The 72,089-nt window shown below is 36.1% G+C and overlaps 2 protein-coding genes and 2 non-coding genes across 4 annotated transcripts in view; 3 read left to right on the top strand and 1 right to left on the bottom strand.

The window, feature by feature from the left end:
* LOC128295448 (mitogen-activated protein kinase kinae kinase MCK1-like) overlaps window positions 1-705 on the top strand; it is a 1,756-nt gene extending 1,051 nt beyond the window's left edge. The window contains exon 2 of the mRNA XM_053031029.1: window positions 375-705. Coding sequence (XP_052886989.1) covers window positions 375-705 — 331 coding nt within the window. The remainder of the gene's footprint in view (window positions 1-374) is intronic.
* A 33,945-nt stretch (window positions 706-34,650) lies between these two features.
* On the bottom strand, window positions 34,651-36,746 carry LOC108476123 (E3 ubiquitin-protein ligase COP1-like). Its single transcript, XM_017778228.1, has 5 exons — window positions 36,702-36,746; window positions 36,373-36,528; window positions 35,821-36,069; window positions 34,925-35,082; window positions 34,651-34,744 (listed from the first exon to the last, which is right to left on the bottom strand). The coding sequence occupies exons 1-5, from the start codon at window positions 36,744-36,746 to the stop codon at window positions 34,651-34,653; spliced, it is 702 nt and encodes a 233-aa protein (XP_017633717.1).
* A 12,225-nt stretch (window positions 36,747-48,971) lies between these two features.
* On the top strand, window positions 48,972-49,078 carry LOC128295656 (small nucleolar RNA R71). The gene has a single exon (XR_008286216.1). It is a non-coding gene; the product is annotated as a small nucleolar RNA R71 (small nucleolar RNA).
* Window positions 49,079-54,515: 5,437 nt separating this feature from the next.
* On the top strand, window positions 54,516-54,620 carry LOC128295981 (small nucleolar RNA R71). The gene has a single exon (XR_008286528.1). It is a non-coding gene; the product is annotated as a small nucleolar RNA R71 (small nucleolar RNA).
* Window positions 54,621-72,089: the final 17,469 nt, after the last annotated feature.

Below are 72,089 nucleotides of genomic sequence, written 5' to 3'. Positions count from 1 at the left end.
CAGAAAAGGTTCTCTATTGATTCAAATCTTGTACCTTTGGAATAGGGATAGAGAAAGAGGAAAACCAGAAGATTTCACATAGTGCTTTTGATCAAAAAATCAATCTGATTTATTCCTTACCCTTCGCTCAATGAGAAAACAGGTCAGATTATTCAATTTGATAATTGAGGTTCTTTTGATCCTATTGGTATCTAAGTTTTACATTTATCTTAATTATATACCTATATTTTTTTCTACAGCACACGTGTCAACAGAAAGACTTGATTGATTGAAACCTTGTGAGTCTCCTCCACTTAAGGCATCTTTTCTCTAAGCTTCACGACCACTCATCTGTGTCTTTCCATTTGACTTATTGTTTTGAAGATTCCTTGCAGACATACCTACTCTGACAGTAAGAGAACTATAGGCAATTCCAATACTGTTCCTTTTTTTGGAGGAATCCCGTGGCTTTCTTGTGCATTGGATATATGGTTGTTGGATTGCATCGTGATTGAAATCATTACAGGAAGATTTCCATGGGAAACTTATGATCGAAATGATTTAAGAGACAAATTTTTGAGGGGAGAATCACCCAACATCCCGAAAGACGTGTTGAAACTAGGAAGAGTTTCTCGAGGGAATGTTTTACTATTAATCCAAACAAAAGGTAGAATTCTAGCAAGCTACTATGTCATTCGTATCTTCTTCTGCATCATGAAATTCTAGGAAGCTATTATGTCATCCGTATCTTCTTATGAATAATCATTATAAGTGTTGTAGTGGTCGAAGTTCATTCGACCCAAACAGAAAAAAAAATAAAAATAAAAAGTCCAAGTCCATTTACAAGAACAGACAAGCCCAAACATCCAAGCCCAAAACCTAAAAAAAAAAGAAAAAGAAAATCAGAAGCCCTAAGACCCTAAGCTATCAGCGCTGCCGCCCCTTTGCCATGTTAGCGAACACCATTTCTCGCCACCACAACCTGCAAAAAGAGAAAGAAGACAAAGAACAGAGGATAGAGATGCAGAAGCAGAGAATGACAGAAACAAACAAAACATAAAAAATATGTTGTAATATTCGGCTATAAAGCCAAAGCCACCTTGTAACAAAAATAGGAGATCATTAATATAATACAAAAAAAGAACAGAGTTCCAAAAAGGTAGCTCTTTTATTTTTTTTATTTCGAAGCAACTATAAAAAAAGAATAAAACGCTAATTCATTTTTTTTACCCGTTATAGCGCCGTCATAAAGCCCTTTTTTCCAACTCAAGAAGCCTCAGAACCTCTAGGGTTCCGTTGAAGGCCTCGTTGGAAAAAGGAGAAACCGAAAGATTTCTTTTCCTTTGGTCAAACATCGACCAAATTTCTGGGGATTTAAACCCTAGATCTGTATTCTACTCGAAAATGGGGTCAAAATGGCCTATTTTGGGGAACTCCTGCCACCGAAGGCGATGGTATCCGTTGTTGATGACCGATGACCACGACAAAGACCCATCATCCCATGGCCGAACAAGGTGGAGAGTTTGAGAGAAAAAAAATGAGTGAAAGGAAATTTTAAAAAAAATTGCTCACAAATGATTTTTTTTTGGTTTATATAGCCCTCTGAAACGACGTTGTTTTGGACTTAACTTTCAAACCCCAAAACGACGTCGTTTTGGGTCTAACCCAATGACCCAATCCGGATCCATGCAAGATCTACGTGTTTTCAAGGGAAGGGTCTAATTTCTATTTTAGTCCTTCCAACTTTTGGCTATCTTGCAATTTCAGCGTATATTGTTTTTATTTTATTTTATTTTTACCGCTCTTATTTTGTTTAGGTGCAATTTAGTCCATTGACTTACTGTTGACCCACTAAGGGAATGACATGTGTAATATGGTGGGGATAATTTCCCTTTTGGTCTCTGTTCATTTTCGTATTTTCTAATTTAATCATTTTATTTTGCTTTATTTGTTCTTTGCAATTCCTACTTTAATTTTTATTTAAGTTTCATTTGAGTCTTTTATTTATTTAATTTCACCCCTTTACTTTCTGTTCTTTGATTTCAGCACTTTTAGTTTCCTTATTTATATTTTTACCCTTGAATTTGCTAACTTGCATTTTTTTTCCTTAAGTTTCTTGATCATTTCATTTTAGTTTTTCTTTTTTCTTTATTTTTAGATGTTGATGTTGTTGTTAAATGATTGTTGTTGCTAATCAATGTTTTATGTTTAACATTTGTCATTCCTAATATTGCACAATCATGATCATAGCATTATTATATTTTCTCCTATTATTTTACTATTATTACCATTATTAAGTAGTATTATTAATCGACTAAAATTTTTCCCCACTACTTTTTATTATTTTATTATCATTGTTTTTACCCACATAAGTTACTTTATTTTTGCCACTATCATATTATACAACATGTTTAAATATTCATTCATTTTTATACCGACAATCGAATAAATTAATTGCATGTCGCATTAAATGTTAGGTTCGTTTTTATACGACGTGTATTTGGTAATTAAAATCGAGGCAATGTTCATTATTTTTGGAATTCGAGGAGTCGTGTTCCTAACTTACAGAGTATGGGCTCATCCTAGAACAGAAGTAATTGAAAATCCTATTTAAAATGAAAACATAAGATTTAGGTAAGAATCAAATGGTGATTATTCTTGTTTTCGAGGATTCGAGGCATCATGTCCTAACTTACAAGGCATGATCTTTCTTCTCAATTAACTTGAAATAATGCATTTTCCATAAAGTTTAATTTAGTTAGCGATATTTTAATCAAATAACATCATGCAAAAAGGGATCGTATTTTAAATTCTCTTTGAATTTTCAATTTTCAACATAAAAAATCAAGTAATCAACTAGGTACCAATTTTGGGTGTTATGAGGGTGTTAATCCTTTTTCATACGTAACCGACTCTCAAACCCATTTTCTAGATTTTGTAGACCAAAAATTATCGTTTTAATAAAATTAACACTTCATTAAAATGATTAAATTTTGATGTTTCCTTTTAGTTTATATATTTCTTTTGACATAAATTTTTTTTTTCAATAATGAGAAACACAATTCAAGAAGAAGAGAAGAAGGATTAATTCCATATTGTTTAGCTGAACAACCAGCTATTGTATTTATACAGACTTGAACAATAAAGAGTAACGACAGTAACTGCTAACAGCTAACCATTGCTTAACTATTAACTACCAGTAACTATAACACTTTCTTTTATTCCTTAATATGCCTCTAGCTACTTGACCTCTGTAGTTGGTTCCTGTTTGGAAAGAACTTTGAGACATGATCGAAATTTCGTAAGCATAGGAGCAGACAAGGGCTTAGTGAAAATATCTGCTACTTGATCCTAAGCTGGGACATGCCCTACAAGCAACTGTCCAGCAGCAACCTTTTCCCTAACAAAAAATAAATCCAACTCCACGTGCTTGAATTTTGAATGCAACACTGGATTGGCTGACACAACAACTACCCCAGAATTATCTCACCACACGGTAGCTTTCTTGGAAGGAACAATATGCAACTCAGACAAGAGAGACTCGAGCCACACTATTTCAGTAACAACATGAGCAAGTCCTCGATACTCAGCCTCGGAATGGATCTGGAGACAACGAGTTACTTCTTGGATCCCCAGGCCACAGGGTTACCACCAAAAAATACACAGAAACCTGTAGTGGACCGCCTATCGTCGATATCAGTACCCCAGTTCGCATCAGAAAAACCAACTAGATCCAAGTGGGTAGCAGCAGTAAAATAAAGACCATACTCCACAGTATTTTGAAGATATCGAAGAATTTGTTTTACAGCCTTAAAATGCTGGTCAAGAGGCTGATGCATGAATTGACAGACTTTATTAACAGCAAATGTAATATCAGGCCGAGTGATAAGAACATACTGAAGGGCACCCACAATGCTTCTATAGTCAGACTCATTTTCAATAGCACTACCATCATGTTGAGATAAACGTGTCGAAGTAGCCATGGGAGTAGGAGAACCCTTTGCACACTCCATTTGAGCTCTCTTTAAAAGGTCAATGATATATTTGCGTTGACTCAAGAACAACCCATTAGTAGTAGGCAAGACTTCAATACCTAGGAAATAACTAAGAGGCCCAAAATCCTTCAAAGAAAATTGTGTATCCAAGGTTGTGACAAATTCATCAATACTGCCTTGATGATTACCGGTGAAAATGATATCATCGACATAGACAAGCATATAAAGCAACATACCTCCAGTGTTTCGAACAAACAAAGAGCCATCTGACTTTGCTAGCACAAACTGAGAAGTAAGTAAGAAGTCTCTAAGTTTGGAAAACCAAGCGCGTGGTGCCTGTTTAAGGCCATACAGCGCCTTCTTTAATCGACATACCAAATTCTGACTACCATGATGCTGCTCAAAGCCAGGAGGTTGAACCATGTAGATCTCTTCAGTTAAGTCACCGTTAAGAAAGGCATTACTGATGTCAATTTGTCGTAATTGCCAGCCAAACTTCATTGCTAAAGCTAGAACAACACGAATTGTGATTGGTTTTACAACTGGGCTGAAAGTTTCATGGAAGTCGATTCCAGCTTCTTGGAGATAACCTTTGACCACTAAACGACCCTTATACTGAGCAATAGACCCATCTGAACGACGCTTAAGCTTGAATATCCACTTGCACCCCACTGCTCTCCTATTGGCAGGTAGAGGAACCAAATCCCAGGTATTGTTCTTCATCAAAGCATCATATTCCTGTTGGGCAGCGAGAGTCCACTCTTTGGAAGAAAATGCCTCAGCAATTATGGCAGGTTCAGTATCATGCAGCTCAGCTGAAAAAAGACGGGGTTTGAAAATGCCACTTTTGGCCCTGGTTTGCATGAGATGCACGTTGAAAAGAGGAGCAACCACCTCCTCAACAATCTGAGTACTGCTAAGAGCTGAATGGGAATTAGAACATGCGTCAGCTTGAGGAGGAAATGGTGTAGAAGAAGAGGCAGAATAACTACAGCTAGCTGCATCAATTGAAACAGAAACACCAGTGGATCCAGGCTGCAAAGCTGGAGAATTACAAGAAACAAACAGAGTAGAGGTAACCAGACTTATAGGTTGATCAGAAGACACCAGTACTGGGACGTGAGTTTGTTGATGCAAAAACTGAGGGCGAATCCCATGGAGAGCAGAACCACTGTCTGAGCGAGTAGAAAAAGGAAAACATGTTTCATCAAATGTCACATGTCGGGAAATAAACATCTTACGATTATCATCAAGGCACTTATACCCCTTGTGAACAAGACTATAACCAAGAAAGACACATGGCCTGGAATGATATTGCAACTTATTAGAGTTGAAAGGCCTGAGATAAGGGTAACATCAACAACCAAAAACTTTGAGATGCATGTAAGCAAGTACAGACTTGTACAATAGCTCATATGGAGACTTTCTATTAAGAACAGGTGTTGGGAGCCTATTAATGAGGTGAACGGCAGTGATAAAAGCATGCACCCATAGAGGCTTAGGAACATTCGCTTGAGCCAATAACGTCAGGCCAACGTCAACTATATGCCTGTGTTTCCTTTCGACTAAGCCATTCTGCTCCTAGGTGTGCGGGCAAGAAAGGCGATGATGTACTCCCAATTAAGAAAGTGCTTGAGGAAAAGACCGAAACTCTCCCCCCAGTCAGTTTGAAGCACCTTTACCTTACAGCCAAATTGAACTTCAATAAATTTTTGAAGATGTAGAAACTTTGCAAGAGCCTCAGACTTATGTTTAATAAGATAAAGCCAAGTAAATCTGGAATAAGCATCAACAAATGAAATATAGTAAGAATGTCCTTCAGAAGATACAGAGGCTGGCCCCCAAATATCAGCAACAACAAGTTCAAAAGGAGCCGAATACACAGTAGAAGAAGGGGAAAAATGGAGCTTATGAAATTTTCCAAGTTGACAAGCTGAACAAACTGAGCTCAGCTGAACTTGTTTACAATTACATTTCATTTTCGAAGCACTATAGCAATAGTCTTATCACATGGGTGGCCAAGTCTTCTGTGCCACAAATAAAAAACAAGACTACTAGAAGCAGGAAGTGCCAGGTTAGTAACATGAGTAGTGGCTGGAGACGAAACAACAGCTTTGGATTCTTGGAAGGCTGACATGTCAAATCTGTACAGACCATTATGAATGTGACCACCAATAAGCCGCTCCCTATCTTGACATCCTTCACAAAGCAATGAACAGGATGAAACTCAAAATAAACCTGATTATTTTTTGCAAATTGAGCTACAGACAGTAGATTTTTACAAATACGAGGAACATGCAAGATATTGTGCAAATGAAAAAATCTATTAGCAGTTTGAAGAAGACCTGAGCCAACATGAGCTACAGGTACAGAGACCCCATTCCCCATGTAAAGCTTGTGGTTACCTGTATAGGGAGCTGCACCCTGTAAGTTATCCAAATCATTAGTAACATGATTGGATGCGCCTGAATCGGGGTACCATACTGCCAGGTTCACAGGATTTGAAGAACATGATCTGTGATTGGAACTCGCAGCAGAATCAGTTGGAGCAGTCCTATGAGAGCAGCAGTGATGCCCAGCACAAGAAGTTGAAGTCCCCTGAAATTGATGACAATGAGCCTGCATAGGCTGGTCAAAAACCCCCTTAAAATTCTCATCAAAGCGATAATAGCATTTCTGGACAGTATGACCAACTCGTCCACACAACTGACATTGAGGTTTAGTATTACTGAACTTTCTTCCTCAACCTCTATCTCGAGAAAATCTTCCATTACCTCTGTAAGGTGGTCGAGATCCCCTATCACTTTTACTAATGGTGTCATCAGCGCCACCACGTTGCTGAACAATATTAGCCTGAAAAGACACGTTGGAAACTAACTCTTGTTGGCAAGCTTCACAGTCAGCGAGCATTTCTGTAAGAAGATCAAGAGGAACCCACATTACAGAAGCCACAATCCGAATCGACTCAAACTCTACAAGCAGACCAGCAAGAAAAATACAAATATGTTATTGTTCAGAAACAGTATTTCCTGCAGCGGTCAGAGTATCACACAAACTCTTGATCTTTGCCAAGTATTCTTTTACAGTTAATTGGCCCTTTTTCTGAGAATACAAAGAGTGTCGTAAGGTGGACACTGTCAAAACAGATTTTGAGGCAAAACGACGGACAACAGTATTCCAAACATCAAAAGTAGAACGAGCAGCAGTGAGATGAACCAAGATCTCATCACCAATGGTAGTCAGCAGCCAAGAAGCTAACAACTTATCCTGTTGTTTATGAAACAAGAATTCAGGATTGGGAACAAGATTACCGTCTTTATCAACAACTAATTGTGGAGGAACACTAACAGTTCCAAGAACAAACTCATGCAAGCCATATCCTTCAAGAATTGACAGGACTTGTTGCTTCCACAAAAGAAAGTTATGTTCACCAAGTTTCACAGTATCATGCTTAGGAAACTGCTGAATCTTCCTCATAGAAGCATTGCCAGGATTGTGTGAAGAACCATCTGCATGAGCAGCAGTATTAAACGACTGCCGATTCTCATCTACATTACCCGAAACAGCTTCAGTCGCCATGAGAAAAAAAAATTATGGCTCAGATACCATAATGAGAAACACAATTCAAGAAGAAGAGAAGAAGATTAATTCCATATTGTTTAGCTGAACAACCAGCTACTGTATTTATACAGACTTGAACAATAAAGAGTAACGACAAAAACTACTAACAACTAATTAACTGCTAACAGCTAACCATTACTTAACTATTAACTACCAGTAACTATAACACTTTCTTTTATTCCTTAATACTCAAGATTTGGCTTACATCAACTCGTCGTCAATTCGCTCGTAGTCGTCAGCCAAAACAATAGACCTTCCATCCCAATACAGCAACGAATCACTGCATGCATGCACCCACCATTTTATTCCAATAAAATAATAATATATTTTCTAAATAATTTCTCGGTTCAATATTTTAAACTTACGTATGGAAAAAAAAACGATTTTTCAAACTTGTAAAATCCATGCCAAGGTGTGTTCGCAACTTGATGATCACCCAAAATCTGAAAAGCACAAAGTGCGCCACATAACGTACCATGTGTATGTGTAATGTATGTGTACGTGTATTTGTAAAGAGCTTACAAATTTATCGCCAAGGGAGTGGTTACAGTTACTGCAATGGACATTCACTACGGGCAAACCATCGACAAATCTACTAGTCATGATGTGATCCTCCCACACATTGACACTATATTATCAATGGACACAGTTAAAATGTAAATAATTTGGGTGATTGAATTATTACACAATTAAAGATATATCTTACGGTCTCTTTGCATATAAGTCCATCAACTTCCACCCCTCGTACCTGAAATATTTTTGTTCAAAACAAGCATGCTTTTCAAATGTTCTTGCAAGACACACCAGTCTATGATGTTCTTGCATATAAGTCTATTTTATTAATAGACAGAGAGCACCGTCAACATCAATTCTTGAACCAAGATTAAACTCTAAAACCCTAAAAAGGAAGAAAAATATTAACAGTATCACCACCAGGCCAATATGTACCAACAGAAATGCCATGGAACTAAACCCAACACAGTCCATAGGCATAACAAACAAATACAAAGGAGCAGATCAAAAGAAAGAGAGAGAGTGACAGTATCACCACCATGCCTATATATATAGAGAGAGAGATATAAAGACATACAGGGAGAGGGGGGTTGTTATGGGAGGCATTGAGAACGTGGGTCTGGCAATTGCAGCACAAGTAGACACGATGTCTATAATCCAATAGAAAGCTAACGGTGTTTGGAGGCCTCACCGCCATTGGAAATGCAAAGCTGCTGACTGCTTCAAGAAAACACCACAAGGTATATGAGTAATTTAAAGAAAAAAAAAACGGCAAACAAAGAGGGTTTCTTGATTGCAGGAGCCTGACCACTTACTGATTTTCTTTTCTGCAAATGGATTGAAGCTTCAGTTCTTGGAAGGAGAAGTGGGAAGGATGCATGGCTTTCGGTTTTATTTTATATATTATAATTAATGAACAAAATGATGAAACCAAGATGGCTTCTTTTCTGATTCGTTAACCCTTGTAACTGTTTTTTCTTTTGACGGGTAAATTTCGGTTAGGGGAATTGTGTGCTTATTTAGTTTTAGGTTAAAATACCCTATAAATCCCTTTACTCTTTACAAACTTAAAGTTTAGCCCCTATACTTTTGAATTTTTGTCAATTACATGGGAATTGCCGCACGACTTGTCGCATCTGTGTTGATACAATTTTAAAAGTCAATCAACTTTTCTTTCTAAAAAAGCAATTTAAAGAAATTTTGAAGGTTGAGAGTCAAAATGATAAAATGAGTAAACGTTAGAACTAAATATATCATTAACTAATTGAGTTTAATCTTCCTAGATTAAATAAGATGGAAAGAGTTAAATTTAGAGTATTTTATATATATTTCCTTGAAATAAAATTTATTACAAACAACTGTAATAACCAATCTAAAAAAATCCTAATCAAACTATAAAACAAAATATTAATCATTCTAAAAATGTTAAAATTACAAATTTTATTAAAGGTACATACTTATATACTTCAACATAATTTCCTTTGTTATAGGGCATTGCACGTTCGAGTTTTATATGTTTAGATTTCATTCAAGCATGTAACTTGTAAAAGAATTGCTATGATATATTCCAATTACATTTAAAGGGTATCTTAATAAAATGATCAATTAAAGTACAATTTCATGATAAAAATTGAACAATTCAAGCTCATTTAATTATCTAGCAAATTCAAGTTCCCACACTAACTTCAAACTTAAAAACAATTCGAGTTTGCCTTCAATATTATACAAAAATTTAAAAGTATTAAACTTGGATTTAGTTAAGTGTAGTATTAAAATATTCAAATTCAACCACCATGATATCTTGAGTTACTTGAGATTAACCTAATTAACTAAACAAATTGTGGCCTGATCCATGGACACATCTATATGGTATTACATATGCGATAATATGACTGCCACATTGATTTATGAAAATAATAGAAGATAATAAATTCAATAGCTACCATCTAGTCAGAGCTAAAGTTTCAAAATTCAAAAAGCATAAATGACCGAGTTAAAGTATATGGACTAAATCCGCTACCCACGCATAGTATTGATACTAATAACGGAATTTAACCTTTTTTTAAATTACTTTGATCCTAAACCTTTAAAATTTGACTAATCTGTTGATATTTTCATGGCATTGACACGACAACTCGCATGATAATTTACGCTGCTAGATATACCCAAGATGGGGTTGTTCAAGTTTGACTGTTTCTCAAGAAGTCAAATATATTTTTTAAAGTTATAAAAGTTTCAATAGAATAAATCATTATAAGCACTAAACTAAATAACAACCTCAACAATTAACTCAATTCAAACTAACTAGCAAGAATAAATTACATAAGGTGAGACTCGAACCTGAGACCTCAAAGTTCCCAAGGACTTAAACTTGCCCTAAAGCCAAGGCCTTATCGGCAAGAGGTCATATATTGAATGCAACAATTTAGGGACCAGAAATTAGGGGCTTAAAGCAATAAGAGTCAAAAAATAAGGCATCATTGTAAAATGCTGAAGCATGTAAACATGTGTATATAACTTACTCGCAAATTCTTCTTTACATCCCATAACCTTAGTGTGATTTCTGTAGATGCAGAAACGAGTTCATTTTCAGACAAGAATTTCACGTACGAGACGCCTTTTTTGTCCACTGAACACAAGAATTGGAGTACTGATGTTTCTTAAAGCATAGTAATGGATGCGATGATCTGCTGAACCAACCTGCATACCCAAAAAAACTTCATAGTTTTAAGTTCTTTTCCCACATTAAAAAAAAAAAAACAAACAAACAGTTTTTCATATGTCCATGCTAGCAGGGTTAATTGAACATAGTTGGAACGAAGAAAATTTACATATGAAGTGCTTTCACATTCCAACATGCTTCTTCGAAACTAGCCTTGTAAATGTAAAGTAGCTTTCTTATAATACTAAAGAATAGAATATATATATGTGTGTGTGTTACAAAAATTAAAGCTGCAAGGAGTAACAGCACATGGTTTGTAACAGCCCGTTTTTAGGGTTAATCGAAACAATGGTTCTGGGGCCATAATACGAAGTTAAAATATTTATTTTATTATTTTATTAAGGTTTAAATTATGATAGAATGTTCGTGTGAAATTTCGTAAAGAAATTTTACTGTTTGAATGCTTAATTCGGTAAAAAGGACTAAATCGTGTAAAGCGTAAAACTTGTATTCTATTAACTAAAAGTTTCAAATAGCTATAGAACATTAAAATAAAGGTCCTTATGTGGTTATTAAACCATTCTTAAAATAGTGGAAGTTAGTGGCATGACATTAGGAGTAGTTTTAATTGTTTTTAAAGGTTAAATAGGTAATTTTGGTTAATAAATGATTTAATAAATAAAATAAAACCATTTTATTTTATTCTCATCTTCTTCAACCGATTGGATAAGTGAAAGAAAGCCATTTCTAAGCCTTCAAAATTTTGGCAACTTCATTTGGCCAATTTGGTACGTATTTTTGCTCCATTTTTAATGATTTTTACGTTTTTGAGATCATTGCTTCGTAATCTAGCTAGCCCATATCTCCGATTTCAGAACTATTATAGATTTTGAATGATTCCATTGTTGAATGCTTGCTTTTTTAGATGTTTTATGATAGATTATTAAAGTTTGAAGCTAGATTAACAAGTTTTATAAAGTGATTTTTGACAAAAATGTCAATTACGGATTTAATTGATAAATTTGTATAATCCATGGGTAAATGTGTGAATTAATGAGAAAAATGGGCTGATATGAATATAAGGAAAATTTGGTTAGCATGGGCTGGTATTGAATTGTATGAATTTTTATTTTTATGCGATTTGGACTAATTTGTAAAAATGTGAAACATTAGGTGCAAAAGCGCAATTTTTCCAAAATGTGTGTAATGTGTCAAATTGAATAGTTGGAAAGTTAATAAGCTAATTTTGATATAATATTTAGATCAAGATAAGCCAAGATCGATATTAGATTGGGGAAAAAGGAAAAATGGACGAATAATCAGAAAATTCCATCTGAGCAACTCGAGGTAAGTTCTATAGCTATAATCAAACTATTAATACTTGTATTTTTTTTTAAAATGAATGTGTATAAGTTGAATGAATAACCCAATTGAAATTCGAATTAATGATTATATGATTAAATTACTGTTTACATGAATGAAAGTGAAATGCTGCAATTGTTATATATGTTACATGGATTCGGTATGATAATGTGCATTAGGTAATTGAGTATTTAAATGCATGTGCTTATTTGAATCAAATATATATATGATTTGAGAAATTGAATTATTGATCATTGAATGCTTAAATGATGAAGTTGAATAATTATCGAGCCTCGTTTGAACCATAGGAATTTGTTAGATACGAGTGACATGTCACTAGGGTTACCAATTTGGTCGAGCTCCTGCATTTGTTGCGAACTCGCCACAGCTTGTATGAGCTTATCGATATATCAGCTCGTAAGAGCTTACTATTTTCAGCTCATTGGAGCTTAGCGATTCAGCTCGTATGAGTTTACTGTTCAGCTCGATAGAGCTTATCGTTTCAGCTCAATAGAGCTTACTGTTTATCAGCTCAAGAGGAGCTTATCGATCATGGCTCGAAAGAGCGGATAGGATAATGAATTGACAAATTACCGATAAATACACTTAGTGTGTATCACCCGAGTATCTATCCATATTCTACGTTGTTCAACGGGCATAATTACTATTACCGATCATATGAATAAGATATGTGTTTATATGGATGAATTACTGTTGATACGGATGAATTACTGTTATTACTGATGAACTACTATTTATACGGATGAATTACTGGTTATATTAATGAATTACAGGTTATACGAATAGAAATGAATTGCTATAATGTTATGTGAATTACATGGTACTAATGCTATTTGATGAATTAAATATGGAATGAAGTTATATGTACTTGAGATTGAATATTTATTGTTTTCACCTATGGTGACCGGATGATTACATCGATATAATGATACTAATCTATTGATGATTTTATATGCTTATGCATTGGGCAAATTTGGTTGGATTGTATTGAAATGGTAATATAGATTATAATGATGTACGAACAAATGATATATGTGAATTGAGATATAAGTGATTTAACCACATATATGCCCATTAGTGTGCAAGATACAAAATATTCGATGTTATTTCCATGGTTCAACGGACAAGATAACGGTACGAGAATTGAAATGATGATATGAATCAGTTCAGGTATACGTGACACGCTCGACAAGTAAGTAATATTTAATAATTTCATATGATACGTAAGTGAAAACCGATGAATACATACATAAATTACCAGGTTGTTATTGTAATACATGTTGATTTCGATGGAGTTGATTTATATGTCCTCATGTTTCTCTAATTCTGAATTAATTGTTAAATGGTATATAGTACATACTAGTCATACGAGCTTACTAAGCTTTATAGCTTACTCTGTGTATTTTTCGTATTTTACAGTGATTTGAAAGCTCGCTCAGGTTGGAAGTCATCGAAGATTAGTCACACTATCCAGGAGTTGATTTGGTAATTTTTGAACTCTCTAAAATTGGTAATATGGCATGTATAGGCTAGTTGATGATATGAGATGTATAAGTTATTTTAGCTATTGAAGCTTATATGCATTGATGTGCTTAAGCTATGTGATTTGGCTTAACTTGGCTAGATATTGGTTATGTATATGTGTACTAAATATGACATGTTTTGGCAAGTAGTTGATAAGATGAAGATATGCCAATTGTTTGAATTAGTAAATAGATTATATGCATATATTGGCTTACAAGTCGTATTGGTTTGGTATATGTTTGATGGTACAAATGGTATAAGTTGAGTATATAGATGCTTAGATTTTTAAATGGCACGTAATGTACTTTTGAAATGGTTATTTTGGCTGTTAAATTGAATGAGAGGATGGTGTTATATATATGCTTACAGGTGATTGGTTTTAAGTGAGGGAAAAGTGGCTTAAATAAGCCTATTTCTCGCCCACACGGTTGAGCACACGAGCGTGTGACTCGAATGTGTGTCTGTTGAAACTTCGTTAAAATAAGTTAGTGAGTTATACGACTTAGAAACACGGGCGTGTCTATTGGCCGTGTGTGGCACACGGGCTGACATACAATGTGTGGTCGGCCATGTGACCCAAGTCAGTATGTATGCTCTGTTTCCACACGGTCTAAGACACGAGCGTGTTTACTAGCCATGTGAGACACACGGCTTGTACACACAGGCGTGTGACACTTGAAATATTGAAATTTCTCTAAGTTTCAGAAATTTTCATATATTAGCAATTTAGTCCCAAATGCACGATTTAAGCTTTGTATGCTCGATTTAAGTACATGTATAATGTAAATGAATGATATTTAATGAAATGAAATGATATTTGATAAATGATTGTTCTGAACTGAGTTACAAGTCCGGTAATGCCTCTTAACCTATTCCGGCGACGGTTATGGGTTAGGGGTATTACATGGTTATAAAAATGAACAAGTCCGTTGCAATGTCATTGCTAGATCCAGGATTATACTTGACACAACATATATTTACTTTCATATCAATACTAATAACACTGGCCTCCAGCTTTGTGCACCAAACTTTCACCTGTTTCATTACCAGAAAATATATACATGACATGATATAGTCAACAATGAAGTTTCCATAAATTTCATGAATAAAATAACAGCAGAAAGACTGTTAGATACATTTAATTAATCATATTAATATCTTAACATAAACTCATTTGAACCCAGATATTGCATTACTATTGCATTATTAATATTTAAAATATTTAACTTATTAATCGTATTTAACTAGGTAAATCATGTTGAACATATTTAAACAGATAACTTATGTGTCGATGTACAAGACTTACTAGTTAAATGTGTTAACCAAGCAATCCTATGTAATTCACATAATAAATGTGACATGTTCATGTCAAGAACCTTAACAATCATTTACGCGTTGACCTATTTATCTGATATACAAGATTAAGACTCACCAACACAAATTGCCAATCTTCTGTGTAGATAATGCATGGTTATCTTTTCATCGTTTAAGCAAAGGAAGAACACTTGGTTAAAGAAATAGAATATGTCACTGTACCTTGCAATCATCGCTACCAGATACAAGCATCAAGGGTTCTGTCTGAGAGAAATCAACACTCTATACTCGTTTTTCATGTTCTTCATATTCCATCAGACTCTCCCAAAGAGATTAAAAAAAATTAAAGTATAAAACAAAAATTAAAATTGGATCAACACATAACTTTGGCGTCTAAATGAAATATATAAGAAAAACCAAAGTGATATATTGCAAAATTGTCAGTAACCATATCAATCCTCATTACCTGGCAAGTAGTCACATCCCACACAGATATTATCCCCCTATAATCACTACTAGCTATATGATTCTTACTATACTTGTTCCAGCTCAAGCAACTAAGTTTAGAACGTGTGCACATCTCCACAACAGGACAGTGTACATCTGCCGGTTCATTTAGGACCTGGAAAACAATTACATAGCCAGTGAGAATTGGTATAGTTAAAGATTGAAAAGAGAAGTAAAAAATTATTAATTGCAAACTTCTTTGTTAATGTGCATGCAGATCCATAGCTACCCAGTGACTGACTTATTCAAAAAAAATACCAGCCTCCTTCACAAGGTTTTTACAAATCAATACTAGAGGCAATGACTACAACAAATGGGAGCAACTATTACATGGACTTCTCAATTTCTCTCAAGTACCCATGTTGGACACACACATATATGAATATGGATATGGGGGCATGATCTTCCAAATATTTGGAAAAACTTTAAAACTTTTACTATACCCATGTCAAACACACCCTCTTCGACACATCAAGTTCAGGTCGCATCAAGTCTTATGAACTGTGAGCAACAATAATGGCAACTGAAACCAATTCTCAAAGGTGCCAGAAATTTAGGATTTCACTATAGAGTAATTGAAGACTTTAATGCGCCGAGACACTCTAGTAGTAGCAAACAACTCATCATCACGATCAAATTCTATGATGAAATCACCACAATCCATCCAAAATATTTTCAACAAATCAAAAGAAAATGAAAAAGAATGTACACATGCATATATGCTTGTGCACTTGTACGTGAACGTGCACATACAAACAGACTGAGCATCTATATTGCAGTTGATTTGTATTGCAAGAAAAAATATGAAGATTCACAGAAAACTATGCTTCATATGTCTAGAAGGCAAATATCCACAGCTTTGTTCAGAGACTATATTTCACTAAAACATCCTATTATAGTAAAACTTGATGTTCAATTCATTTTTAGTAGCACCATGCAGCATGATAGAATAAATACTTAGTTCTATGATTTCAAATCCATGGAATAGACATTCATACACAGAATAAATGAATCACCTTGATACTATATTGTGTTGAAACATTGGTAGCAACCAAGTAACAAAACATAAAACAAATATGAAAACCGAAGCAAAGAAAAAAAAAGAGAGAATACAAAGTTTGAACAACAAAAAAAATGACTGTAAGTTACAAAAACAAATTGGACATTTACCTACTAATATAACTGTTCCCACTAATACACAAATATAAACTTGAATTACACACAAGAGTAAGCTGTCATAACAATTATTACATCAACATTCAAATCCAAACTAATCCTACCAACTTTAACAACATGATACAAGTAAATTAAAAAAAAAAAGTTTCAATTGGACCAAAACAAACAAAACAAAGCCAACTAGTTGCTGCTCTCGGTTTAGCTCCAATGTTGGTCTGCTTAGTGAGCTGATGCTGTCCCTGCTGCTGGTCACATGTTGTATTGTAGGCCAATGCTCAACATTCCTCCTTGGACTGTATGCAACATACACCAATCTTGCTTCTTAAGTCCTCGAACCTAGTTGTACCAAATGGCTTAGTCAACATATCAGTCAATTGGTCTTGTGAGCTGCAATAAACAAGGATGATTTCTCCAGATTGTTCAGCCTCTCTAACAAAATGAAATTTGATTTTAAAATATTTAGTCTTGCCATGGAAGACTGGATTTTTAGCTATGGAAACTACTGATTGATTGTCAACCATAATTTCAGTAGCTTCACTTTGTTCTTCATTCAAATCAAATAACAACTTTCTGGGCCAAATGGCTTGATTCACAACTGCTGCTATTGCAATGTACTCTGCTTCAGCTGTGGATTAAGCAATTGTTTATTGCTTCTTTGAGCTCCAGCAAAAGACTCCTGAACTAAGGGTGAAAAAGTAACCCGAGGTGCTTTTCATGTCATCTGCAGAGCCAACCCAGTCACTGTCTGAATATCCAACAAGTTTAAGCTCATTTTCCTTCTTGAACATGACTCCAAGCTTTAAGGTTTGATCGCGAGGTTTCATGATAGGTTTTAAATATTTATAATTACTCGTTCTTAAACTAACTATTATCGCGATGTAGGCAAGTGTACCTATTGAACAGTAGTATAGTTTTAGCAAGACCGAATTGTCGAACCCAAAGGAACTAAAAGTACTAGTAATGATTGTCTTTTTATTATCTAGCCTAAAAATAAAGAGGTTTTGTCTTAATTAACTAATTATATAAACTAAGAACTCACAGAGAAAAGAATTGGGGAATTGCTTTTGGGAAAAATCAATTGACTTAAGACAATACCTAAGGACAAATCCACCTAGACATGTTATTCTGGCTCCGAATCGGACGATTTATTCATTCAACTTGTTCCGTAGGGATCCCTAAGTTATGTTATTATCCCTATTCAAGACTAATAATATCTAATCCTTAGATTGAATAACCGAGACTTTACTCTAATTAACATTCTAGGGTTGCATTAACTCAATCTATGGATCCCCTTATTAGGTTTTACCCTAATCCGGCAAAATCTTGTCACCCTATTTCTAGGCGCTGATCAACTCTCGCTTAATTATGACAAAAGTACTCTTAGGCAGGTCTATTCCTCCTCGAATAAGAGCATGTCTTGAATTAGTATCTGGGATACCAAAACAAGAATTAAGAACACATAATTAAGAACAAGTTAAATATTTATCATACGATTCAGAAAATAATAACAAGATTCGTCTTAGGTTTCATTCCCCTTAGGTATTTGGGGTTTTAGTTCATAACTGAATAAGAAAACATCTCAGAAGAATAAAGAATACAAAACATAAAGAAAACCCAAAACTCCTGAAGGGAAATTGAGGAGAGATCTTCAGTCTTGATGATGAATCCGGCTTCTGAGATGGATCAATCGGCTTCCTTGGAGTAATTCCTTACCCCTTATTCTCCGTCTCCTTTTTCTTTCTCCTCTAGGGTGTATTTATAGGCTTTGGAATTCCTAGAGGCCCTCAAAATTAGCCTTTTCCAAATTGGACTTAACTTGAGCTCGGCAGGGACACGCTAGTGGCACACGCCCGTGTTCGCTTACTTCAGGCCGTGTTCGAGCCTGCCAAATTGACACGGCTGTGTGGTCTACCGTGTGAATCTGTTTCGATTCTGCCAAGTTGGCATGGCCGTGTGGGCTGCCCGTGTGAGGAAGTCTAGGCCGTGTTGAGTTCGTACTTTGGCCCATTTTCTCTGTTTTTGGCCTGTTTCTCGTTCCTTTCGCTCTCCTAAGTATAAAACATGAAATTAAAGCATTAGGAGCATTGAATTCACCAATTCTAATGACAAATCATCCATAAAATGCATTAAACATGGGTAGAAATATGTATAATTTACGGTTTATCAAATACCCCCACACTTAAGCATTTGCTTATCCTCAAGCAAAATCCTCAAGTTATAATCAAAATAAATTCTTCTCAACTTACAATTCCTATCAATAATATCTCAAAATAATCTACAGGTAATCATACATTGAGGATTCAACTAAAAGAACATTAAAGTCTCAAACATTCCAAGTTGAGTATAAATCATGCAAACATAGGTGGCTTTCCGCATCTAAGTAATTACCTTTGATTTAGAATATCACAGAGTTTCACATCCTCACTAAAGATTCACTCAAATCACTCGAGGTGTTTAAGAACAATAAATGAAGCACTCAATAGTCAATACTGAAAAGTCATTACCATAGGCTTGCATGAAAATCAAATCTCCACCACTATGAGATGATACATCAATCAAAAGGTCTTTAGAGAGTTGTAACGAGGCTTGGTTAGGGGGTGTGGTCACAAGTTGAAAGAAATGGTTAGAATCGAGATTGAATTGAAAAATTACCTAACTAGAAAAAGAGTTAATCTTCACTTGCGTACAACAGAGCTTGTTTTCAGAATATGAAATTATAGATATGTATACATAATTGTTTTTTTTAGAACAAGTTAAATAAAAAAATAAACTAATTATTAAGAACAAAACATAGCTAAGCAATTCATTCAACTCAAATCTCGACAAAAATAGGTGTCAATTTAGAGGATTTCAACAATAATGGGTTAAGGGTTAACATTAAGGGTAATACAAGAATGGTCTTGTTAGGCTCAAGGGGGTTTACTAGGGGCTAATCGTGGAGGTAGGCTTTTCATGACATGAGTGGGTTAATTCTAAGTGCCTTAATCATTTTGACATATCAAATCAAATGGTGTGGTCTCGACATGCATAATCAAGCAAGTTCTAGAATAACAGTTCAATATTGACGCACTCAAAGCAATAATAAAAGTGAGCATGAAAGAATTAATAGATGCTCAAAAGGCTCAAAAATCTCACAAAAATTATAGCTTTTTGATGTTTAGACTCGTGAATTCCAATTCAAAGTAATACCTAGACTTGGGGAAACAACCTATAATTTTAAATTCTTAAAAATCAACTTATCATGCTTGATTCTCTAATGTCTTAAAGTTAAACAATCAATGCATAAATCCCTATGTTTTAATTCAAGATATATCAATCAAAATCATAAATCAATTAAAATTTATCCTAAATATGGTATGAGAGCTTTTTAAGAGAACAAGGCAATCATTAATAAATTCCCCCCCACACTTAAGATGTACGTTACCCTCAATATACAAAGATAGATATTAGAGTGTAAAAATAAGATAGGGGGAGGAGTGAAACTTCCTGTATTAAAAACGGATGATATCCTTGGATTGGCGAGATCGAGTATTAGAGATAACTCTGGATGGCAAGCTTGAGTCTGAAGGTAAGCCGCTTTCTTGAAAAGGAAAACAAATGAATCTTAAAAACTTAAGAAAAGAAAAATAAAATAAGATAATTATTCTAATTTTTCAAGTGGCATGGCTGGGGCACACGCCCGTGTGTGTCGTGGCTCGGCTGTGTTTGTCACGAATTAAGATGTCACCACACAGTCTTCTCGCTATCCCATGTGTATAGGCCGTGTTGCTACATGATCGTGTCGCACGGCCGTGTCTGGTGTGGTTCGCTTCTACCACGGTCGTGTAGGTTTTCGCACGCCCGTGTTATTCTGACAGTGTTGTCCACAGGTGCTAGACACGGGCGTATCTCACACCCGTGTTTATTTGGCAGATTCGACCACGGCCATGTCTCACGACCGTGGCATTTTATCGCAGCCTGTGTTTGGGGAAATCTTCTACCCTGTTTCTGCATGGCCATATCGAATGGCCGTGTTTCCATCTGTGTTTGTCACACAACCTTGAGCACGCCCTTGTGCTTGGCCGTGTTTCTGTGGAAACACCTGTATTCAAGGTTTCAATTAGTAAGTTAGGAGTTAAATACCAAAATTTAAAGAAATTAATAATGTTAGTGCTCGGGTTGCCTCTCGAGAAGTGCTTATTTATAGTCTAAGCTTGACTTACCTCTTCAGTGAATGGTCATGGTGGTTTGAGGAGTTTATACTCCTCATTCCTACTATCAATCTCATTGAAATAAGGTTTTAATCGGGTGTTGTTTACCTTAAAAGTGCCGAACTTGGGATGACTCACCTCTACCGTATCGAATGGAAAAATACTGAGTACCGTAAGAGGGATTTCTTCATTTGGTGTGGTAGTGACAATATGGGGATCTGCGGCATCTAATAAGACCTTATCACCAACCCTAAGTTGATTTGGAGAGGTATCGGGATTCTTCTGGCGTAATTTTGGTTTCTCATGTATTTTTGGTTTATGTGCTCGCCATTCGTCTAGCTCCTCTATCCGTAGCCTTCATTCTTCATGAATGTGTCCTCTATCATTACTGGACTATGGCTCGTGAACTTCTTTGAAACTCAACTTCTGCAAAGTAGGTTGTGTCATATTGTCAGTCTAGTAGACTGGTGTGGACCATTACCTTCAATGTTCGATGTGATGCCAGAATTACGAGCTTGAAGGGTGATCGTTTTGTCTCCCACATGAAGTGTAAGCTCACCTGTGCCAACATTAATAATTGTTTTAGCAGTTGCTAATAAGGGCCTCCCTAAAATCAAAAGGGTGTTATTATCTTCCTCTATGTCTAGAACAACGAAATCAACGGGAAATATGAACTTTTCTACTTTCACTAGTACATCTTCAATAATACCCCAAGGAAATCTTATAGTTTTATCTGCCAATTGAATGCTCATCCTAGTTTGTTTAGGTTTCCCAAGACCTAGTTGCTTAAACAGTTTGTAAGGTATGACGTTAATACTAACCCCTAAATCAGCTAATGCATGATTTATATCTAAACTACCAATTAAGCAAGGAATTGTAAAACTCCTTAGATCTTTCAATTTTTGGGGTATCTTATTCTGTAGAATAGCTGAGCAGACTGCGTTCAGCTCTACATGCGACGCTTCGTCCAACTTCCACTTATTTACTAAAAGCTTTGTTAAAAATTTCATTACATTCGGCATCTGCGACAGAGCTTCAATAAACGGTAAGTTAATATGTAATTTTTTCAAAAGTTTAAGGAATTTACCGAATTGTTTGTCTGAGCAGTCTTTCCTTGTCGCGTTAGGGTATGGGACACGAGGTTTATATTCTTCATTCACTGTTTTGTTATGACTTACCTCACTTTTACCTTTGTTCACTACAGTTTCTTGCATCAGATCTGGCTCAGGTGCAATGAATCCTTCCTTATCTTGAGTACTAACTGTGTTGAGGTGTTCCCTTGGGTTACGTTCAGTATTACCTGGTAAGCTACCTTGTGGTCATTCGGAGAGTAGTTTGGATAGCTGGCCTATCTGAGTTTCGAGTCTTTGGATCGATGCTTGTTGATTTTTAAGTGCTGTCTCGGTATTTTGGAAACGGATTTCTGACACTGAGATGAATTTAGAGAGCATCTCCTCAAGGTTCAGTTTCTTCTCTTGTTGATAAGGTGGCTATTGAAAACCCTGAGGATTTTGTGGCTTTTGATTCCCTTGACTACCCTAGGAGAAATTTGGTTGGTTCCTCCAACCTGCATTATAAGTATTACTGTATGGGTTATTTTGAGATTTAAAGTTATTGTTACCCATATAGTTGACTTGTTCCTCTTCGGTTGTAGGATTGAAGGATTGATATTCTATATGCACACCTCCTCCACTTGAGTCACACCTCATTACTGGATGTACCTGCGTAGAACCAAGTAAACCATCAATCTTTTTATTGAGAAGTTCTACCTGATTTGACAGCATAGTAACTGAGTCGGCGTTATAAACGCCTGCTGTTTTTTTGGCTTAGTCCTCATGACTTACCACTGATAGTTATTCAGTGACATTTCTTCAATGAATTCATAAGCCTCTTTAGGTGTTTTGTTGTTGATGGTTCCTCCAGTAGCTGCGTCAATCATCTGTGTTGTTGAGGGATTCACACCATTGTAGAATGTTTGAACTTGCAGCCATAGAGGTAACCCATGGTGAAGGCACCTTCGTAATAGATCCTTGTATCTCTCGCATGCATCGTAAAGTGTTTCTAAGTCCATCTGCACAAAAGAAGAGATATCATTACGTAACTTAGTCGTTTTAGTCGGCGAAAAATATTTTAGTAAAAATTTTTCGTTCATTTGTTCCGAAGTAGTGATAGACCCTTGTGGTAACGAGTTTAACCACTGTTTAGCTTTTTTTCTCAGTGAAAAAGGGAATAACTGAAGGCGAATGGCATCATCAGAAACGCCATTAATTTTGAAAGTGTCGCAAAATTCCAAAAAATTCGCCAAGTGAGTGTTGGGATCCTCATCCTGCAAACCATCAAACTGAACAAACTGTTGTATCATCTGAATTGTGTTAGGTTTCAGTTTGAAATTATTCACAACAATAGCAGGTCTAACTATACTTGACTCAGTTCCTGTTAAAGAAGGTTTATCATAGTCATACATAGTGCATGGAGCAGGTTTTTGATTAACTGCAATTACAGGAGGCAGCTGATTGCCTTGGTTTTCAGCCATCTCTTCGGTTGGGGGTTGAGTATCGTTTTCTTGCTCGTTCTCCGTGTATCTTAAGCTGCACCTTATTTTTCTTTGGTTTCTACGAACTGTGCAATCGATTTATTTGTCAAACAGTAATGGTCCCGACGGGTTTTTTCTAGTCATAAACTATGAAAACCTGCCAAGAGAAGGAAAAAAAAGTTAATAAATAATAATAAAATTAAATTAAATTGCAAGAAAAATAAATGGCTAAAGTAATAAAAATTGAGCGTTCCTAATATTTCAGTTCCCCGGAAACGGCGCAAAAAACTTAATCGCGAGGTTTCGTGATAGGTTTTAAATATTTATAATTACTCGTTCTTGAACTAACTATTATTGCGATGTAGGCAAGTGTACCTATCGAACAGTAGTATAGTTTTAGCAAGACCGGATTGTCGAACCCAAAGGAACTAAAAGTACTAGTAATGACTGTCCTTTTATTATCTAGCCTAAGAATAAAGAGGTTTTGTTTTAATTAACTAATTATCTAAACTAAGAACTCACAGAGAAAAGAATTGGGGAATTGCTTTTGGGAAAAATCGATTGAATTAAGACAATACCTAAAGACAAATCCACCTAGACTTTACTTGTTATTCTGGCTCCGAATCGGACGATTTATTCATTCAACTTGTTCCGTAGGGATCCCTAAGTTATGTTATTATCCCTATTCAAGACTAATAACGTCTAATCCCTAGATTGAATAACCGAGACTTTTCTCTAATTAACATTCTAGGGTTGCATTAACTCGATCTATGGATCCCCTTATTAGGTTTCACCCTAATCCGGCAAAATCTTGTCACCTTATTTCTAGGCACGTAATCAACTCTGCTTAATTATGACAAAAGTACTCTTAGACAGGGTTTATTCCTCCTCTGAATAAGAGCATGTCTTGAATCAGTATCCTGGGATATCAAAATAAGAATTAAGAACACATAATTAAGAACAAGTTAAATATTTATCATACGATTCAGAAAATAATAACAAGATTTGTCTTAGGTTTCATTCCCCTTAGGTATTTAGGGGTTTTAGTTCATAACTAAATAAGAAAACATCTTAGAAGAATAAAGAATACAAAACATAAAGAAAACCCAAAACTCCTGAAGGGAAATTGAGGAGAGATCTTCAGTCTTAATGATGAATCCGGCTTCTGAGATGGATCAATCGGCTTCCTTGGAGTAATTCCTTACCCCCTATTCTCCATCTCCTTTTTCTTCCTCCTCTTGGGTGTATTTATAGGCTTTGGAATGCCTAAAAGCCCTCAAAATTAGCCTTTTCCGAATTGGACTCAACTTGGGCTTGGCAGGGACATGCCCGTGGCACACGCCCGTGTTCGATTACTTCAGGTCGTGTTTGAGCCTGCCAAATTGACACGGCTGTGTGGTCTGCTCGTGTGAATCGTGCTTTGATTATGCCAAGTTGGCACGGTCGTGCGGGCTACCCCTGTAAGGAAGTCTAGGCCGTGTTGAGTTCGTACTTTGGCCCATTTTCTCTGTTTTTGGTCCGTTTCTCATTCCTTTCGCTCTCTTAAGTATAAAACATGAAATTAAAGCATTAGGAGCATCGAATTCATTCTAATGACGAATCATCCATAAAATGCATTAAACATGGGGTAAAAATATGTATAATTTACAGTTTATTAAGGTTCCCTTAACATACCTGAGTATCCTCTTTACTGCTTTGAAATGTGTTGTATCACAACAATGCATGAATCTTGACATCAGACTAACAACATGTATGAGGTTAGGTCTAGTTGCTGTTAAGTAAAGCAAACAACCAACTAAGCTTCTGTACTCTTTCTCGTCAACTCTCTCTTGATTCCCAAACCTGGTCAGCTTTTCTCCTTGAGCCAATGGTGTGCTCACTGGTTTGCAATTACTCATGCAAAACTTGTTAGGATCTTTAAGGCAAAAGCTTGCTGACTAATGAAAATGCCATGATCAGATTGATTCACTTCCATGCCAATGAAGTATGTCATGATTCCCAAGTCTGTCATATCAAACACTTCCTGCATTTGAGTCTTGAAGTCATTAATCAAATCAGTTTTTCTTCCAGTCATTAGCAAATCATCCACATAAATTGAAACAATCAACAAGGTTTCATCTTCAGTTTTCTTCACATAAAATGTTGGCTCACTCAGGCTTTTCTCAAATCCAAGCCTAGACAGATACTCATCAATTCTGTCATACCAGGCTCTAGGTGCCTGCTTCAGTCCATAAAGAGCCTTCTTCAGCCTATAGACTTTACCTTCTTTTCCTGGAGCTTTAAGTCCATCTGGCTGCTCGATGTAGATCTCTTCCTTACGGAAACCATTCAAAAATGCTGACTTAAAATCAAGTTGATGAATCTTTCACTGTTTTTGGGCAGCCAAGGCAAACAAAAGCTTGATTGTGTCAAGCCTTGCTACTGGAGCAAATGTCTCCATAAAGTCAGTACCATATTGCTGACTGTAACCTTTCACCACAAGCCTTGCCTTGTGTTTGTTTAATGAGCCATCAGTATTAAACTTAGCTCTAAAAACCACTTGACACCTATGACTTTATTCTGATCTGGCCTATCAACCAAATCCCATGTTTCATTCCTATGAATCATGTCAAGCTCAGCTTCCATAGCGTTCTTCTAGCATCTTTCCTTTGTAGCTTCTTCATAGCTCGAAGGCTCAACTATTGCTGCATTGCATCTATGGTAGATGTCAGCAATGGTTCTGGTTCCTCTCACAAGAGGATCATCAAAATCTGCATTTTCTGGTTCATTCACAGCTGGCTCTAGACTGATGTCAAGCTAATCTTCATCAAACTGGCTTATATTTGAGTCATCCCAACTCCAGACCTTTTCTTCATCAAATTTGATATCCTTACTCACCAAAATCTTCCTTGTTGAAGGATCATATACTCTGTGACCCTTCTTGGTACTGCTGTTGCCAACAAATATGCCAGGAGCAGACCTTCTTTCAAGCTTGGTTCTTCTTTTTGGTGGAATGAGAACATAACACACGCATCCAAACACTTTTAGATGAGAAATAGATGGTTTGACTCCATACCAGCCTTCAAAAGGTGTTTTGTTCTTCACAGCTCGAGTTGGAAGCTTGTTCAGTAGGTAAACTGAGGTATTAACAGCCTCAACCTAAAATTTACTTGGAAGTTTGCTTTGAAATAGCAAACATCTGGCCATATCCATGACTGTCCTGTTTTTCCTTTCACAAACTCTATTCTGTTGTGGAGTATAAGCAGTGGTTAACTAATGGTGAATCCCTGCCTGCTCACAAAGCTTTTGAAACCTCTTAGACAAGTATTCAGTCCCATTGTCAGTTCTCAAGGCCTTGAGCTTACAGCCTGACTGGTTCTCTACTAATGCCTTGAATCTGCTAAAGGCATCAAACACCTCAGACTTCTGTTTCAGAAAGTAAACCCAGCAAAATCTGGTTAAATCATTAATGAACAGCACAAAATACTTGTTGTCATTCAAAAAAGAGGACTTCATTGGTCCACAGACATCAGAGTGCACCAGCTCAAGTCTTTCTCGAGCTCTCCATGCTTGGTTAACTGGAAATGGTAATCTAGCTTGTTCACCAAGTTGACAAACTTCACAAATAGTGTCCCTTGCCTCAACTTTGGACATGTCCTCTACTAAATTTAGCTTGTGCAACTGACCAAGTGATCTGAAATTTGCATGGCCTAATTTTTTGTGCCATAGGCCAGTATTATCAGCTAGGCTTGTATAAGCTTTCTTAACAATCTGATTCACATCAAGCATAAAACATTTATCTACCATGCCTACTGAGATCAATTGTTGGCCATGAAAGTCTTCAATAACACATGAACCATTCTTGAAAACTAGTGAGTACCCTTTTTCAACTAACTGACCAACACTTAATAAATTCTGATCAATGTCAGGTACAAAAAGCACATCTGAAATGACTTTATTACCTGAACTAGTGTTGATCACAACATTGACCTTGCCTTTGGCTTCAATCAGATCCCCATTGCCAATTCTAATTTTTGAGCCATAGCTTCTGTTAAGGTCTTTAAACAGACTCTCATCAGCTACCATATGGTGTGAATAGCCACTATCCACAAGCCAATTGCATTTGACTTTACTTGTGGTAGTGAAACATGAGGCTGTGAAGACATGCTCCTCCTGAGCTTGAAGATCTTCAGCAGCTTGGGCTTGAATCTGCTGCTATACCGGTGCCTTTCCTTTGTTTTTACACACTTTCTCTACATGGCCAAACTGTTTGTAGCTTCTACATTGAATGTCTGGCCTATACCAGTAATATTTCTCCAAATGTGTGGTCTTCTTGCAGTGGACACATGGTGGAAACTTCTTTTTTCCTGAATCTCTCATTGGTTTCTCCCTCTTATCGAGCTAAGGCTTCTTCCCTTTTTGACTTGAACCAGGGCTTTCTTTGGCCTTTGCTTGGAAAGCTCCCTCAGGATGCTCTTCCTGCCTGTTGGCCTTCTCTGCTCCAATGCATAAAGGGAATTCACCAATTTAAACAAAGAAATGGTTGTCAAGTCCCTTGAGTCCTCGAGTGATGATATTTTAGACTCAATCTCTCAGGGAGAGTGGTGATAACCTTTTCAACAACCCTGCTATCACTGAAATCTTCACCAAGTACCCTTATGCTATTGAAAGTTACCATTATCCTGTCTGAGTATTGCTTGATACTCTCTGATTCTTTCATCTTTAGGTTCTCAAAATCTCTCCTCAAGTTAATCACTTGTTGCTGCCTTGTTTTATCCGATCCCATGAACTCTTCCTTCAGCCTTTCCCATGCTTCCTTAGGTGTGCTACAAGCCATGATTCGAGTGAAGATTATATCTGTCACTCCATTCTGTAGACAAGCCAAGGCTTTATGCTTCTTGGTGCTCTCCTCAACATGCTGTCTCATTTGAGCAATTGTGGGATTGACCCTCAATGGAGGTGGTTCAACATCATTCTAAACTACACTCCACAAGTCTTGAGCTTGAAGGTATGTCTTTATCTTGACTACCCAAATGTGGTAGTTTTCACTAGCAAACACTGGAGGTGGAGGTGGTGTGAAGCTCATCTTGCTGAAACAAACTCAACAGCTTCGATTTCTTCCTTCTCAAACTTATATTTTCTTACAAAGCAACCTACAAACAGAGGCCCTCAAAGACTTAGGCTCTGATTACCATTTGTTGAAACATTGGTAGCAACCAAGTAACAAAACATAAAACAAATATGAATTTAAAATTGAGCAATATGAAAACCGAAGCAAAAAAAAAATGAGAGAATACAAAGTTTGAACAACAAAAAAATTGAGGAAAATCAATCCATTTTCATTGATAATTCAAAATATATATAAGTTACAAAAACAAATTGGACAGTTACCTACTAATATAACTACTCCTACTAATACACAAATATAAACTTGAATTACATATAAGAGTAAGCTGTCATTGTAACATCTCGAAATAAGGCCTAAATGGAATATTGGTTGCGAAACCACAAATTTGAGATAGAAAAGTTTATTTCGATTAATTTTTATGATTTACCGAGTGATTAGATGCATGTGTTAGAGTATTGATAAGAAATTTTATAGATTGCATGTTTAATTTGCCTATTAGGGCTTATTTGCACTCGGAATATTACCATCACAAACACACATACTTTCACTATTACAATCATAAACAGGTTCAAAATAAGCTGTCTAGCAGAGTACCAGCAACTAAATTATTTATTTCTGGAGCTACAGAACTCCAAATTACAAACCGTTAATTTTCCTTGAAACTAGATTCATGTATATTCTTATCATAAAATTTTCAAAATTTTTGGTCAAGAAAATTAGTACAGTTTATTCATTGAATTTACCCCTATCTCACTGCTCAACTGTTCTGATCACTCTTCACTACGAATCAATTTTATCCTCGTACAGAATTCAAATGATGTTATTGTTTATTTAATTTGAAACTAGACTCATTAAAGATTTCAAGAATATGAATTATATCCCATAATTATTTTTTTAAAATTTTTAATGATTTTTCCAAGTTAGAACAGGGGATCACGTAGTCATTCTGAACCAGTCTCTCAAAAACTTAAATATCTCATAATATAGAATTCCTTTGCTTGCTCTGTTTCTGTTATATGAAAATAGACTCATTAAGCTCTAATTTGATATCTCATTCAGTCTCTGATTAAATTTCTACTATTTTTGGTAAATTTTTAGATTCACATCACTGCAACTATCCAGAATAGTTTTATTGTCAATTTTGATATTTCACACTTTAATTGTATTCATCACTTTCCCATAACAATCTTTCCAATTTTCAATCACATATCGAGCATATTGCTCATAATTTACACATGTATATACTTACACTTATCATCACAAAGTCATACACAATTTCATTTAATCAATTTCCCAGTTGAACGCTTCAGAATAATAACAGATACGCAATGGTATCGCACACAGCCCACCTTTAAAATCGAAGCTCTCTTGTACACAAAATGGCCTTCACTTAGCACCACTCATGCCTAGCTCAATTGTACACATAATTTTGGCTCTCTTGTACACATGGTGAACACTTAGTACCACCCATGTGACCTAGCCAGTTTATCTCGTAGCTCTCTTGTCTACACGGTGTCCTTCACCTGGAACCACGCATGCGACCTAGCTACATATATCCCGTAGCTCTCTTGTCTACATAGTGTACACATAGTATCACCCATGCGACCTAGCTACATCATAATGTCTCGTAGCTATCTTGTACACATGATGTGCATTCAGCACCATACATGTGACCTAGCTACATACCATCTGTATCATCCAATCTTTCCGAAGGTTCAACCGGGATTTCTCTCTCTTTCTAATACTTGATTCCATACTTCCAATAGTCAATTATGATTCAAAAATCAGCTACAATACATAAAATATGCTGAAATACAAAAACATAATAAAGATAATATATTATTTACATACAAACTTACATACTTTCTCATTTCCATGTCGAATTAATATTGAACATTTAAATCATCATAATTATACTTACTTTCAACACCTCGAAAATCATAGTAAATATATCAATTTTACATTGAAACATGCATAAATTAATGCTTATTACATATATGAACTTACCTCGATACTAAAACGGTCATTTTACCAACTTTTCTGATTTTTTATTTTTCTCCCATTCTAGATTCAAATCTCGTTTTCTGGGATCTAAAACATCATATTTTACTTATTTAATTAATGTAATATTCAAAACAGTCCTTAACTCAAACTTTGGAAAAATTACAATTTTGCCCCTAAACTTTTGCATATTTACACTTTTTCCCCTATGCTCGGGAATTGAACTTCATCCCTTATTCTTATGTTTTATGACATGCTGATCATTTTTCCCTTCTATGGAAACATCAAATTCTCACTCTAACACATAGTTATGAACAATAACAACTTTTACCGATTAAGCCGTTTTACTCATTTTTGCTTAAAACTGCTTAGCAAAAGTTGTTTAACATAATTTCAACCTTCATATTCTACCATAAAACATCAAAATAAACACATTTCACCTATGGGTATTTTTCCAAATATGAACCCTAGCTTAAATTATTGCTAGAATAAGCTTAATCAAGTTAAGGATTCCAAAATCGTAAAGAACTTGAAAACGGGCTAGAACGGACTTACTATTGAGCTTGGAAAGCTTGAAAACCCTAGCCATGGCTTCCCCATGCTAATTTCGGCCTCCATGAAAAAGATGAGTCAATTTTGGCTTTATTTTCCCTTTTAATTTCTTTTAATTACCAAATGACTAAAATGCCCTTAAGGCCTTTCTTTAAAATTTTGTCCTATTTATGCCCATTTTTGTCCAAACAAAATATAATGGTCTAATTCCATTTAAGGACCTCATCTTTAAACCCCCATTTCAATTAAGTACTTATGAATTAGAACACATATTTTGCAACTTTTGCAATTTAGTCCTAAAAGTCCAATTAAACACTTTATCAATAAAATTACTTAACGATATTTTTACACAATATTTTAATCAATAAATAAACCTTAAAACTTAATCAGAATAAATTTTTCGACTTCGAATTCATGGTTCTAAAACCATCGTTCTGTTTAGGCCCTAAATCGGGCTGTTGCAGCAACTTCTGCAAACAAGCCCTAATAGGCAAATTAAACATGCAATCTATAAAATTTCTTATCAATACTCTTAAACATGCATCTAATCACTCGGTAAATCATAAAAAATAATCGAAATAAAATTTTCTATCTCAGATTTGTGGTTTCGCAACCACTATTCCATTTAGGCCCTATTTCGAGATGTTACATTTCTCCCCCAGTAGGGATTTTCGTCCCCGAAAATCTTCTCGGTAAAAGATTCAATATCTTTTCTCAAAATTTCTTAAACATCTCCAAACAAATTTTCTTCAAAGCAAGACTTTCAAAATCACCCCACTATCAAATTGAAATCCAATATAACTAAGTTTCAACTCAGTATGACCTCTATATTAATCGAAAACTATTTCCAATTCTCACAATTGCTTTCACTTTTTTTTTAACCAAAAACTCCGCATTCAGCTATTAATACAGCTCAATCATTATTCTTCTGTCTAATTTTATCATTACTAAATCCACATTATCTCATTCACAATCAAAATTTATTTTTTAAAAAAAAATCCAGAAATCATATACTTTAAGCATCATACTTGGATAAGTTAATTAACTAACATTTCAGAATTCAGAAAATCTTCATATTAACCTGACATCTTTTCTGCAACTGAGTTCATTTATTAAACCATTCTCAAATGCTATCACATTGTCAATTAATCTTATTGAAAGGGGGTGAGGCTGTAACACTTCTAACTTGCCTCTTATATATTCATGCATATAACTTAACACTCATCAATATATATATATATATATATATATATATATATATATATTGCTTCAAATAACTCAACATGCATATTCATTTTACATAGCCCTCCTATCATCTTATACAAACAAATACACTTATACATGTGTTCATAATTCTCAAATCGAATTACGCTAGAGATTTCTTGTAAAAACATTAGCCCCGCTCAGTTCATAATGACAATATTCATAACATTCATTTAATTTCACAAGTTACACTCATAGCATCACACAATTGCCAATCAATATGTACACTGATCATAATATAAACTTTCCCTTCATCTCATCTTTCATATTCCAAGAGAAATTCTTATTCACGACTCATTCATTATCACATAAACATCATGAGCTAGTACTCTTACATTTTACGAGTCTCATTTCATCTTAATATTATCACAGTTATATAATTCACTTTAGACAGACTTACACACATATTCATATTTTAAAACAAATGCACTCAAACATACATTCCACAAATTTGAGTAAATCTATTTATCACATTCACTTATTCAAATAAATTAGACACATAATATCATGTCAATGTCAAACGAACATGGATGAGTTTATAACGAGGTAAACTTTCGTTTCTTTTCACTTTTCTATATTTCTCCACTTATGTCTATTTCATTTTACACTTGATCTCACACATATCATCACAAGTCACCAAGATCAATTTAAGTACACCAATATATCCACCAAATTATACAAACTTACTTAACACCTTTTTACACTGTCGATGGTAGCTCGGTTGGAAAACACTTCTGTCTCAACAGAACTATTTCATTGGGATCGGGAGGCATCACACTATCACAGGTAGTAATATGGCATGTATAGCTTAACTCTTACACATACTAGGTAAGTCCGAGGACCGACTAAGCCATAGCTCTGATACCACTAAATGTAACACCCCTTACCCTTGTTTGATGCCGGAACAAGGTACGAGGCATTACTGGACTTAATCACTAATCATTGTATAAAAACTGATTCATAATTAATAACATAATCAAGACTATCTACATTAAATGACTTTATACAATAAAGACCTTCAAATAACATAGGTCAGTATTTTAAGCCAATTCCTAGCAACTTAATAATAATTAAACGAGTCTCCATACATGCCAAAGATTTAAAATACTTTAATCTTTATATATCGATCAATAGTTTGATAGTGTGATTTAACCTCTGGCGACCTCCAACTCGAGCTAACATCTACGACACTATAGGAAAAAGGAATGGAAGGGAGTAAGCATTTTAGCTTAGTAAGTATGTAAATATTAATAAACAATACATTATCATACTTTAAACAAAGTCACAATATGTTCTCGGAATATTACCATCACAAACACATATACTTTCACTATTACAATCATAAACAGGTTCAAAATAAGCTGTCTAGCAGAGTACCAGCAACTAAATTATTTATTTCTGGAGCTACAGAACTCCAAATTACAAACCGTTAATTTTCCTTGAAACTAGATTCACATATATTCTTACCATAAAATTTCAAAATAAACACATTTCACCTATGGGTATTTTTCCAAATATAAACCCGAGCTTAAATTATTGCTAGAATAAGCTTAATCAAGTTACCGGGATTCCAAAATCGTAAAGAACTTGAAAAACGGGGCTAGAACGGACTTACTATTGAGCTTGGAAAGCTTGAAAACCCTAGCCATGGCTTCCCCCATGCTAATTTCGGCCTCCATGAAAAAGATGAGTCAATTTTGGCTTTATTTTCCCTTTTTATTTCTTTTAATTACCAAATGACTAAAATGGCCTTAAGGCCTTTCTTTAAAATTTTGTCCTATTCATGCCCATTTTTGTCCAAACGAAATATAATGGTCTAATTGCCATTTAAGGACCTCCTCTTTAAACCCCCATTTCAATCAAGTACTTATGAATTAGAACACATATTTTGCAACTTTTGCAATTTAGTCCTAAAAGTCCAATTAAGCACTTTATCAATAAAATTATTTAAGGACCTCCTCTTTAAACCCCCATTTCAATCAAGTACTTATGAATTAGAACACATATTTTGCAACTTTTGCAATTTAGTCCTAAAAGTCCAATTAAGCACTTTATCAATAAAATTACTTAACGATATTTTTACACAATATTTTAATCAATAAATAAACCTTAAAACTTAATTGAAATAAATTTTTTGACTTCAAATTCGTGGTTCTAAAACCATCATTCTGTTTAGGCCGTAAATCGGCCTGTTACAGTCATAACAACTATTACATCAACATTCAAATCAAAACTAATCCTACCAACTTTAACAACATGATACAAGTAAATTAAAAAAAAAGTTACAATTGGACCAAAACAAACAAAACAAAGCAAACTGGTTGCTGCTCTCAGTTCAGCTCCAATGCTAGTTTGCTTAGTGAGCTGCTGCTATCCCTACTGCTGGTCACATGTTGCATTGCAGGCCAATGATCAACATACTGTCTGAATGAAAGAGATCTCCAAGCCCCAATTCAGCAATAACTTGAAGTCAACTGTTAGGAAAGAATCAAAAAAGAAAAAATTGATGATAAACTCTGAGTACAATAGGAAAATGGAGAAGGGAGATGGAAGGTGTTAGTATCAAATTGTTTCCACTACAGAGCTAAGAGTTAACATCCATACCTGTATTGAGTAAAAGTATTCAGCACGAACTGAAAGTCTGCAATATCTGCATTATAACCCTCATTGTGAATGAAATTCTTATCTCTTTCTTGTTTAATATGTAGTTGGTTTGCCAACTGACGCCGCTTTTGTAGGTAACATTCTTGAAGGTCATTGATCTGCAGCCAAAGCTCAAAAATGACTAAATTTAGGCATGGGAGGAATAATAACCCAATAATGTTTTATTGGTTTGAGCTGAGCCAACCATAAATGACAACTCTGGATAAATAAACCAATTAGAACACTTATTTTTCCAGATAGTTACAAAAACAGGCTAAAAATTTAGAAGTTAATTTTGCAAAAAGTCAGGCTCAAACTGTTTACAATAAAACCACTCAACGTCAATTTGTTCTCCAAATCAAACTATGTAAGATTCCTTGATAGCTTGAGCATCTGATTGTTAATGGCAAGCCATATATCCATGATATCATAACATTCCATCAGAAACCAATCACTTGAGTCCAAAATGTAAGAGAGGATGGTGTTAGCATATGACCAAGGCGATCCTTTTATGTGATTCACAGAGCTCTGTGCAACAATAGAAAAGTACAAACCTCAATTTGTTTTAGATAAGGTTTAATCAAGCCAAGCGGAGGAATTAATGTTAAGGGACAAAATGTTTTTGCCGCTTTTTTCTTTTCTAAGCTGACCAAATGGAATTTAAGTCATTTTTCATTATAGTCAACAACAGCTAAAAACAATCATATATAAAACAAAAATTAGCCACTAAAACCCTCTAAAATCACAAACCTGGGCATGAATCCGCTTTTTTCTTGCAATAGAAAGACCTGATTGATTGAAACCCTGTGAGCCTGCTTCACTTAAAGCATCTTTTCGCTGAGCTCCTGGCCACTCACCTGTGTCTTTCCATCTGACTTCTTGTTTTGAAGGTTCCTTGCAGACATACCTACTCTGACATTAAGAGAACTAGAGGTAATTCCACTATTGTTCCTTTCTATGGATGAATCCCATGGCTTTCTAGTGCTAGAATCATCTCCAAGCATCCTCAATTTCAGTGAGTATCTATCTCTTGCATGATACAAATCTATTTTATGCCTCTCCACCGAATTTATGTCCTCTTTAATAAAGTGAAGATCAGTTTCCACCTACAGAAAGGGAAAAGAATATTTTTGTATTAAAAGAAAATTTGATCAAAATACTTTTCAACCAGTGTAGTTATTTGTACCAATATGTGCACAGAACCTTTAAACTAAGATTAGAGGAAGCTAATTGCTGAAGCAAGGGAATATCATAGAGCTACTGAGGAAGAAATGCCACATTTGATGCAACATATAATAAAACGATATCCAGTAATGATCAGTCCAACTGAAGAAAAAATTGGGTGGATTAATGGAACAAAAATTAGCTAACCAAAATAAAATAGTGGTTTAATGTACATGAGAACCAACCTCATTCAATTCATTAACTTTTTGCTTTTGTAAGTGATTCAAGAAATCTAGCAGTATTTGCATATTTCGTTCAGCTTCATCTTGTTCCGTTTTTCTTTTCTTCTCTGCAAGGAGGGACAAAAGGTTGTCCAGTTCCTTAATTGAAATTTCATAATGCTGTTTCCAGAACACAAAAGAATCAAATTTAGATAGGAAAAAGAAGCTCAACTGTAAGAAACTATGACCTAATCTACTATTGCTCCATTTGAAGAAGACATTGGATGCATTTTTAGTTAAGAGCAACATAGAAATAAATAGCACATTAAAAACTATTATTCATGAAAATTCACCTCAGATACGGTCAAAGTTATGGTAAAAGGTGACTCAATTCGCATTTTAGGGTTAAAAAGTGACAATTCACATTTTAGGTCTTTCTTCCACCTATAGGAAAACCCATTATCACTAATTAGAAGTTTCAAGATGCAAACAGAGTTTCTAGTAATGACCATATATTTTCTTCGGTACCAAACATGGTATAAGAAAATTCTTGTACTACCCTCTGTAACACATTGCCTAGCAAACACAACTTAAGTACCTTAGACAACAAGTAAAGCACCAAATTGATTGGAATGAAAGACTAAGTCTGTAAATCAACTAGTGCACTTACTTTAGCGGGACTTCTTTATGCATGGCACATGTATGGTAAGAAAAGCTGCACTCGTAATGTATTTATTGTAGGGTGCGAGTGTGTGTCAAACAAAGAGAAACATCATTTGCAGAATACCCCTACCGAAACTTGGAATATATTCATGATGCATGAACTCCTGAATATATAATTATATGGATGCATCAATTTTGTATAGATTACATGTAAACATGAATTGATTACCATCTATGGATATGGTTGATTAAGAAAAATGGCTCTTAAGTGACAAATACTTGGTTAATAAAAGGAAAGTAAGATTAACTGTAAATTTATTGTCTCGGAAAAACCCAGAATAATTTATGTAGAATAAGTACTTCGAAATTGAAAGATTCAAGAAGCAATATGAAATCTTAATAAAAATTCTCAAATATCAACAACTATATAATCAACTATCTAATAGGCATTCTCAACTAAACTGTAAGGCCCTAGAAAATGCAAAATACCTTAAATGACCTTAAATCCTGTTACTCGGACAAGAAGTAAATACTAACTAGTATAAATAATGTAGATAATATAAAATGCCCTATATAGTCTAAAAAAGCAAAATTTTGGTTGATTAGAAAAGTAAGATTAAAAAAATGTGTTTTACTGTAACTAACTGATGGTTGTGTAACTAACTAAAAATTCAACTTAAGGCAAGCGCACCTATCAAACAGCAGTATAGTTATGGTGAGACCAAAAATATAGTATCCACGAGGACTAAAAGTACTAGTGATTACTATCTTTTTATTATCTAGCCTAAGAATTAAAGTTTGTTTTTAAACTAAAACTATTTATCTAATTAACTAAGATTACGACAAAGATGAAGTTTGGAAAATACTTTGGGAAAAACCGATGGAGAAGATAATACCCAAGGAAGAATCCACCTAGACTTCACTTATTACTTCTAAATTAGACAATTTATTCACTTAACTTAATCCGTAGAAATCCCTAATTTATGTTAATATCTCTCTCGAGACTAAGAACAACTGACTTTAGGCTGATTAATTGAAATCTCTTTCTAATTAAAACCCCTATTGTCGTGTTAACTTGATCTATGGATTCCCTTATTAGATTTGAATCTAACCCGACAGATTTATGTCATCCTATCTCTAGGATTGCATTAAACTCCGCTTAATTATGAATGATCTACTCTTAGATAGGGACTTTTGCTCTACTGAATAAGCACATCAAAACCTGGATTAATACCCTAGAATATTAAAATAAGAATTTAGAACTCACAATTAAGAATAAGAATAAGTCTTTATTATATAATTCAAATAGTAATAAGATTCGTCATAGGGTTCATCTCCTTTAGGTATTTAGGGAGTTTAGTTTAAAATAATAATGGAAAACATCTCAAAGTTTGGAAAACAACAAAACATAAAGAAACCCAAAAAACTTCTAGGAAATTGGATGGAAATCTTCAGTCTTGATGTAAATCCTGGCTCTGAGGTGATTCCGATGGTTGTTCTTAAGTATTTTCTACCTCTAACTCTGTGTGTCCCCTCTAATCCTCTTTTAGGGTGTTTATATAGGCTTTAGAATGCTTCAAAACCCTCAAAAGTGCCCTTTTCCGAATAGAACTAGGCTTGGGCTTGGGCTTGGCAGAGACACGGCCGTGTGCCATGCCCGTGTAAAGGTGCTTAAGTCGTGTGTACTACTGAGTTGATTTTTAGTCAACACGGCCATGTCACACAGGCGTGTGGCCTTTCTGTGTGACTCACACGAGCGTGTGGATCACCCATGTAGAAGTGCTTTGGCCGTGTGAAACACTGTTTTAAGCCCATTTGGCCCTTTTTTAGTCCGTTTCTTACTCTTTTTGCCTTCCTATGCTCACCTAAGTATAAAACAAGAATTTAAAGGATTAGGAGCATTGAATTCAATGAAATCAAGGAAAAATCATCGATAAATATGCCAAGCATGGGGTAAAAGTATGTATATATTACGGTTTATCAAATATCCCCACACTTAAGCATTTGCTTGTCCTTAAGCAAAATCCTCAACTCACAATTAAAATAAATCCTTCTCAATTTATACTTTTCATCAATAATGTTTCAAAATAATTCACAAGCAATCATACATTGAGCATTTAACTAAAAGAACATTAAAGTTTCAACTGATCAAGGTTGAGCATTTTAATCATAAAATCATAGGCATCTCCCTTTATCTAAGTAATTATCTTTAATTCCAAATTTGACAAGGGATGACATCCTCACTAAAGGTTCACTCAAATCACTCAAAGTGTTTAAGGTTTAACAATTAAGAATTCAATAGTCACACATGAAAAGTTATTACCATAAGCTTGCATGAAAATCAAATCTCCACCACTATAAATGAGATGATACACAAATCAAAAGGTTTTTAAAAGGGCTGTAATGGGGCTTGGGTTAAAGGTGTGAATAAAAGCTGAAAAAGAAGATTAGAATCGAGATTAACTCAATAAATTACCAAACTTAGAAAAATAAAGTTAATTACTGAATTACAAATGATTGCCGAAGTCAAACTATCCAAAACAAATGAAATGAGCTTTCTTCTCTCAATATAATGATTTTAATCTATCCAAGCTCTTTAGAACAATATGTAACTAAATGAATATAACCTTTTTTAATAAAATAATTATATAAGAGAAAATTATAAGATTCGAAAGAAAGACAATAGTTAGGTAATTAACAAAATCAAATCTCGACAAAAAGGGACTCAATAAATTAGGAAAAATTCTCAACGAATCAAAAAATATGATATAGGGGTTAAAATTTAGGGTAACTTTAAAAAAAATAGTTTGTTAAGCTCAAAGAGATTCACTAAGGGTTAATTATGAGGGTAGGCTTTTTATGGGGTAAATGGGTTAAAACCTAAGTGCCTTTATCATTTTAGTATATCAAATCAAGGGTGTGGTCTCGACATGTATAATCGGTGCAAGTTCTAGAATAACAAATCAATGTTGACACACTCATAACCAATAAAATCAGTGAGCAAGAAAGATATATGCTCTAAAAGGCTCAAAATCTCACGAAAATTATAGGTATTTGACGTCAATCCTTGTAAATTCAAAACTTCAAGATAATACCTCAATTCAGGGAAACAACCTAGCAATTTTATTTCTCAAAAGTTTCAGCTTATCATAGTCGATTCTCTAATGTCTTAAAGTTTAAAAAATCAATGCACAGTTGCCTATGATTTACTTCAAAAACATAATAGAAATCATAAATCAATCAGAATTCACTCTAATACTGATATGAGAAAATTATTTGAGAACAAGATAAAAATTCAGGGATTTCTGATAATCATATAAATACCCTCCCCACACTTAAGATGTACATTGTCTTCAATGTACAAAGATACATAATATTAATATAAGCATAATATCAAAAGAAAAGGAGAAAAGTGAAACTTCCCTGAATTTTTGGATGAAATCCTTGGAATAGCGAAGGCTGGATTTGTAGATATGACCAATGAACGACGTGATTCTGAGTTACTAATAAGAAAATAAACATCATTGTAGAAGAGAATTAAGGCTTACTCGATAACAACCATTAAGATAAACATAGTTCAAAATCTAAAAACATAAGTCTTCAAAAATAAATAAAATAAAGATAAAATAAAAATAAAGATAAAAATAAAAATAAAATAGATGGACTTAAAGGTCCTCATCATTAGTGTCGTGAGCGAGTGGCGTTGGAGGAGCGATATGAAGGTGCTCGCGAATTTGCCGCAAAGTCTCATCGATACTGTCGAACCTTAGATCAAGACTGTCGAACCTCTGAGCACAGTACTGACGGAAATCAGTAAACTCCTCAAATGACACTCCTCGAAAGCTCACAATAGAGGGAGTATGTCGATGACTCGATGGTAGTGGTTGTGGTGAATCCTTGTGAGGCAGAGGGACATCATCAGTAATGTCCTCTGGCTCATCTTGGTCATCAGGCTGAACGAGTTGGTACTGAGGGGGGTCGAATCCACGACGTCGCTCTATCATCCTCATATGGATCATGCTGGAAATTCCCTTAGGAGACATCTGGCCGACTAGTATGAGTGTTGATGACATGTCTAGAGTGTCGAAGAGGCCAAAATGTCGAGAGAGGCAAGTCACGTAAGGGCCAAGGCAGATGGGGCCCCTCCAATGGCGATCTGTCTAGTGGCGAAGGCGAGGGTGATGAAATATGCTAAGTCAAATACATGGCCAGTCGCCATGCTCCATAAGAAGTACGCATCGGTAGTGCTAACTACTTCAGTGCTCTCTCTCCTCCCAGTCAAAGTGTGAGCCAAGATGGCATGAATGTAGCGTAGTGCTGGAGGTAGAGAAGTCGCCTTTTAGTGACTTGCATCATAGGGGACTGTGCTCACCGTAAGGTCGGTCCAACAGGAAAATAGTGAATAGTATATGTGACAGTGAAGTTGTAGGAAATTCTCTGAAGCCATGAACTCCTCCGTGTAGAGGCCCAAAGCAACTCCAAACTCGGGTACACTCATATGCCTGACAAGTCCACCAAGTCTAAAAATGATGGTACCAGCCTCGTCATGTGTATTCATCACGTGTAGTAGGTGGAAAGTAGTGCAGAATTCCAATGTCAGCTCTGAATATGTGGGCTCGATGATTGTAAAGAACCGATCCCATAGCGTAGTATCGAGATAGAAACGGACAAGGTGAGCCAGTTGGACCTGCTCCAAAGTGGCTGATCGCGTGATTTCGTGATAGGTTTTAAATATTTATAATTACTCATTCTTGAAACTAACTATTATCGTGATGTAGGCAAGTGAACCTATCGAACATTAGTATAGTTTTAGCAAGATCGGATTGTTGAACCCAAAGGAACTAAAAGTACTAGTAATGACTGTCTTTTTATTATCTAGCCTAAGAATGAAGAGGTTTTTGTATTAACTAACTAATTATCTAAACTAAGAATTCACAGAGAATGGAATTGGGGAATTGCTTTTGGGAAAATCGATTGAATTAAGACAATACCTAAGGAAAAATCCACCTAGACTGTACTTGTTATTCTGGCTCCAAATCAGACGATTTATTCATTTAACTTGTTCCGTAGAGATCCCTAAGTTATGTTATTATCCCTAGTCAAGACTAATAAAATCTAATCCCTAGATTAAATAATTGAGACCTTTCTCTAATTAACACCTTAGGGTTGCATTAACTCGATCTATAGATCCCCTTATTAGGTTTCACCCTAATTCGGAAAAATCTTGTCACCCTATGTCTAGGCACGCAAACAACTCCGCTTAATTATGAAAATGTACTCTTAGACAGGGTCTATTCCTCCTCTGAATAAGAGCTTATCTTGAATCAGTATCCTAGGATATCAAAACAAGAATTAAGAACACATAATTAAAAGCAAGTTAAATATTTATCATACAATTCAGATAATAATAACAAGATTCGTCTTAGGTTTCATTCCCCTTAGGTATTTAGGGGTTTTAGTTTATAACTAAATAAGAAAACATCTCAGAATAATAAAGAATACAAAACATAAAGAAAACCCAAAACTCCTGAAGGGGAAATTGAGGAGAGATCTTCAGTCTTGATGGTGAATCCAGCTTCTGAGATGGATCAATCGGCTTCCTTGGAGTAATTCCTTACTCCCTATTCTGTGCCTCCCTTTTCTTCCTCCTCTAGGGTGTATTTATAGGCTTTAGAATGCCTAAAAGCCCTCAAAATTAGTTTTTTCCAAATTGGACTCAACTTGGGCTCGGCAGGGACATGCCCGTGTGCGATTACTTCAGGCCATGCTCGAGCCTGCCAAATTGACATAGCCGTGTGGTCTCCCCGTGTGAGGAGGTCCAGGCCGTGTTGATTTCGTACTTTGGCCCATTTTTTCCATTTTTGGCCCGTTTCTTGTTCCTTTCGCTCTCCTATGCTCTCTTAAGTGTAATACATGAAATTAAAGCATTAGGAGCATTGAATTCACCAATTCTAATGGAAAATCATCCATAAAATGCGTTAAACATGGGGGAAAAATATGTATAAATTACGGTTTATCAAATACCCCCACACTTAAGCATTTGCTTGTCCTCAAGCAAAATTCTGAACTCATAATCAAAATAAATTCTTCTCAACTTATAATTTCTATCGATAATATCTCAGAATAATCCATAGGTAATCATACATTGAGAATTCAAATAAAAGAACATAAAAGTTACAAACATTCCAATTGAGTATTTAATCATGCAAACATAGGTGTCTCTCCTCATTTAAGTAATTACTTTTGATTCAGAATACCAAAGAGTTTCACATCCTCACTAAAGTTTCACTCAAATCACTCGAGGTGTTTAAGGACAATAAATGAAGCACTCAATAGTCAATAATTGAAAAGTCATTACCATAGGCTTGCATGAAAATCAAATCTCCACCACTATAATTTAAGATGATATATCAATCAAAAGGTCTTTAGAGGGTTGTAATGAGGCTTGGTTAGGGGGTGTGGTCACAAGCTGAAAGAAAGGGTTAGAATCGAGATTAAGTTGAAAAATTACTTAACTAGAAAAATATTTAATCATCACTTACGTACAACATAACTTTTCTCAGAAAATAGAATTAAACTTCTTTAGCTCAGAAGATTACTACTATTAAGATGTATATACACATTTTTTTAATAACAAGTTAAATAACATAGACTAACTATTAAGAACAAGACATAGCTAAGCAATTTAATCAACTCAAATCTCGACAAAAATAGGGATAAAAAATAATTGAGGGGATTTCAACAAAAAATAGGTTAAGGGTTAATAGTAAGGGTAATATAAGAAATGGCTTGTTAGGCTCAAGGGGGTTAACTAGGGGTTAATCGTGGAGGTAGGCTTTTCATGGCATGAGTGGGTTAATCCTAAGTGCCTTAATCATTTTGACATATCAAATCAAATGGTGTGGTCTCGACATGCATAATCAAGCAAGTTCTAGAATAACAGTTCAATACTGACACACTCAAAGAAATAATAAAAGTGAGATGAAAGAATTAATAGATGCTCAAAAGGCTCAAGAATCTCACAAAAATTATGGCTTTTTGATGTTTAAAACTTCTGAATTCTATCTCAAAGTAATACCTAAACTTTGGGGAAACAACCTAAGATTTTAAATTCTTAAAAATCAACTTATCATGTTTGATTCTCTAATGGCTTAAGTTTAAACAATCAATGCATAAATGCCTATGTTTTAGTTTAAGATATATCAATCAAAATTTATCCTAAATATGATATGAAAGCTTTTCAAGAGAACAAGGTAATCATTCAGGGATTTTTCTGATAATGAAATAAATACCCCCCACACTTAAGATGTAAATTGTCCTCAATGTACAAAGATAGATATATTGAAGAGAATATAAAAATAAGATAGGGAGAGAAGTGAAACTTCCTGTGTGATGAATTCCTCGAATTAGAGTTTTGGAGACTAATCGGTTCGAGAGTGGAGGAGGATACTCCGGCGGTCGTAGAGGTTCATTAGTCCATAAGTCCTGTGCCAAAAGGATATTATATCCAGTGGTAGCTATGGTCGTGGTCGATCAGGATATGATAGTCGTGAAGAACCTTTCCCGGTGGAGTTGTTAGTTCCTATGCGATGATGAGCTTAAGAGCTCTAATAACTATGATAAAATCAGGAACTTTTTAGGGGATATTAGGAAGAATAATTACTCATAAAGAAATAGCCGAAATTGATAATTAAAAATAAAATTCTAAAATCTAATAAAAATTAAAAGTAGTTTTAATAAAAATTAAAAACATAAAATAATAAATAAATGTTTTTAAACATCTTCATCACTGGATGGTTCGCGAGGTGGGACTAGCGATGAGATGTGGAGGTGTTGACAAATCTGCTGTAGAGTAGCATCAATGTTGTCAAATCATTGAAAACACTGCTGCTCAAATCGAGTGAGACACTCACAGATGTCAGCATATGAAGCCGCCGCATGAACTGGACCAGAGGGTGGTGGTGGCTGAGTCGGTGGGTCCTCGTGCTATGGAGGGACATCATCAGGAATGTCCTCGTAGGCCTCCTCCTCGGTAGATTGGGTGAGACGATATTGGGGAGGGTAGGTTCTTCAGCACCTCTCGATCATCCTCATGTTAAGCATGCTCGAGATGCCTTGTGGAGACATCTGGCCGATGAGGGTAAGGGATGATTCTTGGGCCGCGGTGCTGAGGAGCTTGAAGTGGCGAGCCAGCCGAGTAACATAGGGGCTAATGGAGATGACCCCCTTCCTATGCCGCTCCGTCTGGTGCTGAATCGCGAGGGCAATGAAATAGGCAAGGTCGATGACGTGCCCGTGCGACATACACCATAAGAAGTAGGCATCGTGAGTGTTGACGATGCCAATGCTCTCTCGCTGTCCTATAATCTTGTGAGCCAAAATGGCGTGTAGGTACCTTAGAGATGGAGGGAGAACTGATGCCTTGGAGCGGCTAGGATTGTAGGAGGCTGCGCCAGGGGCCAAAGTGTGCCAGCACTTCGTGGGAGAGAAATGTATGTGCCGAGTGAGAGCATGTTGGTAGACTAATTTACCTAAGCGAAATTGGACCGTGCCAGGATCATCGTAGTTCGTCATTACGGTCTAAAGATGGAACATTGAGCATAGTTCCATTGTGATCTCAAAGTATGTTGGCTCGATGATCCCAAAGAACAGTTCCCAAGGGTTGGTGGTTAGGAGGGCCCGAATTGCTTTAGTCAATTGAACTTGTTCTACCGTAGCACAGTCGATGCAGCGGCCCGCAATTAAAGGTCGAGCCCGAAGGATTTGGAAAAGTTCTTCTTGGAGCCCACAGAGGAACTGCAAGAGAGGGTGATGAATTTTCGTGGTTGGACCCGCGAAAGATGACGCTCCCTTCCGTTTATTTGAAACAGATAGTTTTCTTTCCTCGTGAAGATGACATGGTACCTGCGATAAAAAAACCATTAATTCATTTTGAGGAATGATCAAAGTAAAATGAAGCTAATTTGAAAATAACAATCATAATTTCAGCAACTACTAAGACTAATAAGTTAATCAAAGCAATAAATTGTATGACATAAAAATGGCAACGAATTTCATGGAATGCAATATGTGTGACGGATGAAAAATGTTAACACTAAAGGCATGAGTATATATATTATTCTAATCGTGAATATTTACTTCAAAATAATCAAATAAAGTAGAGAAATCATATAATGAGTAAGAATTTTAACATGAGAAAGATAATAACTATTCTAGATATAACATTTGTATGATAAGAATAAGAAAGATGAAAAATTTCATATTATTATGATAAATAGCCCTAGAAATTAGTAAGAATAAATGAGAAAAGAGTGAACAAACGCTAGAAAGAGGAGAATGGGCGTCAAAAATAGAGTTGGAGGCAGTGCAAGGGCGTGGCAAGGAGGCCGTGTGGAATTGCAGCGGGTAGGGTTAGGGTTTTTGAGTGGGGAAGACAATGAATAGTGCAGGGTATTTATACAGTTAGAGGCACACGGCCAGGTAACATGCTCGTGTTCCCCAATTTTAGCTCGTGTGATTCGCGAATTTTGAATTTGGATGCCTCTGACAGTTAGTACACGCCTATGTTCCTTGAGGGTGTAGGTGCACACGGCCGTGTTGCACGGTCGTGTCTGGCGTTGTTCGCTTCTCCCTCGCCTGTGTATGAAAACCCACGCCTGTGTTAATTTGAAAGTTTTACCCACCGTTCTTCCACACGAGCATGTCGTACGCCCGTGTTGTTTTGACGGGTTCGACCACGGCCATGTCGTACAGCCGTGGCATTTTATCGTAGCCCGTGTTTGGGAAAATCGTTGCCCTATTTTCACACAGCCCTAAGCACGCCCGTGCTCTTGGTCGTGTCCCTCTGGAAAACCTGCATTCAGGTGCTCCGTTAGTAAGTTAGATGTTGAAAACTAAATTTTAAAGAAGTTAATACAGTTAGTGCTTGGGTTGCCTCCCGAGAAGCGCTTATTTATAGTCTAGGCTCGACTTACCTCTCCGTTGAATGATTATGGTGGTTTGAGGAGTTTATACTCCTTATTCCTGCTATCAATCTCATCAAAATAAGGTTTTAGATGGGTGTTGTTTACCTTAAAAGTGCCGAACTTGGGGTGACTTACCTTGACTGTACCGAATGGAAAAATACTAAGTACTGTAAGAGGGATTTCTTCATTCGGTGTAGTAGTGACAATGTGAGCATCGACGGCATCTAATAAGACTTTATCTCCAACCTTAAGTTGATTTGGAGAGGTATCGAGCTCGTTCTGGAGTAGTTTTGGTTTATCGTGTGTTCTCAGTTTATGTGTTCGCCATTCATCTAGCTCCTCTATTTGCAGCCTTCGTTCTTAATGAATAGGTCCGCTACTATTGTTTGAGAATGGCTCATGTACTTCCTTCAGACTTATCTCCTACAAAGTGGGTTGTATCATATGGTCAGTTTTAATAGAAGGGTTTAGATGATCACCTTCAATTTCCGATGTGTTGCCAGAATTGCGAGCTTGAAGGGTGATTGTTTCGTCTCCCACACAAAGCGTGAGCTCACTGTGCCAACATCAATAATTGTTTTAGCAGTTGCTAAAAAGGGCCTTCCTAGAATTAAAGGAGTGTTGCTATCCTCCTCTATGTCTAGAATAATGAAGTCAACGGGAAATATAAATTTATCGATTTTAACTAGCACATCTTCAATAATACCCCTAGGGAATCTTATAGTTTTATCTGCTAATTGAATGCTCATCCTAGTCTGTTTGGGTTTCCCGAGACCTAGTTGCTTAAATATTTTGTAAGGCATGACGTTGATACTAGCCCCTAAATCAGCTAATGCATTATTAACATCTAAACTACCAATTAAGCAAGGAATCGTAAAACTCCCTGGATCTTTTAATTTGTTCGGTAGCTTATTTTGCAAAATAGCTGAGCACACTGCGTTTAGCTCCACATGTGATGCCTTTTTTAACTTCCGCTTATTTGCTAAAAGCTCCTTTAAAAATTTCATTGCATTTGGCATCTGCGATAGGGCTTCAATAAACAGCAAGTTAATATGTAATTTTTTTAAGAGTTTAAGGAATTTACCAAATTGTTCATCTGAGCGGTCTTTTCTTGTCGCGTTGGGGTATGGCACACGAGGTTAATATTTGACATTCACCGTTTTGTTTTTATTATAACCTACCTCACCTTGACCTTTGCTTACCACAGATTCTTGCCTCGGTTCTTGCTCAGGCTCAACGACTCCTTCGTTATCTTGAATATTAATTGCGTTGAGCTGTTCCCTTGGGTTGGGTTTAGTATTACTTGGCAAGCTGTGGTCATTCAGAGATTAGTTTGGAAAGCTGGCCTATCTGAGTTTCGAGCCCTTGGATCGACGCTTGTTGATTTTTAAGTGCTGTCTCGGTGTTCTGGAAATGGGTTTCTGACATCGAGATAAAATTTGTGAGCATCTCTTCAAGGTTCGGTTTCTTTTCCTGTTGATAGGGTGGCTGTTGAAACCCGGAGGATGTTGTGGTCTTTGATTTCCTTGACCGCCCCACGAGAAATTGGGGTGGTTCCTCCAACCTGCATTGTAAGTGTTACTATATGGATTGTTTTGAGGTCAAGGATTATTACCCATGTAATTTAATTACTCGTTATCCATGTTGTGGCTATAATGTTGGTATTCCGAATGGCTTGTTCCACCTCTACTTGCTTCGCATTACATTACTGGGTGAACCTGTGAAGAACTAAGAAAACCATCAATTTTCTTATTTAAGAGTTCTACCTAATTAGAGAGCATGGTGACCGAATTGACATTATAAATACCGTTTGTTTTCGTTAGCTTTGTCCTCATGACTTGCCACTGATAGTTATTCAGTGACATCTCCTCTATAAACTCATAAGCATCTTCAGGTGTTTTATTATTGATGGTTCCGCCAGCAGCTGCGTCAACCATTTGTCGAGTCGAAGGATTCAGACCATTATGGAACATTTGAACCTGTAGCCAAAGCGGTAAACCATGGTGAGGGAACCTTCTCAAAAGGTCCTTGTATGTCTCCCATACATCGTAGAGTGTTTCTAAATCCATTTGCACAAAAGAAGAGATATCATTACGTAATTTAGCCGTTTTAGCCGGTGGAAAATATTTTAGTAAAAATTTTCGGTCATTTGCTCCCAAGTAGTAATTGACCCTCGTGGTAACGAGTTCAACCACTGTTTATCTTTGTTCCTCAATGAAAAAGGGAATAACCGAAGACGAATGGCATCATCAAAAACACCATTAATTTTAAATGTATCGCATAGTTCTAAGAAGTTGGCTAAATGAGCGTTGGGATCCTCATCCTGCAAACCATCAAATTGAACAAATTGCTGTATCATTTGAATAGTGTTAGGTTTTAGTTCAAAAGTATTTGCAGCTACAGCAGGTCTAACTATGCTCAATTCAGTTCCTGTTAAACAAGGTTTAGCATAATCATACATAGTGCGTGTAGCAGGATTTTGATTAACCGCAATTGCAGGAGGTAGCTAATTGTCTTGGTTTTCAACCATTTCTGCGGTTGGGGTTTGAATATCATTGTCTTACTCATTCTCTGTGTATCTTAACCTTAGCCTTATTTCTCTTTGGTTTCTGCGAACTGTGCGATTAATTTCTTCGTCAAAAAGTAATGGTCCTGACGGGTTTCTTCTAGTCATAAACTATAAAAAACCTGCCAAGAGAAGGAAAAAAATAAGTAATAATAATAATAAAATTAAATTAAATTGCAAGAAAAATAAATGGCTAAAATAATAAAAATTAAGCGTTCCTAATATCTTAGTTCCCTGGCAATGTCACCAAAAACTTGATCGCGTGATTTCGTGATAGGTTTTAAATATTTATAATTACTCGTTCTTGAAACTAACTATTATCGCGATATAGGCAACTGTACCTATCGAACAGTAGTATAGTTTTAGCAAGACCGGATTGTCGAACCCAAAGGAACTAAAAGTACTAGTACCCAAAGGAACAGAGAATGGAATTGGGGAATTGCTTTTGGGAAAATCGATTGAATTAAGACAATACCTAAGGAAAAATTTACCTAGACTGTACTTGTTATTTTGGCTCCAAATCAGACGATTTATTCATTTAACTTGTTCTGTAGAGATCCCTAAGTTATGTTATTATCGCTATTCAAGACTAATAACGTCTAATCCCTAGATTGAATAATTGAGACCTTTCTCTAATTAACACCTTAGGGTTGCATTAACTCGATCTATGGATCCCCTTATTAGGTTTCACTCTAATCTGGAAAAATCTTGTCACCCTATGTCTAGGCACGCAAACAACTCTGCTTAATTATGAAAAATGTATTCTTAGACAGGGTCTATTCCTCCTCTGAATAAGAGCTTATCTTGAATCAGTATCCTGGGATATCAAAACAAGAATTAAGAACACACAATTAAGAACAAGTTAAATATTTATCATACAATTTAAAAAATAATAACAAGATTCGTCTTAGGTTTCATTCCCCTTAGGTATTTAGGGGTTTTAGTTCATAACTAAATAAGAGAACATCTCAGAATAATAAAGAATACAAAACATAAAGAAAACCTAAAACTCCTGAAGGAGAAATTGAGGAGCGATCTTCAGTCTTGATGGTGAATCCAGCTTCTAAGATGGATCAATCGACTTCCTTGGAGTAATTCCTTACTCCCTATTCTGTGTCTCCCTTTTCTTCCTCCTCTAGGGTGTATTTATAGGCTTTGGAATGCCTAAGAGCCCTCAAAATTAGCCATTTTCGAATTGGACAAAACTTGGGCTCGGTAGGGACACGCCCGTGCGTGATTACTTCAGGCCGTGCTCGAGTCTGCCAAATTGACACGGCCGTGTGGTTTGCCCGTGTGAGGAGGTCCAGGCCGTGTTGATTTCGTACTTTGGCCCATTTTCTCTGTTTTTGGCCCGTTTCTTGTTCCTTTTGCTCTCCTATGCTTTTCGAAGTATAAAACATGAAATTAAAGCATTAAGAGCATCGAATTCACCAATTCTAATGGAAAATCATCCATAACATTTGTTAAGCATGAGGTAAAAATATGTATAAATTACGGTTTATCAGCGGCCCAATCAATGCATCGGCCCATTCCCAATGGTCGTACTCGAAGAAGCTGGAACAAGTCATCTTGTGGGCTGGAGGAGAATCGAAGTAGAGGATGACGAGTCTCGGTCGAGGCGCTCGAGGAGATTGCACCAGAACCCTTTCACTTTTTTGAAACGGGGATAGCAGTTTTCTTACCTTGTGTGTTTGTCATAATCAATCTGAAAAAGGAAGAGCATTAAGCAATAAATAAGGAAGTACGTAATTAAAGGTTCCGGTATGCCTAGATCAATAGTCCTAAAAAAAACTTAAAACTAGAATGAAAATAAGATAGAAAAATAGTTCCGAGCTAAAAACTTCTAATAATAATAGACAAAATAATTGACTCGTAACCTATAAGCAAAGAATTGAAATAGTAGCCTGAGATAAATCAAAACAGTGAAAGGAACACTATGGTTGTAACTAAACATGAAATGAAAGTAAACATAAGTATATTGTAACAAATAAAAGAGAATGGCATTATTAAAATATGGAGAACTAACTATAATTATCTAAACATCTCCTAATGCATAAGTTGGAAATCAAATAATAAATAAATAGTAAAGAAAACAAATAAATGATGAATAAAAGAGTGAAAAAAATGAAGAAAGAATAAGGACCCTACGAGGCAATGGTCAGTCGAACGGGACTCTGTGGCGGTGGTCGGTTGGAAGAGGGCACGGCCATGGGAAGTAGGCCATGTGGCCTGCGGTGTTTAGGAGAGAAATGGGGAGAAAAGAGGAGGGAAGAAGAAAGGGAAAGAAGGAGGAAAGAAAGAAAGAAGAGAGAAAGAAAGAAAAAGAAAGAAAGAGAAGAGAAAGGGAGGGGGTTCGAACGGTGGTGGGTGATGGCCGGAGGAGGGAGAGGCACGATCGTAGAGGAGGTTGGGGGGTTTAAAATGGGGCACGGCCGTGTGAAACCCGTGTTGGGCCGCACGACCTGTCACACACCTGTGTGGATCGATTTGAGCCCGTGTTAATCGTGAAAATTTTATAACTATTCATCACACGGCCTATAGACACAGCCGTGTATCCTGGCTGTGTGGTTAACACGGTCGTATCGCATGACCGTATCCAATGTTTGTCAGTTCTCCCACACTCGTGTGGTGTCTCACACGCCCGTGTGTCCGAACACACAGTCGTGTGCCTCACTCGTGTGGCTCTATGACTTATTTAAATTTGAAAATTTAGCTCCAGTTTGCACACGGCCTAGGACACGCCCGTGTGTCCAGGTTATGTGTGTCACACGGTTGTGTGGATCGGGTTAATGACTATGTGGCTCGATATTTGGGGATTTTGTACCCCTGTTTCCACACGGCCAAGGACATGCCCGTGTGTCCAGGCTGTGTGGGCCACTGTACCTGCACAAAAACATTAAAAATAGCAAAAATGAACTAGTTAGTGGTGTTAGTGCTCGGGTTGCCTCCTGTGAAATGTTTATTTAGAGTCTGAGCTTGACTTACCTCTCTGTTGCATAGTCATAGTGGTTCGAGGAGTTTACACTCCTCATTCGTACTATCAATCTTATCAAAATAAGGTTTTAGACGAGTACTATTTACCTTAAAAGTGCCGAATTTGGAATAAGTTACCTCGACTGTACCGTATGGGAAAATGTTAAGTACCGTAAAAGAGATTGTTCCATTAGGTTTAGAAGTGGCAATACGAGGGTCTGCTACATCTAATAGTACTTTATCTCCAACCTTAAGTTGATTTGATAAAACATTGAGTCTGTCATGGCGTAGTTTCGGTTTATCGTGTGTTCTCAGTTTTTGTGTCCTCCATTCATCTAGTTCCTCGATCTGTAGCCTTTGCTCTTCATAGATGGGTCATTTGTTTTACTTGAACATGGCTCATTTATGCTCTTCGAACGTGTTTTCTGCAAAGAAGGTTGCACCACATGATCAGTATTAGTAGCATGATTTATACAACCACCCTTAATATTCAATGTGCTACTCGAATTACGAGCTTGAAGAGTGATTGTTTCATCACCCACACGAAGTGTGAGTTCACCTGTACCAACATCTATAATAGTTCTAGCAGCTGCTAAAAAGGGTCGTCCTAAAATCAAAGGCATGTCACTATCCTCTTCCATGTCTAGAACAACAAAATCAATTGGGAATATAAATTTATCGATTTTGACAAGTACGTCTTCAATGATACCCCTAGGAAATCTAATGGTTTTATCTGCTAACTGAATGCTCATCCTAGTTTGTTTGGGTTTCCCAAGACCTAGTTGTCTAAACATTTTATAGGGCATGACATTAGTGCTCGCCCCTAAATCAGCCAATGCATTCTTAACATCTAAACTACCAATTAAACAAGGAATCATAAAACTCCCTAGATCTTTCAATTTGTTGGGTAGCTTATTCTGTAGAATGGCTGAGCAAACTGCGCTTAACTCCACATGCAACGTATCATCCAACTTTCGCTTATTTGCTAAAAACTTCTTTAAAAATTTAACTGCATTTGGCATCTGCGAAAGAGCTTCAATAAACGGTAAGTTATTATGTAATTTCTTTAATAATTTAAGGAATTTACCAAATTGTTCATCTGTGTGGTCTTTCCCTGTCACATTGGGATATGGTACACGAGGTTTATATTCTCTTCTTACCGATTTTTGTTCGCTGTGGTCCACCTCATCTTTACCTTTACTTACCACAAATCCGTGTTTCAGTTCTGGTTCAGTTTCAACTAACCCTTCTTCATCTCGAACAGTAATTGCATTAAGCTGCTCCCTTGGGTTATTTTTAGTATTACTCGGCAAGCTACCTTGTGGTCGTTCGAAAATCATCTTTTCCAACTGGCCTATTTGATTCTCGAGCCCTTGAATTGAGTTTACTGATTTTTAAGAGCTGTCTCGGTGTTTTGGAAACGTGTTTCAGATATCGCTATGAATTTTGTAAGCATCTCCTCAAGGTTCAGTTTCTTTTCCTGCTGGTAAGGTGGTTGCTGAAAACCCGGAGGATGTTGTGGCCTTTGATTTCCTTGACTACCCCACGAGAAATTGGGATGGTTCCTTCAACCTGCATTATAAGTGTTACTATACAGATTATTTTAAGGTCTTGAGTTATTACCCATATAGTGGACTTGTTCCTCCTCGGTGCCAGGGTTGAAGGGTGGATAATCTCGGTTGTGCATTCCGCCATTTGAATCACACCTTATCACTGGATGTACCTGAGTAGAACCATATAAACCATCAATCTTTTTATTTAAAAGTTCTACCTGGTTTGATAGCATAATGACCGCGTCGAGGTTGAAAACATCAACTGCTTTTGTCGGCTTTGTTCTCATGACTTGCCACTGATAGTTATTCAGTGACATCTCTTCAATAAATTCATAAGCCTCTTCAGGTGTTTTGTTGTTTAAAGTTCCACCGGCGGCTGCGTCGATAAGTTGCCTTGTTGAGGGGTTCACACTGTTGTAAAAAGTCTGAACCTGTAACCATAAAGGTAACCCATGGTGAGGGTACCTTCTCAATAGGTCCTTGTATCTCTCCCATGCATCATAAAGAATTTCTAGATCCCTGCACAAAAGAAGAGATATCATTCCTCAATTTAGCCGTTTTATCCAACGGAAAATATTTAAGTAAAAATTTTTTGGTCATTTGTTCCCAAGTAGTGATTGGCCCTCGTGGTATGGAGTTCAACAACTGTTTAGCCTTATTCCTTAATGAAAAGGGGAATAATCGAAGGCTAATGGCATCATCAGAAATGCCATTAATTTTAAATGTGTCGCAGAGTTCCAGAAAATTCGCTAAATGAGTGTTTGGATCCTTTTCCTGCAAACCATCAAACTGAACAAACTGTTGTATCATTTGAATCGTGTTAGGTTTCAGTTCAAAATTATTTACAGCAACAGTAGGTCTAACTATACTCGATTCAGTTCCTGTTAAATTAGGTTTAGCATAATCATACATAGTACGAGGAGTAGGCTTCCTGATTTTCCTGATTTTTAGCCATCTCCTCGGTTATGGTGTGAATATCGTCCTTTCGCTCTTCCTCTATGTATCTTATGCTTCACCTTATTTCTCTTTGGTTTCTACAAGCTATGCTTTCGATCTCACTATCGAAAAGTAATGGTCCCGACGGGTTTCTTCTATTCATAAACTATAAAAACCTGTCAGAAGAAAATAAAAGAAAATTTAGTAAACAAAATTAAATAGAATTAAAAATAATAATTGCTAAAGTAATAAAAATTAAGCGTTCTTAATATCTTAGTCCCCGGAAACGATGCCAAAAACTTGGTGTTCATGTAACTAACTAAAAATTCGACTTAAGGCAAGTGCACCTATCGAACAGTGGTATAGTTATGGTGAGATCGGAAATACTGTATCCACGAGGACTAAAAGTACTAGTAATTACTATCTTTTTATTATCTAGCCTAATAATTAATGTGACAGCCCTAAATTGACCCTAGTCGAAAAGTGGTTTCGGGACCACTAAACCGAGTCATAAAAATAATTAACTGTCATAGTTGATGCTCATTATATGTACATATGCATGTGTGAAAATTTCATGTTTGGATTTTGTTAATTGTAAGTGAATTTTATCAAATAGGACTTATGTGAGAAAATTTAGTAATGTGCTAGGCAAATGTAGGGTGGCCTATAAGTGCATGTTGTGAAAATGGTGGGTTTGCATGTCAATTTACCCAAATTTAAGCATGATGGCGGCCATGCTATGGGTGGAAACATGTTGCAAACATGTTGGGTTAGTGGTTATGTTAGAAAGAATAAAATAATGAAAAAAAGGAAAATATGATGAAAACAAAGGAAAAAAAAGTGTCCATCCTTTCACATTTTCTTTGCTTGGCGAATGTTCTAAGAAGAAGGGGGAAGAGCTTGAGAAAATCAGCCATGGGAGTTTGTTAGACTAAGGTATGTTTGATGTTGTCCATGAGATTCATGCATGTTTTAGTTGTTAGTTTGAGTTCTACTTAGCCCATGGTTTAAATCTTTGCTATGAGATGGAGATGATATTCGCCATGGGTGTTGTCTTCTTGTTTGATGTTTGATGTTTGATGTTGTGGTGATGAGGCATGAAGATGAGTTAAGTTTCGCTAAGGTAGGTTTGTGTTGATGTCATTTGCATGCTAAGTGTGAAGCTTTGTAATGATGCACGTGTATGGTGCTCTTGATGTTGTGAATGGAAGTAGAGTAAAGGTAAAAGAAAATTTAGGTAGAAATGTGGATTTATAGGATGTTACAAGTATATGTAAAGCCATGCTAGGTTAGGAAAAATTCGGTCAAGTGTTCATGAGATGAAATTTTGTGTTAGGTGAATTAAAGATGATAGTATAGTTGATATCATATATATATATGTATGCATATTCGGCTATCAATTAAGAGCATAGGTGATGATGAGTCTAAGCTTTGTACATTCGGCCATATACATATATGCATGTGTGATTGGATTATTGATAGTAGGGCGATAGCATATGGCTATTAGCCAAATAGATAAAAGCACGAGGCAGCAAGATAAAAATTTTACCATGCCGTTTCGTATGCCATAAAATCATTAAAATGTGAATACCAATATATGTAGCAAAGGGGTTGAGTGAGTTAATTTATTTGTTTAAGCTCAAGATCCTAAAGGAGAGGCGTCCAACAAGGGGAAATCGAAGGTCATCGAGTAGCCGACTTGGAATTAATTCACCCAACACAAGTAAGTCACTAAGCGTATATTTTGTATCGATTTAAATAGACATGATGTCTATGTAATTATGCGAATGGAATGATAAATTTATATACATGTATGTATGTGGTGATGAAAGTATTGAATGAAAAGAAAAGAGGTGAGATGTATTGAGTTGTGGATTTCGGCACTAAGTGTGCGGGTATAAACATTTATGATCATGAGATTGCACTAAGTGTGCGGGTTTTAAATTTGTACAGCACTAAGTGTGCGAGTTTGATTATATAGCACTAGGTGTGCGAGTTGATTTTATAGCACTAAGCGTGCGGACTCACTATATGTTTTTGAATCACTATTGACACTGAGTGTGCGACATTATTAAGTTGATCACGGACAGCGGATCGGGTAAGTACCTTGAGTTCATGGCTAATAGGCGCTATGTTTATATTTGGAGTTGAGCTTGGTAAGTGTTGAACCTATGTGACAATTTTAATTGAAGTCACGTACATGAGAATTATCGTGGAATAAGTGAAAGGCCATTTAGTTGTATGATTGTAACGAAAACAAAATGATGTATAAAAATGCTTCAAATATCCTATTGATTAGTATATGGAATGTGAATGTGTAACTTGGTGTGAGATTGAACCGAAAGGTCTAAGGAACTATGGTATAGTTCGGTTTGGATGAAGTAATAGCATCGTTCCATTTTGTTTCCTCTTATGATAATGTTATTAATGGATGGTAGTGCATTGCTTATGACTTACTGAGTTATGTACTCATTTGGTGCTTATTGTTGCTTATTTAGGTTCTTGATCCATTTTACGTGCTCGGGACCGTCGTCGAAGTCATCACACCGGCTAGCAACTTTTGGTATTTTCTTCTTAGATGGTCTAAGAGAACATTTCGGCATGTATAGGCTATTATGTTTTGTTTGAACTTGGTATGTAAAACTTTGGATGGCCATGCGAAAATGGCTTATATACGTTTTGAGCATAATGTTATAGTCATCTTGAATGTATATGTTCATTAAGGAGCATGGAAATGTTGGTAACAGTTAGCCATGGGAATGGTCATTCATGATCACTTTTGGTATATGTATGACAAATTCTAGTTGATCCATGGAGGATCATGAAATAGGTAAAGTTGCCTTAAAAATAGATGCTGACAGCAGCAGTGATGTAGATTTGAAAAATCACTAAAAATAGTAGGAATGGAATTAAATAGTGAATAAATTATATGAATGAACCTTGATGAATCTATTTTCATAGGAAAGCAAGAAAATGATCATGTGAACAGTATGTTAAGATAAATTTAAGTTTTTGTGAGACAGGGCCAGAACGGTTTCTGGATCCCCTATTCCGACTTTGGAAATTCATTTTAAATTAAACCAAGGTAATTAGAAGTCATGCCATATATTCATAGATTCCTTTTTGAGTCTAGTTTCTATAGAAACAAACGGCACCAGTATTGAATCCCTGTACAGGGAGATATCCAAGTCGTAATGCGCAAAGGTCAGGGTAGTTGAGCCCTGAAACAGGGGAGACTTTAACTAATAAACTGTACTAATTGGCCTGACCAAAAATTCTAGAAAAAAAATTTTAGATGCAAATATGAGTCTAGTTTCAGGGAAAAATCACGAAACTGATTTTCGAGTTTTGGAACACAAGATATGATTTTTAGGGTGGCAGTGATGCAGCTTGCCAGCCTGCCTGGAAAATTTTAAATGGACTGTGAGATTAATTAAGTTAAGTCTATATGCACCTTGTGTTCGACTCCGGCAACGGTCTCGGGCACGGGGTGTTACAATTAAAGTGTGTTTTTAAACTAAAACTATTTTTCTAATTAACTAAGATTACGACAAAGATGAATTTTGGAAAATACTTTGGGAAAAACCGATAGAGAAGACAATACCCAAGGAAGAACCCACCTAGACTTCACTTATTACTTCTGAATTAGACAATTTATTCACTTAACTTAATCCGTAAAAATCCCTAATTTATGTTAATATCTCTCTCGAGACTAAGAATAACTGACTTTAGGTTGATTAATTGAAATCCCTTTTCTAATTAAAACCCCTATTGTCACATTAACTTGATCTATGGATTCCCTTATTAGATTTGACTCTAATCCGGCAGATTTATGTCGTCCTATCTCTAGGATTACATTCAACTCCGCTTAATTATGAATGATCTATTCTTAAACAAGGACTTTTGCTCCACTGAATAAGCACATCAAAACCTGAATTAATACCTTGGAATATTAAAACAAAAATTAAGAACTCACAATTAAGAATAAGAATAAGTCTTTATCATATAATTCAAATAGTAATACGAGTCGTCATAGGTTCATCTCCCTTAGGTATTTAGGGAGTTTAGTTCATAATAATAATGGAAAACATCTCAAAGTTTGGAAAACAACAAAACATAAAGAAACCCAAAGAACTTCTAGGAACTTGGATGGAAATCTTCAGTCTTGATGTAAATCCTGGCTCTGAGGTGATTGCGATGGCTGTTCTTGAGTATTTTCTGGCTCCAATTCTGTGTGTCCCCTCTAATCCTCTTTTAGGGTGTTTATATAGGCTTTAGAATGCTTTAAAACCCTCAAAAGTGCATTTTTTTGAACAGAATTAGGCTTGGGCTTGGCAGAGACATAGCCGTGTGCCACGCCCGTGTGAAGGTGCTTAAGCCGTGTGTACTACTGAGTTGATTTTTTGTCGACACGGCCATGTCACACGGGTGTGTGGCCTTCCCGTGTGACTCACACGGGCGTGTGGATCACCCGTGTGGAAGTGCTTTGTCCATGTGAAACACTGTTTTAAGCCCATTTGGTCCGTTTTTTGTCCGTTTCTTGCTTTTTTCGCCTTCCTATGCTCACCTAAGTATAAAAAAGAATTTAAAGGATTAGGAGCATTGAATTCAATGAAATCAAGGAAAAATCATCCATAAATATGCCAAGCATGGGGTAAAAATATGTATATATTACGGTTTATCACTAACCTACTTTAATGCATCACAAAACTGTTCCACGAGGGAAGCAGTTTTTGATATTTGACAAGCTGAAGTCTTCTTCAAACGCTACAAAAGGGTACAGAGAAAGTGTATAACTGGTGTAGAAATAGAACGTTTCAAAATACGAATTATCTTGTACTTGCATTGTTAAAAAAAAAATAGTTTAACTTCCCTATTTATGAAACATTGTAGTCATCGTCACAAGATAACTAAATCTAAAACCAAACCAAAACAAGGTTTCACATTTATTGTGGTATTCTAAATTTTCAATTGTTCAATGTTCATTTTTACTTCTTAACCATTAGCTGTAGCTTTTTGGACTAAGAATTCGAATAGCTAGGAGTATTAAATTCCAAAAGGTAAAAAAAGAAGTATGAGAATCAGAAAAATCAATTGTACAACCCTCTAATTAAAAAGCTAAACGGATTACAACTATCCTAAGTACATAGCGAAAGCATGAGAAAAATATTGTAAAACATAAGCTAAATTAAGAATCATGCAACTATTCCTCTTGACTAAGTACAAAATTTGAGTTAGAAGACATCGAAAATGATTGGTGCTTTCTAGTAGATAGATGATTCCGATCATATCTAAGTCGAATATTTGAGGAATTGTATAAACAGAAGCTCCGATAACTCTTATTATGAAATTAATTCTGTCATACTTATTGGGAAACGGGATAAAATACAAAGTTCGAGCTAAGAAAAATGAAATCAAAAACCTTATTGAGCAACACGTTAGGGAAAGGCTGATTGTTAATGAGAAATTGAGAGCTAGAAGGGCAATCGCTCTTACTCCGAAGATGAGTTGTAATACAAGTATGGCAAAAGTTGTGACCACAAGACGTTAGAAACGCATCCTTGATTATCTGCATACATATCTGACACAACAAGTCCTTATCCAGCTCAGCAACTCCAAAAACAGTAGCGGCGGCAGAGGGGGTGGCAGATTCTTCGAGGGGCGATGGACGCTGTGGCGGGTCCTTCGAGCGACGGCGGAACTTCGTCGAAGGAAGATGGCTTGGAATTCGATTTCACTACTAACACTCGAGGCTTTGTGCCTGTTGAGACTTCTTCCATGGTGAGTCAGGAATATCATATCCACAAGGACTAAAATTACTAGTACTTACTATTTTTCGATTATCTAGCCGATAAATTGAAGGAATTGTTTTTAATCTAAAATTAACTAAACTAATTACAAAGAACACAACAGAGAACGAAGTAAGAAAATAATCGAATAAACCAATGAGATAGACAATACCTAGGAAAGAATCCACCTAGACTTCACTTATTATTCTGAATCTGAATTAAACGATTTATTCACTTGCACCTTGATCCGTAGAAATCCCTAAATTATGTTAATATCTCTTTCGTGAATAAGAACAACTAACTCTAGGTTAATTGATTGAAATCTCTTTTTAATTAAAACCCCTATTGTCGCAATAACTCGATCTATGGATTCCCCTATTAGATTTGACTCTAATTTGATAGATTTTTGTCATCCTATTTCTGGGATTGCATGTAACTCTACTCAATTATGCTAGATCTACTTTTAACCAAAGACTTTTGCTCCATTGAAATAAGCACATTAAGTATGAATTAATATCCTGAAAATATTAAAACACGAAATAAGCATACATAATTGAGAACAAGAATCAAGTATTTATCATGTAATTCAAAAATCAAAAATAAGATTCATATAGGTTTCATCTTCCCTAGGTGTCTAGGGAATTTAGTTCATAATATGGAATAACATCATCTCAAAGTTAGGAAAACAACAAAACATAAAGAAACCCAAATAAAAATTCTAAAGAAATTGAATGAAGGTGTTCAATCTTAAAGGAGATCCGCTTCTAAAATGAATCCGATGGCGTTCTTCAAGTCTTTTTTTCATTCTTCTCTGCGTCCTCCCTTAGGACTTCTTCTAATATGTATTTATAGACTTTAGAATGCTCAGAAAACCTAAAAATTGGGTTTTTTCGTGTGTTTGAGAAAAAAGGGAATGATATCGACATGAGCTGGCACATAGGCGTGTGGCCAGCCCATGTGTCTCACACGGGCAAGTGGCCAGCCCATATGGAAATGCCCAGGCCGTGTGAATCCTGGAAACAGCTCTTTTTGTCTGATTTTGGCCCGTTTTTCATTTCTTTTGCTCCCGTATGCAAACATGAATTGAAAGGATTAAGAGCATCAAATTCACTAATTTACATAATAAATCATCCAAAAAAGCATCAAGAATGAGACTAAAAACATGTTACTTTTATTGCTTATCAAATATACCCACACTTAAGCGTTTGCTTGTCCTCAAGCAAAATACTCAACTAACAATTAAAAATTAATCTTTCTCAACTTATAATTCTCATCAATAATGTTTTTTCATAATTCAAAAATAATCATACATTGATAATTCAACTAAAAGAGCACTAAAAATTCAAACAATCCAAGTCGAACATTTTTAAAGCATGAAAACATAGGTATTTCCCTTTATCTAAGTAATTACCTTTAATTCAAAATCGACAAGAATCAACATTATAGCATCCCTTATCCGTATTCAACACTGGAACAGGGTTACAGAACATTACCGGACTTACAATACAATTAAACATCCATTAAGCATACATTATCTCAATTCAAGCATTCATCAATCAATCTCAATCAATTTGTCCCTAATACGAGCCTGCGAGGCCCTAAACATGCTTTGGGAATGGTTCGGGACTAAACCGATAACTGAAGAAAATTTCATGAAACTTTGAAAATATTTCTCAAAACAGGGGATACACGCCCGTGTGTGTCACATGGCCACCAGACACGCCTGTGTCACAGGCCGTGTGAACATTCGAAATGGGAGCACATGGCCGTGTCCAAACCCGTGTCCTACCCCGTGTCCAAAAAAGTGAGGTTACTGACTTGGATCACACGGCAAACCACACGCTTGTATGTCTAGCCCATGTGCCCTTCGAAGTGGCCTCACACGCCAGTGTGCTAGGCCGTGCCAAACCTGTAGGGTATACTGACTTATGTACTATGGCCAACTCACACGCCCTTGTACTAGGCCGTGTGCCAATTAGGGGGTATACTGACTTGTGCCACACGGCTAATCACACGCCCGTGTGTGATGCCGTGTGCCATGTGGAGCATACTGACTTTATTTTAAATTCAACATCAGGGGACACACGATTGTGTTAACTAGCTGTATGTCACACACGGCTGAGACACACGCCCGTGTCTCTACCCGTATGGAAAAAAATAAGCTATGTTTCAAGCCAAATTTCTCACCCAAACATGCATCAACCTAAGCATACAAAATAGCATATAACCATATCATCAATAGGCATTCAAGCCAATCTCAACCAAGCCTAAATCATGCTATTCCAATACCAACAACTAACTTGCTTATAATATCATATTTTGCCAACTCAAATCATTCCAATTTCACATTCATAAGAAATTATGAACCACATCACCAAGGAACATTAACACATGAATATACATATACATACCAAGATAAGCCAAATCACATGGCTAAGATCCATCATTAACAAAACATGTAGGCTATCATTAGCCAAAATGACCTATACATGCCATTGTAATCGAAAGTATAAAACCATGAGTACCAAAATAGCCGATAGATAGTGTGATGATGTCTCCGACACCTTGCAACCCTAACGACCTTCCGATATCTATAAACACAAAGAAGTTAACACAAAGTAAGCATAGAATGCTTAGTAAGTTCGTAATTCAAAAAAATTAAAGCTTATAACTTCACTTTGTAAGCATAATCCTCTTTATCCAATTCAATATATCTTGGCCTTAGCCTAACAACATTAACCTTTCAATTTTAGGTATCACATAAACTAGCAATTCATCTCAAAACATCATAGCATAAGTACCCACTACTTAGTGCATTCACATTTTCAAGCATGTGTCTAAGCATGTTAGTATCATCTAAAAACTCATATTCTTTACATGCTTTCAATATCCATTCTAATCAAAGAATTTACCGATCTTTACCTTTTTCTCATATTCGTTGAACCACAATTTAAGTAAGCAAAATGAGATATGTTACAACTCAATTTGGCCCAACAACCTAACACATAATCATCAACCAAATTTTCCATTCAATCACCATTTAGGTAATATAACATAATATACTACCAAACCATTAGGCACAATATTATTACATATTCATTCCTACAATGGTCATGAACTCACAAATTCATGGATTCAATACTCAATTGAATTTTCGTACGTACTTGTACCAATACGTATCTATTTCTTATCAATTCTCTTATCAAACCACTCCAACTTATAAATATTTACAATATGAGTACATTAATTTTTCGATGCCATAGTCAAACTATGGTCTTACACAAACATTGCCAAGGCCTTGCCGTGGTCTTACATTCACATGCCATAACCCGGTTATGGTCTTATTATCCGATTGCTATATCCCAGCTATGGTCTTATTCAATATCTTGTCAACTTAAACCGTACATTTAAATCAAATTCACTACATTTAGCCATAGGATAAATAAAATCTCAATGCCATCCATCAATTGAATAAATACACATTCAAGTTCAATTATACGAACTTACCTCGTATATGGAAATAACGAAACGGACCGACTATTCAATTACTTTGTTTTTTCCTCGATCTAAGTCTGAATTCCTCTTTTCTTGATCTATAAGTAATCAAAATCAGCTTATTTATTCCTCTATTTATTCAATTCAATCCAAAAAATATATTTGAGCTATCTTACACATTAGCCCTTAAACTTTCACATTTTTATAATTTAGTCCTTATTACACAAAATCACAAATTCATGCAATTTGTACAAACTCATGCTTAGCCAAATTTAATACATGTTACTAGCAGCCCATATTTTCAATTTATTCACACTTTTAACCACCACATTTCACATTTTTTCAATTTAATCCCTTTTTGACATTTTTGTCAAAAATCACTTTACAAAAGCTATTAATCTAACATCAAACCCTCCAAATCTATCATAATCATCAAATTACTCAAGCATTCAACAATGAAAACATGATAAATCTTTAATAGTTTCGAAATCTAGGGTACGGGCTAGCTAGAATATGAAGCAATGATCTAAAAAATGTAAAAACCATTAAAAACGGGTGAAAAATACTCACCCAATTGATGGAAATAATATTGCCGAATGAAGAACCCTAGAAATTTTTTCTTCTCATGCCATTTTCGGTTATAAAAAGATAATGGGAGAAGATGATCACTTTGGTTTTATTTTCAATACCTTTAATCATTAAATTACATATTTAACCTTAATTAGAAACCATCAAATTACATGATAATATGTCCAAAAATTTGCACTCAATTTAATTATGGTCTAATTACAACATAAGGACCTTAACTTTAAGGTCCTATAACTATTAGAACTTAAGTTTTACGCTTTACGTGATTTAGTCCTTTTTATCAAATTGACCATTCAAATGATAAAATTTCTTAACAAAATTTTCACACCAATATAATATCATAATTTAAACATTAAAATAATAATAAAATAACATTTTTGACTTGTATTTGTGGTCCCAAAACCACTGTTCCAATTTGACCAAAAACAGGCTGTTATAGACATCATCACTAAAGATTCACTCAAATCACTCAAAGTGTTTAAGGTTAAAAAACCAAGCACTCAAAAGTCAAACATGAAAAGTCATTAACACAGGCTTGCATGAAAATTAAATCTCCACCACTATAAAATGAGATGATACACAAATCAAAAGGTCTTTAAGTGGTTGTAATGGGGCTTAGGTTAAAGGTGTGGAGAAAGGCTGAAAAAGATGGTTAAAATTGAGATTGAATTGATAAATTAAAATACTAGAAAAATAAACAAATGCTGAATTAAAAATAATTACATCAATCTCAAAATATGAATTTAACTATTCAAGCTCAATTAACATAGAACTAAATAATACTCAACATATACGTGTATATATATATTTTTTCATCATTTTTTTTCATTTTTTTTCTTTTTTTATAACAATAATAGATAACTCAACAAATGAAACAAAATATCATATTTGGGCAACTAACCAAATCAAATCTCGACAAAAATGGCGTTAATAAAATGGGAAAAATTCTTAATGAATAAAAAATGAGTTATAGGTTAACATTAATGGGTAAATCAAGAAACGGTGTTTTAGGCTCAAACTGATTCACTAAGGGTTAATTATGTAGGTAGGTTTTTTTATGGGATAAATGGGTTAAAACATAAGTGTCTTTATCATCTCACTACATCAGACCAAAGGTGTGGTCTTGACATGCATAATCGAAGCAACTTCTAGAATAACAAATCAATATTGACACACTCATAACCAATAATAAAATAAGCAAGAACTGCGTATGCTCTAAAGGCTCAAGATCTCACAAAAAAAAAAATTATGGTTTTTGATGTCAATCTTGCAAATCTCAAACTTCAAGGTAATACATCAATTCAGGGAAACAACCTAAAAATTTTTAATTCTAAAAATAGACTTATCATGCTTGATTCTCTCATGTCTTAAAGTTTAAAAAAATCAATGCACAAATACCTATGAATTTAATTTAAAACACATCAATAAACATCACAAATTGATAAAAGTTCATTCTAATAGCAAAATGGGAAAATTACTTAAACACAAGACATAATTCAAGGATTTTCTAATAATCATATAAATAACCTCCTCACACTTAAGATGTACATTGTTCTCAATGTTTAAACATAAATAGAATCATAATATAAACTGAATATCATAAGAGAGGGAGAAAACTAAAAATATTGGATGAAATCGGCAAAATAGCGAAAAGCGGAATTGTAGACAAATCTAGATTTAATGCATGATTATGAGCAAACGGATAAGAAAATAAACACAAATGGTAAAGAAGATTAAGGGATTATACTCGATTAGAAACAACCATAAAATTGAATATAGTTCAAAAGATAAAAATGAAATAAGTCTAAGAAAATTAAAATAAACATAAAAATAAAATAAAAATTAAAATTAAAGAAAAAAAGAAAGTAAAACAAATAGACTCAATGGTCTGCATCATCAGACACGTCAGTGTCGTGAATCATCGGCACTGAAGAGGAGATATGGAGATGCTGACATATCTACTGCAATGTCGCGTCGAGACTGTCGAACCTCTAAACGCAGTACTGCTCGAAGTGAGCGAACCACTCAGGGAGGTCCACTAAAGTGGTAGCAGAAAGAATAGGACAGTGACTCGAAGATGGAAGCTGTGGTAGGTCCTCATGATGGAGAGGAACATCATCAGTGAAATCATCGGGTTCATTCTGAGCGTCGGAATGAAACAATCGATACTAAGGGCGATCCACTCCACGACAGCGCTCGATCATCTTCATATGAATCATGCTCGAGATTCTTTGTAGGGACATCTGACTGAAAAGAGTAAGTGTAGAGGACTACTCCGGTGTATTGAGGAGACTAAAGTGTCGAGCAAGTCGAGTCACATAAGGGCATAAACAGATGTGTCCCTTCCTGTGGCGATCAGTTCGATGGCGGAAGGCTAAGGCGATGAAGTATGCCAAATTAAAGATATACCCGATGGCCATGATCCATAGAAAATAAGCATCATGAGTGCTAACAACTCATGTGCTCTCTCTCCTACCTGTCAAAATGTGAGCTAAAAGTGCATGAAGGTACCGTAAAGTTGGAGAGAGAGAAGTCACCTTCGAGCGACCACATCATAAAGTGTCTGGCTCACTGTAAGCTTTGTCCAACAACGTGATGGTGTGTAATAGATGTGCCAGCGTAGATGAAAGTAGTTTTCAGTGCTCATAAACTCCTCAGTGTAAAGTCCTATAGCAGCACCGAAATCGGGGACACTCATTTGGCGCACCAAACCACCAAGTCAAAATGTGATGGTGCCTGGCTCATCATGAGTCGTCATGACCTGCTGTAGAAGAAATGTCGCACAGAACTCCAAAGTAAGCTCCATATATGTGGGCTTGATGATGGAGAAGAATCTGTCCCACAGAGCTGTAGCAATAAAGGCGCGCACATCATCTGTAACATCCTGATTTTCGGGTTTTTCGCGATTCTTGATATTTTAAGTAAATTTCTAAAATTTGGTATGTGATGATGGAATTCATAATTTGGGTATGTAAATGGGCTTATGGAAGGCCCATGAGTTGGCCAAAACCCGGTGGAATTTTTAAATTTTGGACTTAGGAGTTAGGGGTTACGGCTAGGTGCCCTTATATTAAGTTGTAGGTAAAGTGTATCACAAAAGATCCTCCGCAAAGTGGCTAAGTGGCGCCACTAGGGAGCTTTAAATGTGGCGTGTAAGTGTTGGGGAAGACACGGATCGATTCCTGTGTTGGCAAATAGGAGTATTTATTTTTGTGCAGGAAGGGTAAGTGTTGGAACCCGAGTGGATTACGAAGAGGAGATAGTTGGATCAAGTCAAATGCATAAATTAAGGAGGGATAAGGGAGAGATTTTAGGGATGTGATAGGAGATAGAGTTGGCGAATAAGGGACATTGGAGAGGGATTTTCGCAAAGGGGCATTAGGTTAGTAATTTCACATTAGGGTCTTAGTTGTGCTGATTTCTTCTTTGGTGTGTAGCCTTTTCTCTCTTTTCTTTTCCAGCCAAATCTACCTCCCTCCTATTCATTTTTCTTCCTTTTCTTCTTTCAAATCAGCCCACTATTTCCTCCATTCACCATTGTTTCTTTCCTTATCTCTATTTTTGCCGAAGTGCTGTAAAAAAAAAAAAGCAAATCGGTGAAGATAGGGGTGCCGATTCTTTGTGACCAGCAACCTTTTCTTCCTTTTCAATAGTTGGCGTTCGGTTCCTTTACCTTTTAGACATCCGGATTCAAGAGGAGAATGACGTGGTAAGTGTTCAAACTCTAAACAATTCCTAGTGTAGCTTTGGCCAAAAGTCAAACTCCAAGTTTAGGAGATGGCGAATATGGGCATAGACTCTATGGGGTCTTCTTTTAATATTGGTTTATTTATTGAAGGAGCGACAAGGTGTAGTGTCGATTTGGAGTAGCTTGGATCACGGAGTAGCTAGGCCTAGTCATCAATCGCGACAAAGGTAAGGTGCTTAAGGCCATTATGGATGGTGGCCGAATGTGTAAGTGTTAATATTGGAAAGTTCTTGATTTGGTTCAATTATTGCGGTGATCTATTTAACAATTGATTATAGGAGAAATCGCATAGGAGATCTCGTCAAGGAATATCGCAAATCAGGTGTGTAACGAACCCTTTCATAGCTTAAAGCGATAAAATGCCGAAAAGCCGAAATGCCGAAATTCTGGCATTTCGAGGACTTGTGATCGAGAACTATGGAAACGGTAAGAATGTGATTTTTGGCGTTCTTGGTAAGTTGGGCCTCGAGGGGCCGAAGTGGGGCCCAGTGGGCTTTCGGGCCCATTTGGGTAAAATTGGTAGAAAACAGAAATCTGTTAAATTGCATGATAAGACTGTTAAAACCGTTATGGAATATAGGCTAAATGGGCCTAGATAACGAAATTGGCTAAGTAGGGCCCATTAGGGTTTTAGGCCCAATAACTCGATTTCGCTAAAATGGGCCGAATCACTTGTTTGCACCCATGGATTGTTAGTAATCGTTAATGAACATGGAAACCCTAATTTTGGTAAAATTATGAGATTACCCGTATACCATGAAAATGACCGTTTTGCCCTAGGTAAAATGACCATTATACCCCTAGGGTTTATGTATGATTTTAATACATGGGATTTTGATAAATATGGTATGTATGAGATGCACATGACATGTATGATATGCACATGATATGTATGATATGCATATGAGGTAATCATAACTGCATTGGGTTGGGTTTTTATATGGATGGAGGAAGTGAAAAGGGCTTATGCCCTGTTATCAAAAGGGCTTATGCCCCGTTATCAAAAGGGCTTATGCCCGATTATAAAAGGGCTTATGCCCCGTTATTGAAAGGGCTTTTGCCCGATTATTAAAAAGAGGCTAGGCCTCGGTTATATGATAAAGCGACTATCTTTGCCAGTGGAGAGTTTGGCGGGGTGGGTCGAGTTAATCCCACATGGTGTGTTGGTTGGTACGGTGGGGAGTAGCGGATGGTGGGTTGAGTAGTCTCCCAAACGGGTTGCATTCTTTCATTGAAATTATATGTGACATTGAAATGGGCCTAAGGGCCATACTGATTTCTGATAAAGGCTTGACCAAGAATATGAAATATGAAAAGGCTTGCCCAAGAATATGAAATATGAAAAGGCTTGACCCAAGATTATGAAATATGAAATATGAAAAGGGCTACTGACCCAGTGCATGATTGAGATTGGATTTGGGCTTAGACCCAACAGGCCGTTATTGTTTTGGGCTCTGAAAGGGGCTTGTTGCACACTGAGTTTCCAAACTCACCCCCCTTTCCTTAACCTTGCAGGTGAGCCTTGAGGTGGGGACTTGGTAGGAGGGATTTAGAGTGGCCACGGTGATCATCTTTGGGCTTTTAAATAAGTGTTGGTTTTCATTTAATTTCCTTTAATTATTATTTATTTTTGGGTTGTAATAAGGCCAATTTTAACTTTCCTTTTATTTCTTTTCGGAATTATTTTAATTTTAATAACTTTAAAATTGGTTAATAATTATTCAAATGGGCTAGACTTAGGACGTGTTTTCAAAATGATACTTGTTTTCAAAATATCTCAACACCACGATTAATCGATTTATCAAAGACGTCCACTTAAACAAATTTAAACTCGATATAACCAAGTGTGGCTATGGTTGTGGGCATGTCTAGGATTGGATCCAATTAAAGAGCTTGGTACTTAAGCAGCCTTCATGGCTCACCTCCTCTGTCTCGGATACCTACCTGGTGCCCAGCTTCCATACACTTTGTTAACTCAAATTAATGTATGGTTTTAAAACACTAAAACGGAACGTGGGTTTTCAACTCCAATGTGGCACGTCAGATTCGGCCATAACGTCTGGGCTGGGTTTGGGGTGTTACATCATCAGCGAGTCGGACCTACTCTAACACCGTCCAATCAATACATCAGCCGAGGCCGAGTGGGCGCTGTCTAAGTCACTGAAATAGATACTCCTGGGAGTCTGCAGAAAATTGGAGATAAGGGTGGCGGGCCTCGGCAGAAGTGCTCGAGGAGGAGGTCGTGCCAAAGGTCTTCCACTTTTTCGAAGCAGGGACGACGACCTTAGACTTGCCGCGTGTGTTTATCATAGTGTACCTGAAATAGTAAAAGAATTCATCAATAAATGAGGCATCACCAAATATGCAAACTAAGTCTTAAGAAAGTAAAATCCAAGTAGTCCAAATAGCCAACAACTCTGAAAACAAAATGTACGAATACCTAAGCATGCAAAATCCATATAGTAAAACTAGCATAAAGCAACTTGATGAAATACTAAAGAACAAAAACAAATCATGACATACTTAAAATAAAAATAATAACAATAATAAATAAGAATAATAACAAGTAACCTAAATAGACTAATCATATTAGAAATAAAAGCAATAAGTAGAAATATATAAATAAATAAACAAATATAATGCTAAGAACAACGAACAAATAGTAATAGAAACAGTGAGCAAGTAATTTAATTAAGGAATAGCAATAACTATTATATTAATTTAAAACAGTAAAAAATAGAATCAAAAATAAAAATGACTAATAATAATAATAATAAATAAATAAAATAATCTAGCTAATAATAACAATAAAAGATAAGAAATAAATAAAGAAATAAAGAAAAGGGAAGGAGAAAATGGGAAAAAGGATAACCGACGACTGTAAGGCAGTGGTCGAAGGGTCGCGCAGCGGTAGAGAGGAGACGAGCGATTGGGAATGTAGTGGGGTGTGGGTGTGTAAAAGGAATGAAAAAGAGTGTGACAGGGGTGGCTCTTTTGAGGAAGGGAAAGAAGGGAAAAATGTGAGGAAAAGGGGGGTTCGGGGCTGGTTGGGCATCGACGAGGGAGAGGAATTGGTGAGGGACTTAGGGCATGGAGTGATTTGAAGGGAAGAGGAAAGAGAGGTTGGTGAGGGGTTAAGAGGAGGGGCTTTCAGTCGGGGACTGGGGTGGTGAGGTGAGGTCTTCTCGACGAGGGAGAGGGATGGTGAACGGCGGCCAAAAAATGGGTGATTGGAGGGGACGATGGATACGGTTAAAGGGTTTTGGGAAGAAGACCAACTAAAAAAATAGCTAGGGTTTAGGGTTAAAAAGAGGGACACGGTCGTGAAAGGGCCCGTGTGGGGCCACACACCTGTGTGGTTCCTGTTTAGCCCGTGTGCAATAAAAATTTTAACCCAATCTTCACACGGCCTCTGCACGCTGGTGTGTCCAGGCCGTATGGCACACACAGCCGTGTCACATGGCC

The sequence above is a fragment of the Gossypium arboreum genome, chromosome 7, assembly GCF_025698485.1.
Source record: "Gossypium arboreum isolate Shixiya-1 chromosome 7, ASM2569848v2, whole genome shotgun sequence".
NCBI classification, from domain to species: Eukaryota; Viridiplantae; Streptophyta; class Magnoliopsida; order Malvales; family Malvaceae; genus Gossypium; species Gossypium arboreum.
The sequence above is the reverse complement of the archived record's forward strand: the minus strand, read 5'-3'. Positions and strand labels throughout refer to the sequence as shown.

Coding starts and splice junctions, on each gene's coding strand:
- LOC108476123 (XM_017778228.1), bottom strand. CDS start 36,746: ATGCGAATTGAGTCACCTTTTACCATAACTTTGACCGTATCTGAG. Junction 36,070..36,372: donor AAGTTAATGAATTGAATGAG/GTTGGTTCTCAT, acceptor CCCTTTCTGTAG/GTGGAAACTGATCTTCACTT. Junction 34,745..34,924: donor AATACTTTTACTCAATACAG/GTATGGATGTTA, acceptor TCTTTCATTCAG/ACAGTATGTTGATCATTGGC.